Genomic DNA, 72089 nt, shown 5'->3' on the forward strand with positions numbered 1-72089 from the left:
TCTATAGAAGAATCTGTGTATAACAGTTTTTCTATAGAAAATATTGTGTATAACAGTTTGTTCTATAGAAAAATACTTGTATGAGACTTTCTATATCAGTATAACAGTGTTTTCAATAGAAAATATTGTGTATAACAATTCTTTCTATAGAAAAAATTCAGTATAACAGTTTTTCTATAGAAAATTTTGTGTATAACTGTTTTTTTTAATATTAAATATGTTTTATAACTGATTTTTCTATAGAAAATATTGCGTATAACAGCTTTTTCCAAAAAACTTCTTCTCCCCTTTCCAACTCTTTTTAATACATCTGTGTGTTTGATCTATTGTTTTTCTGATTCTAAAATTTATATAACAGTTGTGTCTAGATTTTGTTAAAAATAATAATGTTGCTGATGCTGTTGTCTATGTGTTGCCACGGCCGCTGCAGCTGACGACGACAATGTCGTTGGCGCTGTAGTTGTTGTTATGCTTGTGCTAGCTGCAGCTGCTGTTGCATTGGCTGCATTAACAGCCGTTGTCATCCATTCACTGTTGCCCGTACAAATGGCATCTAACTAAAATCATAAATGTTGATATTCACTCATATCATAGATGGGCATTGAACTCATCACATTGTGTAGATGGGAATAGGCCACGGCCGCAGGTAGGGGAGCCATTTGCGCTGAGGCCGCATTAATGGAACTTTTCGTAGAACCAATGGCAGCGGCAGCAGCAGCGGCGGCCGATAAAGCTGGTCCACCCACCAGTTGAGCGCTCAATGTATGATCGACGGTGGTGTGTGATGATACATTTGCCGAACTGTGATGACTTTGTTGCTGCTGCTGTTGTTGTTGTTGCTGCTGGTGATGATGTGTATGGTGATTGCTGAGCGATTGATTGGGTGATTGTTGTGCTGTATGTTGTTGTTGCTGCTGCTGTTGTTGTTGTGAGAGCGTCTGTTGCTGATGATGGTGATGATGTTGCGTTGTATGATGATGATTATTGCTATTCGATGTGTTGTTGTTGGCGGATGTTGTGCTGTGGTGTTGCATGAGAGCACCTTCCATTTCGGAATCACTCGATGAGTCCAGGTGTTGTTTATCCGAGTTGCCACTGTAAAGGAAAAGGGATCATTAGTTAGTTATTATTAAAATGAAATCATATTTAAAGATCTTGAGTTTGTTTTAAAATAATTATTCCCAGAATGATCACAAGTGTACAGTTTTCTCTAAAAAAAATGTGTGTAACAGTTTTCTCTAGACAAAACATTTGCATAACAGTTTTCTGTACAGAACATATTGTGTATAAGAGTTTTTTTCTATAGAAAAAATTATGTATCACAGTTTTCTCTGGAGACAGTTTTCTCCTGTCAAAATATTGTGTATAACAGTTTTTCTATAAAAAATATTGCGTATAACAGTTTTTTCTATAGAACAGATGCTGTATAACAGATTTTTCTATAAAACAAATGGTGTATAACAGTTTTTTCTAGAGAAAATATTGTGTATAACAGGTTTTTATAGAGATATTTTGGCGTATAACAGGTTTCTGTAGAGAACATATTCTGTATAAAAGTTTTTTCTATAGAACAAATGCTGTATAACAGTTTCCTCTAGATAAACTAATGTTTATAACAGTTTTCTATAGAATTTTCTATGTTTTTTTATTTGGAACAAATGGTGTATAACAGTTTTCTATAGATTATATTTTGCTTATAACAGTTTTCTCCGGAAAAATATTGTGTATAAAAGTTTTTCTATACAATATACTGTGTATAACAGTTTTTTTCTATAGAAAAAATTCTGTATAACAGTTTGCTCTATAGAAAATACCTTGTATAACTGTTTTTTCTATAAGGAATATTGAGTATAACAGTTTTTCTACAAAAAATATTGTGTATAACATTTTTTTCTACAGAAAATATTGTGTATTTTCGTTTTTAAGTGCAGTTTAATTTTGATATAGAATTTTACATTCAATATTCTTTGATTCTATCGTTTTCAAATTGACCTTTTTTTATTAATTATTTAACAATTGTCATAGTTGACAGCCTTAATTTTAATTGAATTGTTTGCTATAATTTCTACTATCTTTATCATTTGTATCAAAAGTCTATCTCTATTACAAAGAAATCCATATAAAAATTCACCTCCAATCACTTAAATTAAAACATTTTCTTCTCGTTACAAAATATAAATTACAATTGACACTTAAATTGGTTGGTGTTGTATGAAAACAATAAAAAAAACAACACGGAAAATATGACAAACAAATAGTTTAAAAACAACTGTTTTCATATCAAAGTACAAATTACTGGTACTTAACATTACAATTTCAAAAAAAAAAAAAAAATAACACACACAAAAACCGGAAGGAAATAATACCATTTATGGCTAAAAATAGATGGAAACAAACTGTAACATGTTAAGGTTTCAAATTCATCATAACATGATCTCGTATTCCCAGTCTTTTTCGTCTCTCCTTCTCTGCCTCTCTGGGGAGTTAGTTTTAATAAAGACTTTTGACATACACACACACAACTCTTGACTTTCAACACCAACAAATATTTAGCTGAAAATGCTCTTGAGAGTCTTAAACAAAAGCACTTTAGGTGTTTGATTTCATTTACACAAAATGCAGTAAAATATTTACGAACGAAAAAAAAGAAAAATGAAAAAAAAAAACAGTATAAAATTCAAGTGGCAATATGTTTATGATGATACTTGAGTTTAAATGTCTGTATAGGATGTAGATTTATTTAGATCAACTGATAGTATAACATAAATTTTAAGTATTTTCTTTTCAAAACCACCACCCCCAGCCAGTCTGTCCGTCACTTTCGTTTATTACTTGTGTTGTTGTATGTAATTGTTTGTTGTTGTTGTGTTTTGGAAGGGTGTGTTGTGTTTTCAGTTTGTTTTTGTATTCAAAAGTCATTTGTAAATTGAGTCGTTAAAAATGAGTAGTTGACAGTTAACAGCTGATAATAAGTTTATTGTGGAAAATCTTATTACATATATTAATAAGGTGAGGAGGGGGAGGTGTGGTTTTGTTGTATTTGGTGATGCCATTTGATGACATTTTTTGATTTTACATTTTTATTGCTAGAATCACCCTTGGTAAGAAAGCTAATAAATAATGCGAGAAATGTCATAGAAATTGCGCAACGATCTACAGTATAACCATTACAATTACATGGAACATGCTAATGTTCCTATCAAGTATGACATACATATTTCCAGGAATTTTTTTGTTATTGGACCAGCACTCAGGGTATGACCCCTAATCATGCAAAGCATTGTGTTGAAACTAGGAAAATAGGTTATGGTAGGAAGGAAAGAGGAAGTAGTGTTTGTTGATTTTCAATTTGAACTTTCCTACATTGAAGATGACAGTAAAGACTTCAGTGGGAAATTTCTTCCACATACGGACAGTACGTCTAAAGAACATATTTTCCATGTAGTGTGTTGTGCGGTCCACTGGGCAATCGACCACAAAGGGATGTATTCTTGATATAAAAATCTGCGGGTATCAGGAACAAGTTCCATAATTTCATCAGAACACATTCCATTACAATGCCGATAGAACAGTGAAACGCGGCTCACATTGCGTCGGTGCTCCAGCGAATCAATAGAGGTGGATACCCCACTGTCACCAATAATCACCTTCGCTCTCTCCTGTACGCGGTCGAGCTCCAAAATAAACTTTGAAGCACTGGCCCATGGCACTTGTATTCCATTTTCGGTCGGATATGGATGGTGTTCAGATGGAGAGAAGTAATTCCTACACCGTTTCAGAAAACCGAGACACTGGAATGCTTCTTCCGACACTTGAAAATGTGTTTAGACCAACGGACATACACCACTCATAAATACAGATGAAGCGACATGGTCTGTCATTCGTTTTTGTGTCAATATGCATCACTGAGTCTTGCAAGCGACCCTATTCGCACGACCCCATTCAGAGATTGTCACAAGTTTCCGATTAAGGGAAGCATTCATGTTTTGTCTCGTTGCCACAATCTTCGACAGAGTTGGTCTACAACCTATTCTCACGAGACCATTCAGAGATTGTCACAAGGTCCCGATTAAGGAAATCATTCATGTTTTGCCTCATTGCCACAATCTCCGACAGGCTTGGTCTGTAAATGAATGAATATGAATGGCAAATGTTGCTGTCATCTGCAACAGAATAGATAGTTTGATGTAGAAGATAGTTTCGAAAAGTAAGAAATAGAGTAGGAGAAAGAACGGAGTCTTGCACTATCCCTGAATTTATCTTGTACTTGTAAGATGACATCCCATCTAAACAACTCGTATAGAGCGATCTCTGAGCTCAATATAAATCGAGAGAAGTTATTAACGACATCAAAAGTACACCATGCCCACCCTATCGAACGCCATTAAAATGTCTAAAAACACCACTTTACTTTCGCCAAAACGGTGTATCGAACGACGACACCATTTTTCTGATAGGAACGCTTGACACACTCTATCGAACACCTTGTGGAAATATCTAGAACCACCACTTTACTATCGCCAAAACGGTGAATGGAAAGACACCAGTTTTCCGATAGGTAGGCTTGCAAGTCTCCCGTAGAGCGTCTTCTATGAAGGCTATACTGCCGGTCGCTGAGTAGATTGTTGGACTCTAAATATTTCACAAGATGGTAGTTAACCATACTCTCTATAACTTAAGTTGCTATTGGACGATAATGTTCAGGATTATTAGCTTCTCCCTTTTTAGGAATTGGCGTTACATTAGTAATCTTCCAACATACAGGAACTTTGCCGGCACGGACCTGAAAAGGTTAGCTAATGGATGAGCTAGCATCGATTAAGACCAGATCTGGTATGATCTTTGTAGTTTCTTGTTTGACAAAACTGAATGTCTCATCTCTGCGTATATTTTCTTAATGGTTAGGGCAATTAGCCTCGACTTCTTCCTACCGAGAGGCAACTCACAATCCCACTATATTTTTTTTAAAACAGAAGCACGCTCAATGAAGAGAGGGAGGTTGTGGACAAATTTTTAGGAAGCCATTTTATTAAGCCCGTGAATTAATTTACATTGATTGTTTAAAATAGTGAATTGTACAATGGTAAATCATGTCGAGGACATCAAAACTATACAATGAAATGCCTTTTATGAAAAAAAATGAAGTTCGAACTATTAGATCCTAGAAAGGTCCAGCAAAACTTTGAAAAATTGTATTATTACAAAGAGAAAGCCCAATAAAAACATCAGTATAAATATCGATTATTAATATTAAGGAACTTCTCAAGCTAACCAGAAGGATAAATGTTGTTCTCCTGTTATAAACAGCGAAAGTGGTAATACAGTGACTTCCAAACGAGATCAATTACATTTTGGAGTAAACATTTTGAGAAAACGCTAAATATAATGCACAATGAATCAGATTACTTTACACTGCGAAGACGTTTTACTACCAACAGAAGCATAAATGTGAACGTCCCCAATGAAAGAGAGATCTGTGCAGCAATCGGTCAGGCAACCTGCAATGACATCGCAATGGCAGGAATCTTGTGTCCAATATTTAAACTAATTTGGAACACTAACGCTTTTCATCCCTACTGGAAAGAGGCGATCATTATTAAACTCCCAAAGAAAGGAGATAAGCGCTAGATAAGAACATCCGAGACACCCAAGTTGGCTTTCGTCCTGGTAGGTCATGCATCGACCAATTTTAATTGAGCAGGCGGTAGAATTCAATTCAACTATATACATGACCTTTATAGACAACGAGAAAGCCTTTGATGCTCGGAAGAGAGAATTTATCTGGATGACACTTGATGCAAGAGGTATTCCACAAAGCTTATTAACATTCTCAGGAATAGCTACGAAGGATCTACGTGCAGGGTTTTGCATGATGGCGCATTAAGTGATAGCTTTATAACGAAGAGTGGCTTAAGACAAGGGTGTGCTCTGTTACCTCTACTATTTACTGTGAATGAATGATATATTTGATGGAATTGAAACAGTGCCTGTAGGACTCAATTGGGGGAATGTACAATAAATTAGCACATCTAGAGTATGCAGACGAAGTAGTCCTTCTATCCAATAAAAAAAAAATCAGACATGCAATCACTCATAACTTCCCTTACTGAAGAATCAATTAAAGTAGGACTAAAAACTAATATCAACAAGAAGAAAACAATGAGAATTAATGCCCTCAACACATCTCAGTTTGCAGTTAATGAACAGGTGATCAATGATGCGAACAGTTTTGAATATCTAGACAGCATTATAAGTACGAATGGCGGCACAATACTTGACGTTGAAAGCCGACTGAAAAAAGGCTAAGGACAACTATGCAATGTGGAGGTTAAACACAATCAGCGTTGCAACGAAACTAAGAATATTTGACGACTGTGTAAAATCCATCCTGCTATATGAGTTCAAAACATAGTTCCTCACAAGGGAAATAATTCAAAAATTGCCGACATTTATCAATAGATGTCTTTGCAATATTTTAAGAATATGCTGGTCTCAAAGAATAACGACCAACAATTTCCTATTAAGGACTAACCAAAGAAAAGTTGAAAATGAAATAAAGAAGCGTAAGTATAGTTGCATAGGTCACACTCTCAGAAAACAACAGTCTGAGGTCCCACATGTAGCACTTGAGTGGAACTCTCAGGGACGTCATGGAGATACCCTAAAGCTAATAGACTAGAAAATCCTACAACCAGTTACGGCAGCTAAGCAATGCTATGCAAAGTTTGGTGGTCAAACACAATCAGCGTTGCAACGAAACTAAGAATATTTGACGACTGCGTAAAATCTATCCTGTTTTATGGATGCGAAACATGGTTCCTCACAAGGGAAATAGTTCAAAAATTGCAGACATTCATCAATAGATGTCTTTGCAGTGTTTTAAGAATATGATGGCCTCAAGGACTAACCAAAGAAAGGTTGAAAATGAAATAAAGAAGCGTAAATATAGTTGGCTGGGTCACACTCCAAAAAAAAAAGAACAGTCGGAGGGCCCACATCCAGCACTTGAGTGGAACCCTCAGGGACATCGAAGCGTTGGTCGACCAAAAACTTCATGGAGAAATACTGTAGCTAAAGAGACTAGAAAATCCTACAACCAGTTACGATGCATAGCAAGATAGAGAGAAGAGCGAACGAAATTCGTAGAAAGCATTTGTAAATAGACTAAGTTCAAGAAAAGAACAGTCTGAGGTCCCACATGCAGCACTTGAGTGCAACCCTCAGGGACATCGAAGCGTTGGTCGACCAAAAACATCATGGAGAAATACTGTAGCTAAAGAGACTAGAAAATCCTACAACCAGTTACGATACATAGCAAGAGAGAGAGAGAGAAGAGCGAAAGAAAGCTTTTGTAAATAGACTAAGTTCAAATTAAAATTATTAATGAATTGTAATTATGAACATGTCTTAATAATAATAATATTTCATCTATTTGTTAATATCTGCAGACTTATAGAGTGAAAAAATTGCCTCCAAAAGTCTTTTCAGCACATCCCTAAATGAGCATCCTTTTTTACTACCATCTTTTTTACATCATCTGGCCACACTTATTATCCTCTCCACACAAGAGACAGTTTTCATAGTGATACATTTTTTTTACTGAGGTGAGTTTTTATGATAGGCTCTCTCTCTCTAACAATTCATTGTGTGTTATTGGTTTTGTACATATTAAACAATCAGCCATTTTTTGTGACGTTGTGTTTTTCTGTTTGTATGTATAATTCGCAGTAATGATAACTGATGTTTTCAAGCACAAATATGATGTTTATTTTTTCTTTTTTTTATATTTGTTGTAGCGGTTATTATTTGCTGTTGTTGTTGGTAATTTAATACTTGAATCCCTCAGGCCTTTTGTATATATGATTGTAGGTATGTAAGCTGTTATATAGAAAACAGTTTTTGCTGTTGTTTTTTTTATAAAAAAATATGGTTGATTTTTTTTTTTGATTAATAAAATGAAAACCATATATTTTTTATCATACATTTTGTATAAAAGTCACTTCTGTGTGTGTGAGTTTTATTTATCATAATTTTTTATAACAATAGTTGTTTAAAATTGTTATAACTCGTATTATTATTGTCTTTTTGTGTGTAGTTTTATGCATGCAAGGTGTTTTTTCAATGTCTGTCTCCATTGGTTTTGACACAACTGAAAACCACAAAAACCAATAAAAACTAAAACAAAAATGCAGCCAACTACTACATTTTTTCTTGCGTAAAAAATGTTAATATTTTTTTTTATTTATTAAAAAAAAATTTAATAAATACGAAGAGTAGATTATGATATAAACATTTGTATTTTGTGGATAGAATATTTGTTTTGAATGTACAGTGACTTTCATTAATATTCGGTATTTTAAGAGATCAAAACAAACTTATTTCAGAATTCTGAATATTGAACAAACAACATAAATAAAAACAAAAAAAATGCTTAAATTATTCATACTTCATTAATATTGGGTTTTTTTTAGCACATACAGTGGTTGTACAATGGAAACTTTTCCAAATATTTCATTAGTGGCCTAAAATCTGAAATATTTTTTTAAACAATTTTAACATTTTTGTAGTATTTTATTTGTATTTATTTGTATTTTTATTAACTTAATTTAACAAAAAACAAAGGACATAATTAAATTCTAAAAATGAGAAAACAAAATTAAAAGATTTCTTTATTACGGCATTGACAAAACAATGGAAACTTAGGTATTATTTTAACAAATATGGTCTTAACTTTGCAATAACTCAATATTTTCTTGGGTATCCCTTATTTTTTTATAACTGCTACACATCGACGATGCATTGAACCAATTAAAGAGTCAATGGTCTACTTTGAAATATTTTGCCATTCACTTATAACCGCCTCCGATAAATTTTCCTTTCTGGTGTAATTTTGGGTCTTTATTTTACGATCTACAATTTCCCACAGATTTTCTATGGGATTGAGATCTGGCAATTGGGCAGGCCACTTCAAAACACGTACCTGGTTGGATTGTATCCACTCGGTTACAACCCTAGAGGTGTGTTTCGAGTCGTTTTCGTGTTGGAATCTCCAAACTAGGGTCATATTTTCCTCAGCGTATGGATACATAACATCGTTTAATATGGTACTGTATCCTATACCTGTCATGGTATCTTTTATAATATGAATTGGGCCCATACCTTGCCCTGAAAAACATCCCCATACCTAATATTGCCACCGCCAAACTTTACAGTCTTATTTGTGTACTTTGGATCTAATCTTTTTCCCTTTGGTCGTCTTACAAATGTTCTCTCTCCCATCACTGCCTCTTAAATTGTATTTGGATTCGTCGGAAAAGAGGACAGTATTCCATTTCTGTATCGACCAGTTTAAATGATCCCTGGCAAATTGTAGACGGAGCAGAACGGTTCTTTTTAGAAATCAGTGGTTTTTTTACAGGACGATAGCAACCAAGACCAGCCTCATTTGCCCTGCGACTAACTGTTCGGGTACTTATTTCTAATTTTAGGCTATTAACAACCTCTCGAGGAGTTATATTTGGGAATTTCTTGAACTCTCTCGCTATTAAATTATCTTATCTAGGAGTTGTCTTACGAGGTATTCCACCTAAATGTTGAGTTTTTACAGAACCGGTCTCACGAAATTTCTTTATAATTTTTGAAACTTTTGATTTATTTATAGAATAATTGTCACAGATACTTTTTTGTTTTAAACCAGCTTTAAAATCGTTAATTATTTTATTTTTTAAGTCTTCACAAATCTCAACTTTAGCCATTTTGTTAACTTTGAAAAACAGCAATTATGCGATTTAAAAAAATATTTTAAATTTTGCGCTACATATGTAATATTTGGAAAAGTTTCCATTGTTTTGTCAACCACTGTATGTATAGTGTCTGTGGGATTCATGTCTCGGGACTGAGCAGGCTTATTAACCACTCACGAACAACACGAGGTTTATGCTTAGGGTCGTTGTTCTGATACAATTCAAAAATTCTTCCAATTCCAATTTTTTTCAGCAGATTGTTTCAAATTGTCTCTCAAAATGTTCAAATAAACATCCTTATTCATAATGCCTTCGATAAATACCAGTTTCGGTGATATGCAGTCCCAAACCATTGCACTTCCTCCTCCATGGTTAACTGTTGGAGTAATATTTTTTTCATTTTAACTCCTAATTCGGCTTCCTACACACCATAGCATTTCCATCACTTCCAAATAAGTTAAATTAGCTTTCTTCGAGTTGAATCCCACTTTTTTAATGGTGCGACGTATTGTTGCTTCTCAAACTGTCTTTCCAAATTCCGCCTTAACTTCAGTAACAATTTTTAACGCACTTAAGCGTGGGTTAGCCTTGATTTTTCTAACAATACTGCGCTCTTCCATCTGGGTAAGCTTTTTTGGCTGCCCAGTTTGTTTTTATACCCTTCACCTTAGTGAGAAGGGTATATATAAGTTTGTCAAACCGTTTGAAATTTCCACAATATAATTTTCCGACCCCATAAAGTATATATATTCTGGATCCTTATAGATAGCGGAGTCGATTAAGCCATGTCCGTCTGTCATTTGAAATAAATTTTCTGAAGACCCCAGATATCTTCGGGATCCAAATTTTCAATAATTCTGTCAGACATGCTTTCGAGAAGTCTCCTATTTAAAATCAGCAAAATTGGTCCACAAATGGCTGAGATATGAGGAAAAAACCAGGACAATCTCGATTTTTTACCTATATCTGGATTACTAAGTCATTAATATAGACAATATGGATATCTAATGATAGATATTTCAAAAACCTTTGCAACGACGTATATAAGACCATAGTAAGTTGGACCTATGATGGGTCAAAATCGGAAAAAATTATTTTTTAACCTGAATTTTTTTTTCACGAAATTTTTTTTTTTCAATTTAAAAAAAAAATTTAATTTTAAAAAAAATAATTTTAAAATAACAATTCGAAAAAATTTTCTTTGGAAAAAAAATTTTTGTTTACCTAAAAATATTTCAAATTTGTATTTTGAAGTATAGGGTATATAAGATTCGGCACAACCGAATATAGCTCTCTTACTTGTTTAAAATCAATTCGATCCTCGTTTTTATAACTTCGGATAATGTCACCAACTGTATTTGGCTTCATATTCAATATTTCAGCAATATGTTTTTCATTAACAAGATGTCATTATATTCATTGAGAATTTTCGGATTTTAGAAACTGCTATATTAAAACCGAATACAGAAATGAAATTAAATTTAAAATAATTGCGTTAAATTTTTCATCCCCGAACATAAATGATAATTTTATTTAACTGTTATCCATTCTATCATCTATCATATTGTTGCTCTCTCACTCTATTCTCTCATCACATCTATTGTTTTCATATCATTTACCACTACATTAAATCGGTAGTTGTTGTTGTTTTATATAAATTAATGTAATATATAGTGTTGCAGTGTTGGCAATTTGGCGTTTTTTCACAAAAAAAAAGTGGAATCATATAGCACCTTTTACACCGGCTCTTTTCACATCCGTTGAACTTTTAATTCAGCTATTTCCTATAACTGAATCAAGTCCCCATAGAAGGCCAAAAGCTACATACTGATAGTGGGTGTACAAGATCCGGCACAGACGAATATAACACTCTTGATAGAATTGTGTTTAGAATAGGAGAAAAGAGAAAAGTGAAAAATAATACGGAAATTTTAATTCATAATAGAAGGAATGTCAAAAGGGTTGATAACTAAATATTTCTTTTCTGTGCTGACAATCACTGAATTTGGTAGCAATTTGTTTTTAATTTATGTCTATTTTCATTAAATAATTAATTTTGAGTTTCCATTTTTAATTGTTTCATCAATTTAACTGCAATCTTAAATTTTTTAGCTCTCCCTACCAGGTTGTGATAGTTTTCCTCCCCTCTCCCTTTAGTTAACAACTATGTAGTTGGCAACACTATATAACTGGATGTATGCCTGTGTTGTTGTTATTATTATTTAGAGTAGAGAGTGTACGACAACAAAAATTCTACATTATTAAATCATCATCACACACACAATACAATTTACATTTGAGTTCTCTGTATTCAGACCGTAAGTAAAACAACAATAACAACAGAAAACAACCAACAGCAACAACATATTCAATGTTATTTTTACTGTCTTGTTCAGCAAAAAGATATCAAATTACATACTCAGAGTACGAGAGCACAACGATAATTATCATAACAATGGTGTATTGAAAGCAAGAAGAACAAGCAGCAGAAGCAGCAAATTTATACAAAATAAAATGAAATACTGAAGTGAACATTCTAATGATGTAAAAAAAAAATAAATTGTATAACGATTTTTTGAAGAATATGGAATAATGAATAAAAAAATAATAGATTTAAGACGCAAAATGGTTTTAAAAGTGTTGAAAGAATCAACTGCTTTAAGAAGTTTAATTAGAAATAAAGCATCAAAGTGCTGAAAAATTTCAAAATTTAAATTTGAACTACATAAAGAGCTACAATGGAAGCTAAATTTGAACTTTATAAAGAGCTACGATTGAAGCTAAATTTGAACTAAAGAAAGAGGTACTATTGAAGCTAAATTTAAACTACATAAACCCTACGATTGAAGCTAAATTTCATCTACATAAATGCCTATGATTTAAGCTAAATTTGAACTAAAGAAAGACCTAGGATTGAAGCTAAATTTGAACAATATAAAGACTTACGAGTGAAGCTAATATTGTAATAGATAAGGACCTACGATTGAAGCTAAATTTGAGCTATATAAAGACCTAGGATTGAAGCAAAATTTTAAGTACATAAAGACCTACGATTGAAGCTAAATTTGAACTACATAAAGACCTACGATTGAAGCCTAATATGAACTAATATGAACATATAAAGACCTACGAGTGAAGCTATATAAAGACCTACGAGTGAAGCTAAATTTGAAGTACATAAAGACCTAGGATTGAAGCTAAATTTTAACTAAATAAAGACTTACGAGTGAAGCTAATATTGTAATAGATAAGGACCTTCGAGTAAAGCTAAATTTGAACTACATAAAGAGGTACGATTGAAGCTAAATTTAAACTACAGAAAGAGCTATGATTGAAGCTAAATTTGAACTACATAAAGACCTACGAGTGAAGCTAAATTTTAACTAAATAAAGTCCTAGGATTTAAGCTAAATTTGAACTACATAAAGACCTTCGAGTAAAGCTAAATTTGAACTACAGAAAGAGCTACGATTGAAGCTAAATTTGAACTACAGAAAGAGCCACGATTGAAGCTAAATTTGAACTACATAAACCCCTACTATTGAAGCTAAATTTTAACTACATAAAGAGCTACGATTGAATCTAAATTTGAACTATATAAAGACCTACGATTGAAGCTAAATTCGAACTACATAAAGACCTCGGATTGGAGCTAAAATTTAACTACAAAAAGACCTTCGATTGATACTAAATTTGAACTACAAACAGACCTACGATTGAAGCTAAAATTTATCTACATAAAGACCTACGATTGAAGCTAAATTTAAAATACATAAAGACCAGATATTAAATTTTTTGACATTTGACAGCTTGGTAACATTTATATGTATTTGTTTTAAATTCTCCAACAAAACCTAACTTTAAATGAAATATATTGTTTCAAAGATACTTCTCTGTTTTTATATTCTAGATTTAACTGATTAAACACTTTAATTTGTATTTTTTTCATCATTCGTTTGACACTTATCTTGTCATATCTTAACTGTCACTAGCCACAAACTTCAAAAAAAGCAAACAAATTCTTCATTGGTGGTCATTTTCAAATTAAACATTTTTTCCTTTGTTTTAAATTCTTATTTATATATTTAATTCTTTATAATTATTACTGTTTGAGCATCACATTTCGTCAAAAGGAAAAAATATAAAAAATACAAAAAAATTTTAACATAAACAAGTTGAAGTATTATCATATTACGGGATTATGTTTTGTTAATATTTCTTGTTTTTTTTTATTTATTTTTTTGAATATTACTTGTGGCCCTGCGTCTCTTTTTCTACGTTTATAAACAAATAAACATAAATAATGAAATGATTGTATTGTTTTTTTTTTTGTTTTAATTTATAAAGAAATGTGATATTTTTCGTATGTCGTATTTCAATGGCTGGCTTTGAATTTAACGGTAGTTGGTGTAAAAGAAATTGTATAATATTATATGTAGTACTCTTTGTTTTTAGTAAAAAAAAATAAAGCAAAATGCCGACGGGAAATTTAAAGGGAAAATTAAGGGGTAATTTAAAGGAGATTCCTCTTACTTTGTCCAGATAATAAGAAATTATGTTCATTTTGACAAGTTTCTTTAAAAAATTTAAGAATTACAGCTAATTTTGAGGTATTTATTCCATTAAATAACAAATTTAGCAGTTTCCAGCGGTTTTTTTGTGTGATTTAACGGAAAATATTGACAACAGTGATATTTACAGTAATAAAAAGGTTGCCATGCAAAAAGCATAAACATAAATGTTGCCATATCTTTATTATATGTTGAAACAGTGATGTCAATGTTTTGCTGGCAAATTCGTTTTTACAAACTATCAATTATGTTTTTTTAACTATTAAAGCGTTTTCTTATTAAATTTTATGAACATTTTGAAGTAATTTATTTGTTAAACTGTATTTTGCATATGATGTTAATATTTTCACTTTCATTAACCATTTAAATTGACTTGAATAACAATAAAACCTTGTTCTTAGATTATGTAACTGTTTTTTTTTCATTCAATTTTTATCTAATTTATTTACATTTCAACTGTATCTATTTTTTTATTGTAAATATATACCTCCTTTCACTTCTTTAGGCCATAACTCTTGCTAAAAGTTTTCTTTTTAGTTTGTATTTAGCTTTTATTTTTATTTTTTTTTTACTTTTTTTTTGGAATTCCACATTAAGTCTGTAGTTAGTAACTGAAGCTTGTTGTATAGCTGTGTGTTTTCATAATAACATTTCAAAAAGATTTCGTTTTATAAGGCTTCTTTCGTTTAAACTGAAGCAAAAATAATAAAAAAAAAATAAAAAGTAAAGTATATTTTATGGGCAGCACTCTTTATTCAACGCTAATAAAAAATCAAGTTGAAGTTCATGGTGTGAGCTTAAGTGTCGTAAGCCGATTTATAATAAAATTAAAAGGAAAACAACTATAGAAAATAAAAAACAAACAAACAAACCTAAAAAATGTAAAAGTCTTTTCGAAATTGTGGTAAATAAAAACGACATTAATTTACACATTTATGATGAGATAAATGGGAAGTGAATTTTATGATAAGGGGAATTTAAAGAGGACTTTTATAGTGATTTGACTGAATAAGGAATGAAATTATAAGAATTAGAATACAACGTTTAATATACATATAATTGTAAATAAAAAATTTAATCTAAATTTGAACTACATAAAGAGCCACGACTGAAGCTAAATTTTAACTATATAAAGAGCTATGACTGAAGCTAAATTTGAATTACTTAAAGACCTACCATTGAAAGCTTAATTTGAGCTACATAAAGACCTACGGTTGAAGCTAAATTTCAACTACATAAACCCCTACGATTGAAGCTAAATTTGAGCTACACAAAGACCTACGATTGAAGCTAAATTTGAACTCAATAAAGAGCTACGATTGAAGCTAACTTTGAACTATATAAAGTCCTACGGTTGAAGCTTAATTTGAACTACATAAAGACCTAGGATTGAAGCTAAATTTGAACTAAATAAATACCTACGATTGAACCTAAATTTGAACTACATAAAGACCTACGATTGAAGTTAAATTTGAGGTACAGAAACACCCCAACATTGCAGCTAAATTTGAACTACATAAAGACATACGACTAAAGTTAAATTGAACTACAACTACAGGAAGAGAGCTTTATTCGGCTGTGTCGGATCTTATATACCGTTCACCAAATTATACTTCAAAATACAAATTTTAAATATTTTTAGGAAAACAAATTTTTTTCCAAAGTTTTTTTTTTCATTTTTTGTAAAAAAAAATTTTTCGAATTGTTATTTTTAAATTTTTTAAATTTAAATTTTTTTTTTATATTTTTTTATTAATTTAAAAAAAAAATTTTTCGGGTTAAAATTTTTTCCGACTTTGACCCATTGTAGGTCCAACTTACTATGGTCTTATATACGTCATTGCAAAGGTCTTTGAAATATCTATCATTAGATATCCATATTGTCTATATTACAGATTTTGTAATCCAGATATAGTTCAAAAATCGAGGTTGTCCTGGTTTTTTCCTCATATCTCAGCCATTTGTGGACCGATTTTGCTGATTTTAAATAGCAAACTTCTCGAAAGCATGTCTGACAGAATTATTGAAGATTTGGATCCCAAAGATATCTGGGGTCTTCAGAAAATTGATTTCAACAGACAGACATGTCTTAATCGACTCCGCTATCTATAAGGATCCAGAATATATATACTTTATAGGGTCCAAAATGAAAAATGTGGAAATTACAAACGAAATGACAAACTTATATACATCTCACGAAGGTGAAGGGTATAAAAAGACCTTCGATTGTTATTAAATTTGTACTAAATAAAGACCTTCGATTAAAGCTAAATTTGAACTAAATAAAGACCTGCGATTAAAGCTAAATTTTAACTAAATAAAGACCTACGATTAAAGCACTGAACGTCAGTGTCAACTATTAACTTTTTTTAACTTAAATCTACAATTTATTGATAAAATCCCCCAAGAAATCGGTAACAATTAAAAATAGTACTGCTGTACGTTTGACTTATGAATTGTACTGACAAAAGTACAATTGTACTAAATCTATCATCCCTGTTTGACAATAACAAACAGCTGATTAGTTGCATTAAGAAAACCCGGCAGTATGTTCGTCTAACCCGGTCTTAAAACTACTAAAATTGTGTATAATTGTGTTTCGTTTAACATTAAAAGTTTCGTGTAAAAGTTTTTAAAGGTGTTACAAACAAAATAGTGTTTAATTTACAGTGTCCAAAGAGGAGTGTTATTATAACTTCATCAATCTATTGGTGGAGGGACATACAAAATGGAACAAAAATAAACAAACAGAAAAAGAGCAAACTAAAGTAAAAATAAATATTCACGGCATTTGCAGCAAAAGCAATAATAACAACAACAACAACAACGGCAAGTACAAATAAAAATTAAACAAATATTTCAACCAAAAACAAAAAAACAAGAGGAGAATATAAAAAGTAGAACCCAGAACACACGCACAATTTTTGTTGTAATGTTCTTGCTTTTGTTTTCCAACCAACATAAAAGCAGCAACAACAACTTAAACCAAGAAGAAGAAATAGGTAATTTGATACTTTCATAAAATACCCGCCACCCAACCATAAAACTCCACAAATGAAGGCAGTCAGGCAGCAGTAGTACATGTATGGTAAACAAAGCGCAAAAAAAAGAACAACAACAATGACTACACTATACAACAGCGAAGAAGAAGAAGAACGAAAAGAGCAAAAGTAGTGGTGAACCAGGGTTGGAAAATAATTCAAATAGTAGGAGTACTTTTTCATACTCATTACTAAAATTTAGAATTTTAATTATTTTCATATTAGTGAAGTTTTGTGGTATTAAAATTGTATTAGACAAATGACTTTCAGTAGAAAAAGCTGTTAGACACAAGATTTTCTAGTGTTTTAATATAAAGATTAGTTTAAAGTTATTTTGAACTGAGATTTAGTAAAAAAATCGTTTTAATTTTAAATTGGAATTTTGTTAAACAAATTCTATATATATAAAAGAATTGCTCTTTAGGATTTTATTAAGCATATAAACGAGAATAGAAGCCAGAAAGAATTATAATTTTGCCTTAGCAGAAACTTGAACTTTAATGATATCGGGAAAAAAAATGTTGCTCAGTTTTAATAAAACAAATTCAATGTATTAATCTTTAAACCATAGGAAATGGAGTAATTACTAAAATCTGGTTGAATGTTTTTTATAAAAAGTTATCAAATAGCCATTTTTAAATTTTTAATTTAATCACTTCTTGCCAAGGGCTTCATTTCGATTTTATTTAATTCGAATATAATTTCTAAAGGTAGTTAATTACTGTTACTGGAATATCGCCAAATGAGCTCCAACAAATAGTGTACATTTCCCAGTATTTTTGTGAAAAATTCGAAATTTTAAAAAAATTACCTTTGACCTTAATTTTTATTATTATAATTATTACCTACATATTCTGAAATTAAATAAAATAACATTGTGGGCGAATACAATTTGTAATACGATTTAAATAAAAATTTACAAGATTCAACTTAAATGAAAGTGTTTTTCTATAAAGGTTTAGATTTATTGATGAATATAATAAATTATTGAAGACAAATCTACAAGTTTTGATTAAAAGATATAGATTAGTTACAATTTGTACGCTAATCTATAAGATTTATCTTAAATAAAAGTGTTTTTCTATAAAAATTTTAGATTTCTTGTTTTTAACAGTTGAAAAAAATCAATCATTGAAGAAAATTTAACAAATTTTGACTAAAATATAGATAAAGATAATAAAGATAATAAACCTTGCTTTTTAAACCCTCATATTACCCAGATTTATGGCCAGTTTAAGGATCACAAACGAAAAATTTGCTTAGAAACTCTGGATTATTCAATCTGTAAACTGGTCCTTGGCATACTGTGACTATGTCTTGCTAAAAAACTACAGTAAATGGTTCATTAATGGATTAAAAATAAATATATAATTGAAAGTTTAATAAAAACTAATGAAAAATTTAAAAAAAATCCTTAACCCCCTGGTTATACCTGATAAATTTTTGTCATGATAAATTTCAAAATGGTTGTCTAAATAAAAAATTATCAGGTATAGTCTCCATTTATTAATATTATTTCTTCGTTATGATAAAATTGTTAGTGCTTTTGCTTAGACAACTTTGTCTTGACAAGAAATGTCATTTATTGTTATGTGAATATTTGTCAAGTATAGACAGGGGGTAAGAAACAACAAGGTTTTCTATAGAAAATTCTGTTATCCTGAAGATTTTCTATAAAAAAAATACTGTTAGACATAAGATTTTTAATAGAAATAAAGTTATACTGAAGACTTTCTATAGAAAATACTGTTTTACTGAAGATTTTCAATACAAAAAACTGTTATACTGAAGATTTTCTATAGAAATGACTGTTATACTGACTATTTTCATTAGAAAATACTGTTATACTGAAAATGTTTAATATAAAATACTGTTATTCTGAAGATTTTCTATTGAAATAACTGTTATACTGAAGATTTTCAATAGAAATTACTGTTATACTCACGATTTTCTATAGAAAACACTATTATACTGAAAATGTTTAATAGAAAATACTGTTATTCTGAAGATTTTCTATAGAAATTACTGTTATACTAAAGATTTTCTATTGAAATAACTGTTATACTGAAGATTTTCAATAGAAAACACTGTTATACTTAAGATTTTCTATACAAAACTTTAATTTTCTATAGAAAATACTGTTATATTGAAGATTTTTTATTGAAATGACTGTTATTCTAGAGAAAATCGTAATTTCTAATGAAATGACTGTTATACTGAAGTTTTTTTTTTATATAAATGACTGTTATACTGACGATTTTCTATAGAAAATTGTTATTTTCTGTTATACTGACGACTTTCTATATAAAACTGTCGATTTTTTATAGAAAATACTGAAGATTTGCTAAAACTGTTATACTGAAGATTTTCTATAGAAAATACTTAAGCTATATTAGAAACCCATTCTTTTTACATAAAATGCTGAAAATTGTTTGAAGGTTTCAAATGAATCCCAAGGTACTTTTGAATATGAAATAGTATCAATAAAGTGAGATTGTGTAAACTTTTCCATCCCTGAGGCGAACTATATAAGCAACAACAAAAAACAAGAAATGAAAAAATTGCAGACTTTTAACGGAATTTAATCATAAATATTAGAGAATTTTTTCAATTCACAAAGGATTTTTCTTAATATTGTTGGTAAAGCTATAAAACGTATCTAACGCTGCGTTTACACATGCAAGTAGATTGATGAAAGTTGATAATACGTATTATTATCGAAAATGTCGAAAATACATCGAAATGTCTACAAGTTGCTTGAGCGTTTACACATGCAAGTAAAAGTTCATTTTGTAAATGTTAGCGAAGGAGAATGATGTCTTCAAAATGCCACAAATATAAGAATATTACAGCTAATTCGATAAATAAACCTTTTATATATCAGCATTTGTTATTTTTAAGTCCATTTGCGGCTTGAAACCAAATTTTATTATTTTTATTCATAACAATAAAGTGTTACCATGATATTCAAATATAAAAATTTCTGGGGAAAATGTTAGGTTAACAATTTTTATAGATATTAGTAACAATTTTATTTATTAAAACTAATGAAATTGCTATTTTTACGAAAACGATAAGCATTAGTGGTCATTTGTACTATTTTCTTTTACAAAAATACATAAAATAAGTTAAAAATATAATTATTATTTTACCACCTTCTGATAAATTTTTTAAAAGCTATTTATTGGCAACTCTATTTGTCATCACTTGTATGAAAGTGTCGAAAATCACTGTCCACCTAAATTCAGTAGGCAGTGAGCTGCAAGTGGCTGCATGTGTGATTGTGTTAGTGCAAAAGTATGTATGTATTGTGTTTTTCGAACTGTTACTTGCATGTGTAAACGCTAGGTAAATAAACAACAATTTATGCAATTACATATGTAAATGTACAATTTTGCTTGAGTGAGTTTCCTTGTCACCAAAACAGCGTTGCCAAATTATGCAGGTTTTGCCATATAGTTGGTAACTCTTAAAACTTATGCAGGTTGTTCAATATAGTTGGTAATTCTTACAATTTATACAATTAATCCTACAATTCCTTTAAAGATCTGTTTAAAAACAAAACACAAATATGTTTTATGTACGATGTATCCTCACTATGCCTTCGTCATAGTATGCAAAAAAAAACCCATGGCAAAATGTTCTGAGTAAATATTCATAAGTTTTTTTTTTGTTTTGTTAAAATTTGCCTTCACATTTTCACAATATAATGAATGGTTTTTGGGCCATCTCCTCGTACATTCATACAAATATGTGCGTATCAGCGATTGAGTGAGTGAGTGCCTTTGTGGCAAAGTGTAGTAGATGAATACTTTGTTGAATTGCAAAGAAAAAAAACTGTGAACTGGCTGCCAAAGAAGCCCTTACAAATGAGACGAAACGGCAAAATGAGCAGCAATATTACAAAGTAAACAACGTCATCGTCATCTTAAAAACTATGGATAACATGAAGTTAACAAAAAAAAAACTGTTTATAATAATAATTTATTGAAAAAGAAAGCAAAATCTTTATAAAAATAAATGCAATGCATGATGAGTGGGATGTGGTGACAAAGTTTTGGAAAATAAAAACAATACGTTGGCAAAGCGATTTAATTAAAAGTACATATTTACATATTTGGTGGGATTTCTATTTAAAACAAGATTTTCTATGGAAAATACAGTTACACAAGATTTTCTAAGGAAATAACTATTGTTAGACACAAGATTTTCTATAGAAAATACTGTTATACTGAAAATTTTCAATTATTATTAGATTTTCTATAGAAAATACTGTTTTCAAAAGCTTTTTCGTATTTTGCTAATTTTTATTATGAATTGGCAATGCGAAGAACGATAGGAAACTATATTGATGTTTTTTTTAGATATTAAGCAATGCGATTTGGATATAGGATTTTTATAAGGAAAATATTTTTAAATCGCTTTTTTAATATTGAGTTTTTATATACATAAATTGCATATTGAATATAAAATTATCTATAAATGCTCAAAGGAATCTTATGGGAATGAAATTAAATTTTTAAGTTAAATTCTTTAAAATAAAATTTAGATTGATTTTATTTTTAAAACAATATTCTAAACTAAAAATTCTTTAAAAAAATCTCAAAAATACCTTAATTTTTCTTTAAAGAAACAGAATGGAATTGAAACATTTTTTAAATTTTCTTGAAATTAGCTATAAAAAATATAAATATTTAGTTTTTACATATAAAACAAATTTAAATTTGACAATAAAAAATAAATACTTTTTTGTGGTAAAATTTTAAAAAATTAATAGATTTTTTAAAAAAAAAATTGGAAAAGAAAATTTTTTTTCGATTTTCTTTTTAAAAACATTGTAAATAAAAATAATTCATAAAAATAATCTAATTTTTTTCTTAAAAAAACAAAATGGAATTGAAACATTTTCTCAATTATTTTAAAAACTTCTAAATTTAATTGGAATATTGAGTTTTTGTATATGAAAAATTTTTGAATATTAAATTATCATAAAATAATAAAACAAATTTAATATTTTGATGTAAAATTTTAAACAAATTAATAGATTTTCCAAAAAGGAACGAAATGGAATTTAAACTTTGTTTTGGATTTTCTTTTTAAAAACATTGTAAATAAAAAATACTTTATAAAACTTAGAAATTTCAAAATTTGTTCCCAAGGGAACAAAATGGAATTGAAACATTTTCTTAATTTTCATGAAAACTTTCTAATTTAATTGATATATTGAGTTTTTTAAGTGTTAAATTGTTGAATTTTAAATTATCTTAATGTAGTATAGATTTTTAAACAATTTTCAAAAGGGAACAAAATGGAATTTAAACTTTGTTTTGGATTTTCTTTTTAAAAACATTGTAAATAAAAAATACTTTATAAAACATAGAAAATTCAAAATTTGGAATTGAAACAAAATGGAATTGAAACATTTCCATAATTTTCTTGAAAACATCCAAATTTAATTCAAAATTCTGAAAAAAGCATTAAATATCTATATATTTATTTAAAGAAACAACACGGAATTGAAACATTTTCTCAATTATGTTGAAAACTTCTAAATTTAATTGAAATATTTAGTTTTTGTATATGAGGATCCACAGAACAAAAGGTACTTTTTCGAGTTTTTTTTACAAATTTATTTTTTGGTATTTTTACAATATTTGGGTTGATATCTTTTAGAAAAAATCAATTTCCCAAAATTTTTAAATTTTCAAAAAGTACCTTTTGTTTTGCGGCTCCTCAATACAAAAACTAAATATTTAAATTAAATTTAGAAGTTTTCAACATAATTGAGAAAATGTTTCAATTCCGTTTTGTTTCTTTAAATAAATATATAGATATTTAATCCTTTTTTCAGAATTTTGAATTAAATATAAAATAATAAATTCAAATTTTGCTGTAAAATTTTAAAAAATTAATAGAATTTTCAAAATTTTTCCTTAAGGGAACAAAATGGAAATGAAACTTTGTTTTGAATATGCTTTTATTAGTATAAGTTGGCAATGCGAAATTGAATTGGAACCTTTTATGGTAAGTCTTTAGACATTATTAAGCAATAAGATATGGAAATATTAGATTTTTGTAGAGAAAATTGTTTCTAAACTCTATTTTCAAATGTTTTTCATTATTTTGTCAATTTTTAGCAAAAGTTGGCAATGCAAAGAACTCATTTTTAATATTCTTTATAATTTTTATTAGGAAATATTAGATTTATGTAAGGAAAATTGATTTTAAGCATCTTTTAAAATGAATTTTCTCGAATTTGCTCATATAATGCAAGAGTTGGCAATGCGATGAAACCTTTTACAACAACTTTTAAGATATCATTAAGCAATGCTTTAGTAAATATTAGATTTTTGTAGAGAAAATGGTCTTTCAATCGCTTTTTAATAGTTTTTCACTTTATTTTTTAATAATTTTTTTTAAAAGAGTTGGTAATGCAAAAAATTACAGAACTCATTTTTAATATTTGATACTGTTTTTTATATTATCATGCAATATGATTATAAAATATTCGATTATTGCACAGAAAATAGATTTGAAACATAATTTTCCATTAGTTTTTCAATAATAATATCACATTTATTATAAGTTGGCAATGCGAAAAACAATAGGAATCATTTTTAATAAGTTTTCAGATATTATTAAACAAAACGAATAGAAAGTAATGGAATTTTACAGAGAATATTGAATTTGAAATAATTTTTAAATTATTTTCCTAATCTTCAGCATGAGTTGGCAATGCAAAAACCGATAATACCCATTTTTAATATTTTTGTATAATATGATTATGAAATATTATATTTATGTAAAAAAAAAGATTTTAAAAACCTTTTTAAATGATTTTTCTCGAATTTGCTTATGTTTAGCATAAATTGGCAATGCGAAGAACTTTAGAAACCATTTAATATAATTTTTAGATATTATTAAGCAATAAAATTAGGAACTATTAGATTTTTATAGAGAAAATGTAGTTTCAAATGATTTTTAAAAGCTTTCACTTCCGTTTTTTGCTAAATTTTATAAAAAAGTTGGCAATGCAAAGAACGACAAGTCCTATTTGTTTTGTAATATTTAATACTATTTTTAGCTACTAGATTTTTCCTATGATTTTTCATTAATTTGTTAGTACTTTGTTTTATTTATTCTAATGTTTTAATTAATTTTTATTTGTTTCAGCTTTTAAGGCCTTCTTTGACAATAACATTTTGTAAATGCAGCCTTATTTGAAGAGATTTTATTAATTGTTTCAAGGTAAGCTCAAATTTGTTTAATAAAAAAAAGTAGTTTTATGATTTTCTTGTAATAATAAGTATAAAATAGTAAATAGGCCATGAAGCTAGAAAATTGTTCTGTAAAAATTAATTAAATCTTGAATTAATATTTAATTTACCACTTAATCTCAATAATATATTTTGAATGAAATTCAAAATACTTTATAAACCGTTTTACTTATACGTTCTAATATATTATTGCTGCTGTCAAACAACAAAGAGTTGGCAAATCCAGTTAATAATTTTTTAAATGTAGCACTGAAACTTTCAGGCAGATTTGTTGACAATTAAAATAAGACAGCTTTATTTGTTAATTGTTAACTTAAACTTTATTTAAAATTAAGTTTTCAAAGCAATATTATGTTATTTACAAGACTATTTAATATTCCTTTTGCTTTGGCACTTCAAACAAAGAGTAGTTGGCAAGGCCACTCAATAATTTCTTAACTGTAACACACTGCAAGCTTCACACTATAATAAACTGACCCACGTTGCAATGTCAACATGTCACATCTCTTTATTGACAATCGACTAGATTCTTTCTTTGTTATATGTTTAATAAAATTAATGATTAAACAAATTTCAATGAAATGAAAAACCATTTAATCACTTGTAAAATTTTAATAAAAATACATTTTGTTTTGTTGTTGTGTTGAATAAAATAAATCTAATCTGTAAATCTTAGTTTGTCTGTGTTTAATACAAATTTTTGTTTTCAAAACAAATTTGTCTTGTTTTTATGCTTGTTTATGTTTTTGTTACATAGTTTTAATTGAAATTTATGTTTTGAACACGATTTGATGACACTTTTCAAAGCAACAACAACATGTATGAGTATGAGTGTGTTACAATAAAAACTGTAGAACATTTTTATCTTTTCAAAACCATCTAATAGTGTGCAGTCATCTGTTTAAAAAGAGATTTCAGATTAAAAAAACCTTAAGATTTTGTTTGTATTGTAAGGTGTTTTAGGTGGAAATACAGAGAAAGAATAGAAAATAAACAAAGGTTTAAATGTTTATGCTTTATTGGATAATAGCTATAAAAATTAAAATGCTATAAAAATTAAAGAAAATTCAATAGAATTTTTAGGTTAAAATATAAAGATTTCAAATCGATATGGTTTTATTAAAAGGGAAATAAATTTAAAATAACTTAGAAATTACAGAGATTGACAGATATACCTTAAAATGACACTTAGTTAAAAGCTGTAATATATTTGGAGTTTTGACAAGATTTTTTTTTTAAACATGAATGTGAAATCGTTTTTTCTCAAGGCCATTTTAATTAATTTTTTTCCTAAAGCCTTAGTTTTAAAGTTTTTGTTAATTATTTTATTTAAATTTTTAATTTATTTATTAAAACCGGTTGTTATTTAAAACAAATCAATCATTTAATGTTAATAAGGTGTCAATTTTTAATTTTATACAAAACAACTCGACATATTTGTTAAACAAATATATGGAAATTTTCAGTTTTTATGAGTTTTATTATCAATTAAAATTTAACCATTTAACATAGAGTCACTAAATGTCTACTTAATAAACAAAAAAAAAATAGACTTTTATTAGATGGAAATGTTAATTTACATGTAATAATACATATTGTAATTAAAGACTCTAAGCCAGACAACTAGTTGTTGCTCTGTTTTATTAAATTTTTTTGTTCTAATCTATTTAAAAATTCATAAATAAAAAGCTTTTCTCACAATTTCACTTGTGTGCTTTGTAATAAATATGTTTTTGTCTGAAATTTCTAAACAATACAGTAAAATTGTATTATTTTTTCCCTTCCCCACAATTATTGCACAAATAAACTGAGTCATAATCTGTTAAAGATCATCTGGATGTGTTAAAAATACTGTAATGCCTCTTTAGTAGATTGAAAAGCAGCCTGAATAAAGTGTTTTTGTTGTTTTCTGTAAAGCCCATATGTGTGTCTTATGGTTGTCTGCTAATTTACAATTATCCATGATTGTAACGCTAACAACAACACAGCAGACAATACAAAGTTTGAAAATTGTACAAAAAAAAAAAAACAGAAATCCCAACCCAGTAAATATTTATAAATTAATAAATCCCAGCTTTGCATTATTTACATGACAGCAAGTGTGGCATCTTGGCGTTTTTCCCCTCCTGCTTCAGACAAGTGTAAACAAGACAGCGAGTTTTAACTTTAAGCTTTTGAGGTTATGTTCAAGGCGAATTTATAGCAGGTGGTGGCCAAGGCGAATTCAGGCAAATACAATCGAATTTATTAATTTTTTGACATTCTCCACTATGAAAGAGTTGTTTCGAGTTTTTTTTTAATTCTACAGATTTCTTTAATATTTTTTAAGCAAATTCTTATAAAAATTGCTTATTGGGTTTTATTAATGTGCCACAAAAGCTGTGTTTTGTATTATAGTTGCAGTTAAACTCGTAATAAAATGTTTTCTGTTTTTTTTTTGAGCTCAGTCTATATTTTATTGGGGTTTTAAGACTGCGTCAGTTTGTCTGGTGACTTAAACTGTGTCTTAAATCGTTTTGTGTGAATCAATTTTTATATCCAAATGTTTTGCTGTTTGTTTTTTTCTCTGTTTGTGCTTTTTATTGCATGTTTAAAGCGAATGTAGGTTTTTTTTTTATTCTTGAGAACAAATGTAACAGTGAAAGAAATATTTGTATATGGGAATACAGGGCGGTTACTGCGTAACTCAATCCGAAAACAAAAATGTGTGCTAAATACATTGTAAATCGAAAATATTTCCTTTCGAATCGAATTAGGGAGTAACACTCCAGGAAAATCTTACAGTTTCAGCATCTCATTCTTATCGAATGCAAAAAGTTTTGGAAATTTTGAGAATTTTGCGAATTTACGAACGTACTTATGGTTCAATTATGTATGGCAATCAAACTTCAGTTGCGATGCCAAAAGGCAACCAAAAATTTCTGGTTGGCAATTTGGCAACAGAAAATGATAGCTGCCAGTTGCCATCTATAATAACTTTGTGGAAACTGAGAGCGAGAAATGTATTCTCTCAGTGTAGAGCTGGCGACAAGTCTTTTATTTTTTTATTTTGAAAAGTCTTTTGTTTTTTTTTTTTTTTGAGTTTTGCTACAAGTTTCATTACAAATTGTTTCGTGTGCGCTTAAATGTTTCCTTCAGGATTTTTAACTACTTTGTTTTTTGTTGTTTTTTTGTTGTTTGTCATTTAAGCGATTTTTATCTTGTTAAACCTTTTTGTCTGCATTTCTGTGTTTTGAATGTGTAAAAATTATATTGGAATTTTATGGCGATTAATTGTTAAGTGTTATAAAGATGGAAGTTACAAAAAAAGAGTAATTTTGGCAACAAAGAATTTTTGCCTAAAATTAAAAGTTTCAAATCATATTTTAAAAGTAAAAAATATAAAAGATATTGAATTTTGTAAAGGAAATTGCTGCACATTAAAATAAAACAAAATATTAACAATTAAAGAGCATTGAATAATACACATATATCGGAAACTCTGCTGTCACAGACCTAACTCAATTGTCAAAAACTCTAATTGAAGCGAATAGATAGAAAACTTCAATCATAGAGCGGAAACTCATCTGTCAAAGACCTAACTCAGTTGTCAGAAACCTAAGTGGTGAGAATGTATTAGTAGAAAAAACGATGTGAAAACAAAAACAGTACTCGCATGTGTGATTATTATGAGTAATTTGTTTATAAATTTCTAATTTTGTAATTGTCTAAAAAGAAAATGTTAAATAGATAAAACTATGAGTCATAAGCAGCCACTTAGAAGTTTAAAATTTTCTTACAGGTCCTTGGCCTATTTAGTTATTAGTTATTGCTGCTTTAAAATCTTCTATAAACCCTAAATATACCTTTTTTCACAAACATGTTCCCAAAAAAACCGTTTTTTTTTTCAAATTATTTCCACTTCAATAACTATTTTGTATACAATTTAGTTATAAATGAAATTCTCTTAAAACTTATACTTCTTAGTCTTAATAATCTGACCACCCACATGGTTTCTTAGTTTAAGGGTATAAAATCTTCTCGTTGTTTATATAAATTTAATGTGACACAAATAAGTTTTTCTACTTAATTTTAATGTTTATTATTTTATCATAATTTTTTTTTCTTCTTCTGCTGTTGGATTTTAAAATAAATCCACAGCTCGCTACATACATAATATTTTATATGACATACTTGTCACTTTTTGGTTGTTGTCTTTGGTTTAAACTTGTCCTTGGATGTTTTGGTGTGGAACATTTAAGATTATGTTGAGTTGTTCTTTAAAAAACGAGTATTTGGTTGGAAAACAAAATTGAAAAACAGTTTTTTTTTATTTTTGAAAAAAGGTCTTCTTCATCATTTACTCTATTGATTATCTTTTGCATTTTTTTTTTAATATTTTTTGTATGTAATTTGATATCTTTGTTTGTTGTCTTCTTTTATACCATGCTTTTTTTTTTTTTTGTTTATTATGTGTTTTTGCTTTGTGTTTCAATGTTTAATAAAGCCAAATTCTTTGAAATAAAATTTTATTTCTGTATACTAACAACAAAAAAAATCGATAAGAAATTATTATTTCAAGCCTAATGAGTTTAATTTATAGTTGTATAAAATTTTGATGAATTTCTAAATAAAATCTTTATGAAATGCAGAAATTTTTAAGATAATTTCAAAAATTCTTTAATTTTCATTAAAAATAAAGCTAATTGGCAACTTTAAGGCAAGAAAAAGTATGGTAAACAAACACATGGTTGTTTTAATTGGTAGGTAAATAAACTATAGCAACAAACATACATACATTTATGCATGCATGCATTTATATGAGATTTGTTTTGTCCCCTCTCTTCCTCTCACTCTCTTGCTTGGCTTTGTTTACATTTTACTTTAAGCCTGCTATTTATTTGCTAAGGACTTTAAAAACAAATGGCGCTTAATGAAAATTGACTTTAACTAAATAAATACCAAAACATATGTGTGCTAAGGATTCTGTTGGACAAAATAAACACTTGAAATGATAATTTCTTTTATTTTAAAGAGGTCGCTATAAGGCGGAAGGTTTTAAAGTCTGTTAGAATGATAAAGTCCCTACACACAGCTGGAAAAAAACTAAATAAATATTTAAAGAGTTATTTGTAAAAACAAAAGTCCTTTGAATTATTATTTTTTTTATTTAAAATTAAACACTTAAAAATTTAAAAGTGTTTTTATCCAAAGTCAATGTCTCAATATGTTTGAGATTTTGAAATTATAATTTTGTTTAAATTGTTTTGTTTTTTAATTGTATGTCCAAGCATGTGTTCATTGTTGTTATTTTATTAAAGAAATAAATATTTTTGTTTTCAAAAAAAGACATAAGGCGTTAAAACACAACAAATTTTGTTTTTAGAAAATTTGGAACCTTATGTTTCATTAATATTTTTTAATTGTTTGTTAAAATTATAATTGCTGCCATGGGACAGTAGACAATGAATAATAATAAACATAAAATGGGGCCAAAAAAAGGGGCAGTGGTTAATAGCTTAAATTAAACAAATCATTCTTAAATTATTGAATTTCATTCTGACATTTATCTAATTTGCCTGTAAAATGCAGCCCTGTGTTATACCAAGCGAAAAACCTCAACTCTGCTCCCTAAAAGTACGAAAAATAGCAACCGGGTAATATTGCCTGTCTATACTTGACATAAATTTATCAGCTTAACAAACTAATACTTTTTTTTACTTGAACCCCCTTTTTTCTTCCTATTTGTTACAACTCTGCTTATTTTACAAAATTTTCTTTATTATTTTTAATAATTTAACAAAAATTTTGTATACAAACGAGTACACATTTCTATATAATTCTTTTTTGGCAAAATGTTTTGTCTCATTTATTTAATATTTTCATTTATTATTAAATGCATCGCATATAATTGTTTGTGTAAAATTTCCATGCAAAATAAGAAATTTTCAATTTATTTTTAAAGCAACAGCTAAAAGTATTGAAACGTTTTTGTATATTATATTTAAAAAAACAAGAAAACCTTGACATATTTTTTTTATATAAATATTTATATACACTTGTAAAATCATTAATTTTCACCTTGTTAAAAATATTTTTCTTTTTTTTTTTTGTTACAAAAATATAATATAATTTCTTTGATTGTCAAACATATGTAGAAATGCATTTAAATACAAAAAAAAAAGATTAATTACTCTTCAAAAAATAGTGTTTATAACCTTTAAATGACTTCATAATATTTGAAATTATTATTTAAGAATTTTAAAACTTTTACTTACTCTTTATGTTCCGCTGCACGATCTCTTTGTCTTCGATTTTTGAACCAATTAGAAACCTGTAAATAATAAGTAATTTGTTTGTTTTAAATGATTAATGACAGATTTTATTTTCAAAAATTTCATATTTCAAAAAGAAATTTTAATGTGTTATGGTTGACATTTTGTGGTAATTCAGTCAATTGGTTTAAAAATATTTGTATGTAATTATTAGATTTTGTAATAAATTGAAAGGAATTTAAAAAAAAAAAATGTGTCAAGAACTTGACATAATAGATATTGTAAAATATTGTAATAAGAAGACTAATATAGAAAATGTTGAAAAAAAATTAGTGAAAAAATTGAAGTAGTGGCCGTTTTTGCCTGGACCGATTTTAAATAGCAACTTAAGTTGGACAATAGCGGATATATTGATATATTAATCATGTATCTAAGTGATTTGGGGAAGTTGATTTCAACAGACAGACAAACATGGCTAAATAGACTCCGCCAGCTATAACGATACGCAATATATATGGGATCGCTAAAGAAAACTTGATAAATTACAAACGGAATGTCAAACTTATACTTAACTTATACCATTAATGGGTATAAAAACGCATATTTGGCATCACTGCTTATGACAAAAGCTTCTCTTTCTCTTAAATTCTCTAAGCCGCCATCTTTAAAAAGAGGAACATGAAAAGCAGTGTAGGAAATTTAGCGGGTTTCATACTAGATTTAGCGATTTTTAACAATCTCAAGATTTGTTTATAACTAAATAGATAAATTCATTTTCAAACCTTTGGAAACTATTATTTAAATTGAAAAAACCTTTGTGGAATGTTTTTTTAACTCACCTGTGTTGTTGTCAGTCCCGTAGCCTCTGCTAGTTCACGTTTTTCACGCGGTGATGGATAAGGATTGTGCGCATACCAGTCTCTTAAAACTGAACGAGATTTTTCCTAAAAAAAAAGAAATCACAAATTAATAATTCTGAATATGTAAACAAACTTTACAAATTGTTACTAATTTAATCAAATGAAACCTTAATAAAAAAAAGTTTTATAAAATTCGTTACAAAAACACACACACAAGATAAGATTTGCCAAAAACAAACATGTGAATCTTACAACCCCTGGCGATTATATACCATAACAACTCTAGCCTGAATTAATAACAAAATTACAAAAATGTAATTTTTGAAAATAAAATTTTCCCATCAATGTAACATTACTTATCATGTGTAAAACATACATTAAACATTACTATGATTTCTTTTAAAATGTTTCTGCTGCTGCTGGTATGAAGTTTTTTTTCTTTTTTTCACTCCCCTAAACATAAAAATGTTATGTGGATTCCCCAATCCAAAAAAAAAGTATTAAATAAATGAACGAAATTTTGTACCTTAAAACAATAACTTGTTTCTTCACCATCCCAAATTGTGCGCGGCAGTGGAAATTTACGACGAACACGATATTTACCCACAGCACCTAATGGTCTTCCACGCAGTTTTTCGGCTTCCACATAATGAGCTGTTAAATTTAATAAAAAATAAAGATAAAATTAAATGTAAACCGTTTTATATAAAATATAATAATAAATTTAATAGTAAAGTGTTTAATTTATTATTGTGTTTAACTCACCTTTTAACCACAGAGCCTGTAATTTGGCATGATTGTGTGGTGAGAATTGATGATGTTCTAACAATCGATACAATTCTTTGTATTGACCGCGATGGAATGCAACAACGGCCTTGGCTTTCAGCACAGATTCGTTTAATTGCAATTTATCACATTGTGGCAATGACCATAGAAAACGGCCCAGTCTTTCAATATTACCAGCTTGCTGTAAAACCTAGTAGAACGAAAGAAGAAAACAAAAAAAATAAATGAAATTTGTTAGATATTAACTCTTAAAAAATGGTAATTGTTGTAAATACTTCTTTTACTAAAAGTAAAGTAAAACAATTTAAAGTTATTCGTTTTACATTGCAAAATCTTACAAATGCAACTTTTTTTATTGAATTTTTAATGCATTTTCTTTGTCAAAAAGCTAAAATCTACAAAAATATGGCAACATCTTAACAACTTAATTGTTGTTCTTGATTTATTTCCCTCTTTTTGCTCTGGTGTTGCAAATTTGCCATATTGAAAAAGGGAGAGCGAGAGTTAGTGATGCCAACACAATACACATGTAAACAAGTTTACAAAGCAAAAATATGGCAACATCTTGTTTGCACTTTCTCTGTTTTTGCAAATTCGCCATATTGAAAAAGAGAGAGCGAGAGTCAGTGATGCCAATACACATAGCAAACAAGTATTGACAATTTTAATGTTACAAAGACTCAATGGTGCAAACACAAGCTACGTCATTTTGCAATTGCAAGATCATTTGCCCCAAACACTGAACTACGCTGTTTTTCACTTTTGACACATTGTTGACTTCATGTAAACAATGTCTAGAATTAAAATATACATTAATTACATTGTGTAAACAAAATAATTTATATAAAAAATATTTATTTTTATATATATAAATAATAAACTGGTGTAAACAACTATTTTGTTTAAAAAATTTTATTTTTTACTTTGTTTACTTAATGTAATGAATTAAGATTTTTCAGAATTTCTTAACTTGATTAGAAAAAAATGCTGTAATGTCATATTTAAGATGTAAAACTTAATTTACACCAGGTAAATAATGTAAACAATGAATATAAAATTTATTTACTTGACATAAACAATGTAAATTCTTAAAATTTACATCAAAATTATTAAAATAGTTTTGATTTTCTTATTTACCTAATGTAAACAATTAAATTTCTTTGTAAATTAAAAACTTTTTAATTAAGAATGAAAGTTTAAATGAAATTATATGTAAAAAATCTTATTTTACATAATGTAAACAGGGTAAACAATTTAAATATACTTAAATTATCTCCTTTTTATTAAAAAATATTAAAATATTGTTGATTTTCCATATTTATAATAGTTGACATTGTTTACATAATGTAAACAATTAAATTTATTTCAAAATCAATAAATTTTTAATTAAAAAATAACATTTAAATGTAAACAATGTAAACAATCTTAATTTACTTAATGTAATCTACATTATTTACACTATGTAAAAAATGCAAATTGTTTTAAATGAAATTATTTACAAATTTTTCATTTACACAATACATTAAATAATGTAAACAATTGTTATATGTATTATTTACACAAGGTAAATAATGGAAATTTTTAGAATAGTCATTTGTTAGTCTATTTCAATAAAGTAAATTAATAAAATACTACAAATTTACAAGATTTTAAATTGTTTACATTGTTTACATAATGTAAACAAATACATTTTTGTTATGTAAATTAGTAATATGTTAAAAAATAGTAATTATTTATTAATTTGATGTAATAAATTATTGTTTACATAATGTAAAGAATGTAAACAATTGTAATATGCATTATTTACACTAGGTAAATAATGTAAATTTTTAGAATAGTCCTTATTTAACTTATTTTAATAAAGTAAATTAATAAAATACTACAAATTTACAAGATTTTATATTGTTTACATTGTTTACATAATGTAAACAAATACATTTTTGTTATGTAAATTAATAATATGTTAAATAATAGTAAGATATTATGTATTTGATGTAATAAATCATTGATTACATAATGTAAAGAATGTAAACAATTGTTATATGCATTATTTACAATAGGTAAATAATGTAAATTTTTAGTATTGTCAAGGTTTACATTATTTTACTAAAATAAATTACAAAATGTGGAAAATTTACAAGATTTTATATTGTTTACATAATGTAAACAATTACATTTTATTAAATCAATGGACAATTTATCAAATAAAATTTATACTATTTTCTTTTTAGACAAGAATTTTATATTAACAAGATGTAGACAATGTAAATAATTGTAATATGTATTATTTACACCATGTAAATAATGTATATTTTTGCAATATACTTTAATTTTCCTAAGAAAAAACTTAACAAAATATTAAAAATTTATAAGATTCTATATTGTTTACATTATTTACATAAGGTAAATAAATGATTTTTTTTGTTCCAAAAACTATTTCCCTGTTCAATCATAGTTATACTTTACGTATTTGATGCAGTAAAACATTGTTTACATAATGTAGACAATGTAAATAATTGAAATCTGTATTATTTACTCCATGTAAACAATGTAAATGTTTAGCAAAGTCTTTAATTATCTTATATTCCTAAAGAAAATGAACAAAATATTTTAAATTCACCAGATTTTCTATTGTTTACCTAATGTAAACAATTAAATTTTATTTAATAAATTGACAATATTTCAAATAACTTCATAAAAAATGTGTAAATAATGAAATAATATTTCGAAATATGTAATTTACATAATGTAAACAATGTAAATCAATGTAAATATGCATTATTTACACTATGTAAACAATGTAAAGTTTTAGAACAATCAATATTTACCTGATATTTCAAAAATAATTCAGATTTATCAGAATTTTTATTATTTACTTGGTATACGTATTGTTTTATTTCGTAATACGTAATTTACATAATGTAAACAATGTAATTAATAGAAATATGCATTATTTACACTAGGTAAACAATGAAAATTAATGGCATGGTCATTATTTACCTTATTTTTCCTAAGTAAATCAACTAAATATTTTAGATTTACCAGAATTTTTATTATTTACATGGTTTACATAAGGTAAACAATGAAATTTTGTTAGACAAAATGAAATTTTTTTTAATAAAAGTCATAGAAAACGAATTTTACACAAAATAAATTGAAATATACATTATTTACACCGGGTAAACAATGTAAAATTAAATTAATTTAGTGTATATACCTAAATAAATATAATTTACATAATGTAAACAATGTAAATATTTTAAATTTAAGTTATTTACCTCAAGTACATAAGGTAATTAATAAAAATATGGGCTTTTACTTGTTTACATCTGTAATTTACCTTATTTACACCCCGTAAATAAGGCAAATAATTCAAATGCAGATATAATTTATTGATATAAAGTAATTTATATAGAAATTTTGCATATTTAATAAAGTTTACATTATTTACATCATGTAAACAATTGATTTTTTCAGTAATTTAAAACAGTTTTGCATGTAAAAAGCATTTTCAAATAGCAACTGTATTTAATAAAATTTTACATTATGTAAACTATACATTATGTAAACTATTGTTTACCTGAGGTAAACAAAGATTTTTGTTCAATTTTGTAGCATATTTTTTCTTAATTTTCTTATTTTTTTCCTTAAGTAAACAATAAGAAAATTACATAATATAAACTATGTAAATTTACATTATTTACCCGAGGTAAACCATTATTTTTGTTCAATTTTGCAGCATATTTTTCTTAATTTTCTTATTTTTTTTACCTTAAGTAAACAATAGAAAATTTACCTTATAAAAACTTGGTTATTTACTTGAGGCAAACCAAAATTTTTATTCAATTTTAAAGCATAATTTTCATATTTTTTTTTTCTTATTTTACTTAAGGTAAACCAAAATTTTTCATGCTTAATTTTATTAATTCTATTTCATACAACTCACCTCACATACACACGCCACCTGCTCCTGGGTAAAACCAAAACTGGGCAATGACTCTCGTCCATTAGCGCCATTGCTGGCGCCACCATTTGTACTTGCATTCTGATTACCTAAATGTGTAGAACCCGGTACGGTATTGGCGTTACCATTATGCGACAACATATCCAAATTGTTATTATTGCTTGTGCTATTATTATTATTATTGTTGGCTAAACCGGCCGTTGATAGGCCGCCCGGACTATAAGGTGGCGTTTGGCGTGAACTCAACACGGCAGCATTCGCTGCAGCCAAATCATAGAAATCTGTGGCGGGATGTTGTAGCATAGTGTTGAAGCTAATGCCGGACAATTAATTGAAGTGAAATATCAATTTCACCTGCTTTACTTGCAAACAAAAAAATCTACTTGATTTTCTTTTGTTTAGTAAATGAGTAAACACATAATCACTGAGTTTTATTTAGTTGTAGCTGTAAAGAATGAAAAGGAAAACAAAAAATTAGATAAATTTAAATATTTTTTATTGAAAAATATTCTATAACTTTGCGTGGGTATAGATTTCTTTATTGTAATCGTATCGTTTTGTGTTACTTACGCACAACACTTTAAATACGACTATGTATAATATAATATTGTCTGGTGGTGTGAGTATATTCATTCGATTGTGAAATGAAATCTTAAAATATCTCAAATCACCGCATGTGTTTTTTTTTATTATTTTATTTTTCTGTTCTTTTGTATATTTTTTTTTAATGTTTTTTGTTCTTTCTTGTTCTATTATGAAATTTTTAACAAAATTTTTTGAATTTTTTTAAATAATTTCGAAAAATTATTTCAAGAAATTTCATCTGTGCGAAAATATTTAAAATACTGGTCAGATTTTGTTTTTATTTAAGTATTTTAAGCTAATTTTTATTTAAATATAACAAACATTCAAATAAATGATAAATTCAAGTGTAATTTAGAGATGTGGCAACATTGTGCAATTTCTAGTCATGCTGGCAGCTCCTGAGAGAAAAGGTAAACAAACTGCAAAAGTGTTGCCAAAAAAATGGCAAAGAGCGGGGGAAAAAACGCTTGAAAATAAAATAAATGTAAAATTAATGGCTAGATTAATAATTGAACTTTAAATTGACCAAAGAGGAATTGTAATTTAATGATTATACACAGGTCTGCAATGATTTTGGATGGAAATTCACAAAGAAGTTGGTTCTTAAAACCACAAAAGCCTTTTTCAGCTTCACGAAAATAAAACCATCCTCTCAAACAATTTATTTTTTAAATTTTGAAAAAACCTAAATATTTTCAAACCCTAATTAAGATTTTTAAGCAGCTTTTAAAGTTCTTCAAAACCAAAAATTTCCATATGCTTTAAAAGTACGTGCTTTTTTAGCACGAGCTAAATATTTTACAATTTTTTTTTTCTTCATGAAATCTAAACTAAATATACACGCACCAAAATCTTATGTATACAGCAAGAAACTAAAAAAAAATTCAAAAATGAATTTGATCTCTCAGATCACATTGCCTTAAGAAAAATTGTATATGTATTTGTGATCTTTCTATATGTTTAAGTATTTAGCTATATCTTTCTTCTATATACGATTTTTTCTATACACACTCTTCTTTATATTGTATTTGAGACGTGTGTAATTTTAGAATTCTTCGTAACTTGGTAAGTTTATTTTTGAAAAAGTAAAAAAAAAAAATATAAAAGAGAACACAATTTTTTTTGTTTTACTTGTTGCTGCTAAAAGAAATACACACAAAAACAATAAAATAAAAAAACATTTTCAAAATAAATTTTCGAATAAAATCGAAAGCAAAAGAAAAAAATATATACAAAATTTATTCATGTAGAAAATCATTTAGAGATGCTCAAATAAATTTCTCTTAGAGATTTTTAGCATGAGTACAAAAAGAAAACATAAAAAATAATAAAGAAAATGCAAGAAATAATACCACAAAAAAAGATAAATAAATAAAATACTTTTGCCAAATTGTTTTACTACGTCATAATGGCCCTTAAAAAAAGAAATAAATTTAATGAAAATCAAGAATTTTTTTTTTGATTAATATACAACATGATGTAGGTGTTTAGTTAATATTTATAATTTTATTAAGACATAAAGGGGTTTCCCAGTTTGTTTAAGTCATAAATTTATAAAATTTTCTTTCTTTTTTTCTACTACTATTTGTGCAAAATCGTATTTTTGGTGCCTATTTAAAAGTCTATCCTCCATTTTCTCAATCTCTGCTTATCTTTTTATCGTGACGATAAACAGACAGTTCTCATACAATAAAAATTGGAGGTTTATCGTTACGAAAAACGATAATCAGATATTGAGAAAATAAACTCAATAATTATTTGTGATTTAAAAATATTTATGTAAATTTAAAATGTATTTGGATACAATTTGTACCGTTTTCCTTTATTTATTAAAGTATTCTATATTGATTGTAATAGACCTTTAAGTGCAGCAATTTTCAAAGAAGAGAGCAGAAAAAGTGCAACATTTTCATGAAAATTTAAAACTTTTACGATATTTATTGTGATATATCTTAAAAATCCCTTTAATATTCTAACTTCTTTACCCAAGACTTTATATATAAGCTATTTACAAAGAAAAGGGCAGAAAAAGGGCATCATTTTTAATACACATTTCAAAGACGAGGGCAGAAAAAGTGCAATATTTTCATGAAAATTGCTAAATTTTACTGTGTTTTTCATTATCTGTTAAGATATCCGATATTTATTGTGATAGATCTTAAAAATTCCTTTAATTTGATAACTTTTATACCCAAGACTTTATATATAAGCAATTTTCAAAGAAGAGGGCAGAAAAAGGGCAAAATTTTTTATACAAATTTAACAATTTAACAGAGTTTTTATTTATTTTTTAAGGAAGATCATATGTATTGTAATATAATATAAATAATTTGATGACTAATATCTCCAGTACTTTATATACAAGCTATTTTCGAAAAATAAGGCAGAAAAAGGGCAACATTTTCATTTTGATTTGAAAGATTTTTGAATTTGAATTATATTTTTGACCAAATTGTACAATATTTTTCTCTATATGAACAAGTTTAATGCCCAGTACTTTAAATATAAACTAGTTTCTATAAAGAGGCATGAAAAGGGTAATATTTTCATGGAAATTGAACAATTTTAAGAGGCAAGTAAAGGGCAATATTTTCATGAAAATTGTACAATTTTAATATGATTTTCTTTATTTATTGTGTTAGATTTTGAAAAGAACTTTAATTTTCTAACTTATATGCCCAGTTGTCTATATATAAGCAATTTTCAAAGAAGGGGGCAGAAAAAGGTCAAAATTTTTGAAAAAAAATTGAACAATTTTTGATAAGAATTCAAAATTTTTACGATATTTTTCTTTATTTATTATGGAAGCCCATATGTATTGTACTAGATCTTGAAATAAATATAAAATGAGAACTTATATCACCAGTTCTTTACATACAAGCTATTTTTGGAAAAGAAGGCAGAAAAATTGCAACATTTTCATTTTGATTTGAGAGATTTTAAATAAAAGTCCGTTAAATTCACTAAAATTCTACTTAAAAACAATTATAATGCATAAAAGCATATTTTTTAGTGTAAAAATAAAAATCGCTATGTTATCAACACTTAATTCTGTCAGGCAAATGAACACAAGTGTTGCCAATGCTTTAATGCAAAAGGTAAACAAAGGAGTCTATAAAACAAAACAAAATGGCAGCAAACTTAACAATTTCATTAGTTAAACATATTTAACAAAGTAATTAAAGATTTTTTTTATAAAAAAATTAACAATTTTTCATTAAATCTTAAGATATGAAGAAAAATATTAATATTTTCTAATAGTTGTATAAATTTTTCATGATTTTTTCGTGACACACGTTTTGTTTTTTTTTAATAATACTAAACAATTTATAATTATAGTTTATAAGATAATCATATTTTATATAATTAAATAATTTTATATTGTTTAAAATAAGTACTACAATATAATTATTTAAATGGGTTTGTTTTTATTTACAAAAACACTTAAACCATTTGATTTAATTAAAGAATTAAAATGTTTTGTTTATAAGCAAATAAGTTTTTTAAAAAAATATTTTCAAACAATTGATTATTAAATTGTTTAAATTATTAAGTTAAGACTAATTTTGCTAATAAATCTGTCCAAAAAATTGGGTTTAAATCATTAACCACTCAATTATTAATAAAAAATCGTATTAAAATTTCAGTTTATTACTATGTTTATATTTGCATAATGAAACTAATCATAATTATGAGTTCCCTATAGGGTTATTCAATTAAATTAATTTCAATTTATTTTATTATAATAAACGTAACCAAATTGCCAACTACTACTGAGTTCTATTCGATAAATCATGCTTTAGAAAGATACAATTTTATAATTTTGTAACACATTTTTAAACTATTTGTTTGATTTGTATCTAATATTACTTTGTATTGGTTTCCCTTTTTATTGCTTTAATTAATTTCCTTAATTTAACCTTAATTTTTTAACAGTTCTCTGTTTTTTTTAATAAATGACCTCCAGTCCCGTGTCTCAACCTGTGTTCAGTTCATAATTTTTTTATTTTTTTTTATAAAAAAAAATATTTTTGACTTCAAATATACAAAAAGAATGAAATAAAAACCTGCTGTGTTCTTAAGTGTTTTATAGGTTTATCTTTAAATATCTAAAGAAGATTCATACAAGGTATATGATGTGTTCTGCACTAAAAGCAGAGTGTTAAAATAATGAAAACTTGCTGTAAAATAAAGAATACTAGGCAAAGTTTTGAAATTTAACATTCTTTATTTGATATCTAAAGAATCTATCAGAAATCAAAAAGTTTGTTTAATAATTATTCTCATTTTGATATCTAATCACTAGACTAAAAAATTTAATTTCAAATAGTAATCATTGAGCTTGAATAAGATAATTCGAAATTTTTATTAAAAACGTTTCTTTGTTTTTAATCAAAAATCCCTATTTTTATAATTTTCTATTTTTATCATTCCGAATATTGGCCAGACTTAGTCAAATGTTAGCAAAAAATATTATTAAACATGTTCCAATTAAAAATCACTAGACCAACAAATTTAATTTCACTTGGTAATCATTGAGCTTGAATAAGATGATTCGAAATTTTTATTAAAAACTTTGCTTTGTTTTTAACCAAAAATTCCTATTTTTATCATTCCGAATATTGGCCAGACTTAGTCAAATTTAAACAAAAAAGAGTTTATTAAACATATACCCAATAAAAATGATTGTCTATTTGCTAGATATTTAAATAAAATTACTTTAAAAAATCTATTTGTTCGTAATTTACACGTTTTCTTAAAATATTTACTTTGATTTTAACCAAAAAGTCCTTTTCTTTCCTAATTTTGCTTCTTTTTTTACAATTCCCCCCTCTTAACATTAATCATATTGGCAACACTTCATAAAATATAAACAAAAGATAGAGAAAAACAATGGCGGATAATAATTAATTTAGCTATTAAATTAAAACACTTTAAGCCTAAAAATATAATAAAATATTTAACAAAAAGCTTAATTAAATATATTTCCAATTAAAATTGTTATTAATTTGCAAATTATTTATGTAAAAATTCACTAACTAGGTTTGTTTACATTTTTCTTAAAGAACTCATTCTCTTTGTGTTCTGTTGATATGCAAATAAGATTATGATGAGACATACACACACACCCAGAGAGAGACAGACAGATATTTTGTGTTGATGATTTTTGTTGTGTTCATTGTTGTGTATGTTTTTTGTTGCTGCTGCTGGTGGTGATGTTGTTGTTGTTGTTACTTTTTCTTTGAGTTCTGTTGTGTTGTGTTCTGTTCTGTTCAATTCACTTCATTTGCTTTGAGTGCAGTTTGTTGTTGCTTTTGTTTTTGTTGCTGTTTAGTGATAAATATTCAATGCGTTGCATGCGATTAGTTTATGTCACTTGTATTGTGTTTGTTATTGTTCTTATTCATCTTAGTTTAATGTTTGTCTGTCTGCCTGCCTATGCAGGCCCTGGTATGAGTTTGTTTATTTATTTTTGTTGCTGTTTTATATGCTTAATTGCCATACAATTTCTTTTTTTTTTAAAGTTTTGTCACACAAACAAAAAGTAAAAGCATTAAATATAAATTCTGTGTTAGTTTTTTTTTTTGTTTTAATTGTGTTTAATGAATGAAATTTTCACACAAAACATTAAATTCTGTTTTTCGCAAAATTTTGTCGCCTAATGCGTTGAGATTTCTTAATGTTGTTGTATAAAATATCATTAATTTACGCAGACAAAAAAAAATTCTTGAAACATTTTGTAAATGTGTTGTGGTGAGGGTTAATTTAAGTTGTAAAGAACAAAACTGAGACAGACAAAAAATAAAATGCTGAAAAAGTATGCGAAAAACGTTTGTGATTAATCAATTAAATCTTTTTCGAGACAAGTGATTATTTTTATTAGCAAAAGCAAGGAAAAATTGTATTTAAATAATGATTTTTAAAAGAAAAAAAGTTAACGTTAAGATTTTAGTGGAACCACAGAAAGCAAAAGTGAGTTATCTGCTATATTTGAAAAAAAATTTGTTTGATTTAAAAGCAATTTAATAATTTTTCTTAAAAAAAAATAATTTTTAAAATTTTTTTAATTTTTAAATTTTCAAAAATTTTTAAAATTTGAAATTTTTGTCCTTTAATGCTTATTAAGCGTTAAAATTTTATTTCTTTAACCCCATGTGGAATTTCTCTCTTAATAATAATTTGGCTTTAAACTACATTTATTTTTAAAATGAAAATTACCCCCTCAACTTTTCAACACCTTTTCAAGACAGAACATCTAGAACAACACTTGCCATATTCTTAGCCGTAACTCGTGTCTCTATATCTAGTATAAGGAAATAATATCTAGAAACTAGCAAAATATAATGTATCTTCTTCTATACAAAAACAACATAAAAAAATTAAAATTCTTTTATATCTTGTCGTATCATTTGGCTTTTGACTAGCAATTTCTGTTTTCAATTTGGCTCTTTTCCTCTATATTTTCTTTCTTAATTTTTTTTGCTCTCTTTGTTGTGTTATAAGATCACAAGAAAACGTTAAAGCACCAAAATAAAAGGAGAAAATGTAAGAAAAAGAATCATCATCATCATTTGTATAAAAATAAATATTTTTTTTAGTATGTGACTTAATCTGTGATAAAATATCTTATACACCTGCTAAGAGATGCTTGTGTTAATGTTGTACAACGATGACACATATCAACTTTAAAGATACACAATATTCATACTACAACAACCAAATTTTTGTATCTATACACCTAGAGAGATAGAAATGTTTGATGATATGGTTAGAGGAGAGGTGCTACATGTTATTTATTCTCGATATCGAAAACGTTGAAAAATTTATAAAGAAAACAGATCAAAACAAAAAACTCAATTTCAAATGAAAACAAAACAACAAGAAATTTGTTATAGATAACAAACAATTAAAATTTAACAGATATTTGTTGTGTCTAGGTGCAATATAATGAAAGTTTAAAAACATTTTGTTTGTAATTAAAGTTTTGTGTCATAATAATTGCGAAAAAAAATTTAATTTACAAAAACTTCTTTGAAGTCCACACAAGGAACCCACCAGATTCTCTGAAGAATGAGTAAATCTATCCCTAACAAGATAGTTAAGGGAGAAGCTTTCCTAAAGAGTCCTCTTCCTTAATTCTTTGTCTGTCAGTCTTTCAAAATGGAAACATGACTATGAACTAGCAATTATTCCAGGCAAAAAAGACATCAATTTTATCCACATGCCCTTTCTTTTTCGGATCTCGACATATGTATATGGGTATGAGAGAAGAGAGAAGCTCTCCCAAAGAGTCCCCTTCCTTAATGTCTTGTCTATCAGTCTTTCAAAATGGAAACATGACTATGAATTAGCAATTATTCCGTGGAAAACAGACATCAATTCTAGCGAGAAGCTCTCCTAAAGAGTCCCCTTCCTTTATGTCTTGTCTATCAGTCTTTCAAAATGGAAACATGACTATGAACTAGCAATTATTCCGTGGAAAACACACATCAATTCTATCCACATGCCCTTTCTTTTTCTGGTCTCGACATATACGGGGTTTTGCGAGGTTTGGACCTTTCATTTGATATCGTAACTTGCATGAATATTTTTAAAATTCTCCACAGGCAGCGATTTATGAAGACCTGTAGCGAGTTAACATCCTTCTGTGCTGCATTTCACGATTCAGATCCATAAAGAAGAGATGATTTTATGCAGGAATTAAATATGTTTAGCTTGGTTCTCTTCGAAACGAATGTTTACCAGCTTTTATTCGGTTTCTTATGTCGTCTGCAGAACCACCTGTGATAGTCAGAAGACTAGACCGAGATAGCAGAACGTTGATACAGCTTCAAGATTCTTCTCGTCTATTGCGAATGCATTAATTCTCATTGCTTTAGTTTTGGAAATATTTATTCTTAGACCAGCCTTAGCTGCTTCAGTTTGTACTGCATTGATCTTAGCCTAAATATCATTGAAGCTATGGGATAGTAGACATAGTTTCACATGTCGTCGGCATAGTCTAGCCTTCTGTTGAATCCCCCAGTTATTCCCCACTGTTCACAAGAGGCTTTTCTCAATATGTTGTCCAGGACGAGTAGGGACGACAGAACACAGCCTTGTCTCCTTCAGTTTTAATTCCAAATGAGTCACTAATACAGCCATCATGAAGAATTCGACAATTTACAATATCAATTATCTTTGTTGGAGTGCCTTTGAATGCTAGTGTATCGAATGCTTTCTCAAAATCGAAGAGAGCGGCGTCCTCCACTCAACAGATTGCTTAATTAATATCCCCAAACTGTTGACATGGTCAATGCATGATTTGGGGGATGTAAACCAGCCTGCTCATTGCGGAAAAGCGGATCGAGTGCGAATGATATCATTTTCTTGATGACTTTTATGTGTGAATTTATGTGTGTGAAGTTAAATTTCGAAATTTATAACCCTAGACACAAACCAGTTGAGTTAACAGAGTTCTGTTTAAAGGCTAACATAGCACTGTTAAGCATTGGAAATCAAGGTAGGTGTATTCAAAATGGAATAATAATCACACGGTTGGACCAAATGGACCACTCACGTTGGAAACGGGAACTAATCTCCCGCTTTTTCCAAAAACTAAGTCAAATCATAAATGTCAAACATATTTTTACATTTTTTGGAATTTTTAAAATTTACCTATAATGGATGGATGAATCTAAATTCCTGGAAATTGGGAGAAGATAAATCTTGCTGGAATATTTAGGACGGGTGTTGGTCTATTATGATCCGTGGTCATAACCTTTAACAGTGCGAGTTCTGATAGAGAAATTTAAATTTTTCGGAAATTTAAATTTCTTGGGAGGATGAATCTAAATTTCTTGGAAATGGGAGAAGATGGAATATATAGGTAAGGTGTTGGTCTATCATGATCCGTGGTCATAACCTTCAACAGTGCAAGTTCTGATAGAGAAATTTAAATTTTTCGGAAATTTAAATCTCTTGAGAGGATGAATCTAAATTTCTTGGAAATGAAGAAGATGGGCGGATGAATCTTGCTGGAATATTTAGATAGGGTGTTGGTCTGTCATGATCCGTGGTCATAACTTTTAGCTGTGCGAGTTCTGATAGAGAAATTTAAATTTTCCCAAAAAAAATTTTGTGAAAAGTCTCCTTTTTCGGTATATTAATAATAAGTCCCTCCCTTAAGTGAGTTTGTTACCCAAAGATTCCTTATAACGTGGTGGATAATTTCAGGTGATGCTTTGAATAGTTCGGGAAATAAATTATCCGGTCCAGGAGCTTTGATATCCTTCAGGGACACTATGACATCCATAATTTCGGCAGTTTCTGGGCAGTCTGTGGATATATCGTCTCTAGCCCTGTGTTGAGTGCAATCACATAGATCGTGACCAGTGTTCGACGTTCTCGATAACATAGAGGAGTAGTGCTCTATCCATACATCCATCTGGTCCTTTTGGGATGTGACTGGATCTCCATTACTGTTCTTAAGTGGTTTGTTAGTAGCAAACGATTTTTGGAATAGTTTCTTAGCAATTCTGTGTAAATCCCTTGTTCTATGGGTTGTTTCGGCTTCTTTGGCCAGATCATCAATCGATTTACTCTTATCATGGCGGGCACTTTTTTTGACATTCTTGTCTAGCGTAAAATATATTGAGCGCAGATTTGCCGTCGTATTGGAATGATATGTTCCATCGTGAAGAGATTGAAGCACGCAACAGAGGGTTCTTGAAACGAATGGGGGGGGATGGGTTTAGCTTCCAAAGAGTTTTGTTGGTTGGTCCTTCAAAATGAGAAGAGGACAGCGTGGTAAAACATACATCAGTTTTATACACAGACCGATCTTACTATTATTCTGGATAGCAATTTAAACGGTTAAAACAGTTGCACAGCTATCACTTGGTTGACAATCTTTGGACGAGTGCGACTCAGGTTGTTCCGGAGCGTACACCAATTGAGGTGAGATCTAGTCAGTCTTTCAAATAGGGAAGATGATTAAGGATTACGGTTATTAATTCTGTGAAAACACGAGCCAGTTTTATCTCCCCAGTCGTATATCTTAGTTATGTTTTGGATAATCATTTGAACTTCAAATTTAATGTCATAAAGAGATTAAAAAAAACAGTTTCTAAAATCATTATAGCTCAGTTTTATACACATATCGATCTTACTATTACTCTGGATAGCAATTTAAACTGTTGTTGTTGAAACAAGCCGAATGAGACTCCAGTTTTTCAGGAGCGTAGACCTATTGAGGTGGGATCTTTTCAGTCTGTTAAATAGGGAAGATGATTATGGATTACTGTCATTAATTCTGATAAAACAAAAACCAGTTTTATCTTAGTTTTGTGTTAAAATTGAATGTCATGAAGTAATTGAAAAAAGCACTCCTATAAGAGAGCTATTAGGTTTTAGTTTCAAAAATCATTCACTGGGTCTATTTGGCAACCGGCTACTGGACTTTGAAGGCAAGGAAATGAACACATACACAACAAATTCTTTTATCGTTAAATTAAAGACTTAGGAGCAGACAAATTAAGTGATGTTAACAAAGTACCAAAGATATCCTCGATTTTTATTGGATGCATGATTGGAATTTTTAAAATTTTTAGCTTTTATTTTGAAGCTTTTGTACAATATAAATTTATTCAAGGAATTGGCCACTGTTAGCTATGACATTTTCCCATTTTTATGGCAACATATTGATTCCGAGCCAAAATAACTGCTCATATTTTGAGACCAAGAACGAATCAAGCCAATTTCGGATACTTTGTTCCAAAGTGAAGCGTATCCCAGAGAGAGAGAGTTCTACATCGATCGAAAAAATTAGTAGTCGTATGAAACATGGTCTGGACTATAAGGCGAGTGAAGCAGAACTTCCCAACCACTTCATTCTAAATAGTTTTTAGCAGGTATCATTTTGGAATATTACAGTTTCATGTCTAGCCGCATATTCTGGTCATTTTTCGGCCAATGCTCGCTTTAAATGATTCAATTGTGTTCGATACAGGTTCCCTGTTATGGTCTGGCCAGATTTCAGCAGCTCATAATAGATAGTATCCTTTTGATCCCACTAAATACAGAGAATTAGCTTAGCGCCATGGATATTTGACTTTAGTGACGACTCGGCAGGTTGGCTGGGCTTCACATACGATCTCTTTCTGGCAGCATATGGATTCCGAGCCAAAATAACTGCTCATATTTTGAGACCAAAAACGAATCAAGCCAATTTGGGATACTCTGTTCCAAAGTGAACTGTATCCCGGAGAGAGCGTTCTACATCGATCGAAATAAATAGTAGTCGGACGGGGAAAGGTCTGGACTATAAGGCGAGTGAAGCAGAACTTCCCAAACACTTCATTCTAAATAGTTTTTAGCAGGTATTGCAACATAAGGCCGAGCTTTGTCTTTTTGGAATATTACAGTTTCATGTCTGGCCGCATATTCTGGTAATTTTTCGGCCAATGAATGAATCAATTGTGTTCGATACAGGTTCCCTGTGATGGTATGGCCAGATTTCAGCAGCTCATAATAGATAGTATTCTTTTGATCCCACTAAATACAGAGAATTAGCTTAGCGCCATGGATATTTGACTTTAGTGACGACTCGGCAGGTTGGCTGGGCTTCACATACGATCTCTTTCTGGCAGCATATGGATTCCGAGCCAAAAGAACTGCACATCTTTTGAGGCCAAAAACGAATCAAGCCAATTTGGGATACTCTGTTCCAAAGTGAACTGTATCCCAGAGAGAGCGTTCTGCATCGATCGCAATAAATAGTAGTTGGACGGGGTAAGGCCTGGACTATAAAGCGGTTGAGGCGAATAGTTAATAGTTTTTAGCAGGTATTGCAACATAAGGCTGAGCTTTGTCTTTGTAGAATATTACAGTTTCATGTCTGGCCGCATATTCTGAGCCAATGCTAGCTTCAAACGAATCAGTTGCGTTCGGTACAGGTTCCCTGTGATGGTCTACTCTGATTTCAGCAGCTCATAATAGATAGGAACATTTTACTCCCACCAAATACAGAAAATTCCCTTAGCGCCAAGGATATTTGGCTTTGGTGTCGATTCCGCTGTTTGGCCGGGCTTCACGCACGATCTCTTACGCTTCGGGTTATCGAAATGGATTAATTTTTCATCGCGTTTAATGATTCCCGCAAAAATTATTTTCTTTTATATCTTTAACCCTTAAATGCATGATTTTTACTTTTATTTTTCTATAAAGTATCAAATATTTAGTTGATTTTTATTTATTATTGCCCAATTCACAACTGGTGTTGTAGCGTTGTATCGTTGTATGTCGTAAATATTTTTCAAACAAATTTTTCGAAACAAAAACAAAACATTAATAAAAAAAATTACGACATACAACGATACAACGCTACAACACCAGTTGTGAATTGGGCATATATTTCCTTTAGCTTTAGTTTGATTTAGAATTTCTTTAGCTGAAACTTTTCGTACTCCATTTGATTTTTCGGAATTAGAATCTGAATTAGTATCAAGCTTATATTCGTCTAAAATTAAGTGGAACTGGAATGTAGACAATTGGCAACAATATGCATTAAAGGACATGTAAAATCGTCTTTCAAGCTATCTCGGCTTCAATTTGTATGTTACCCAATTTCCCTGCTTTTGAATGAATCCTGCTGCATTTTGAAATTGCTTCTTGAGTAGCTCCCAATGGTTTTGTTGAGTTTTACAACAATCTGCATGGAGTAATGCTTTAAATTCTTGGTCTTTTTTGGCTGGCCTGGCCGATCTTTGTCTTCCGTGTCAAACTCACCACCTCTGAACCGCAAAAAAACCATCTCTCGCACGTTGAAACTGATGGAACACATTCAAAATAAGCTTTAGTGAGCAATCTGTGTGCTTCAGCGGCACTTTTTTTTCAATTTAAAGAAGTAAAGTAAAACTTCCCGCATATGACGCTTTGTTACACAGAATTAGACATTTTCGATGCAAAAAAAAACTTTGTTGTTTTTACGATAATGTTCAATAACTAAGTGAGAATAAATGACAGCTATGTAACCTTCAAAATGACATATAAGTTACTAAAAACAAAAACCGGGGTTCAAAAGATACCCCGTCTATAGTAAATCCAGCATTTTTAAGTCAAAATCGAATTAAAATTTCTAAAAACTTAAGTAAAATCCTGACAAATTCCTCTAAAATTAAATTTTTTACTTTTAAACCTTTTTTTTCATAACAAATCTAATAAATTGCAATATAATTTACAGCCATCCTCATTAAAACAATCATTTACTACCTTAAATAACAACTCTGCTTAATATAAACAACCAATAACCTTTAGCACTCACACTGGCTCACACTCTATAGCTGTAAAAGGAGGAGAGGGGAGAAGAGAATTAAAAACACTGACAAAAATTGATAGTTCTTTGTTTATCACAAAACAAATCAATTTCTTTACTTTTGTTTGTGTTATTTGTATACAAAAAACTACATACATACGTAATAGTCATAAATTGTGGGGTATTTTTAAATATTTCTTAGCTAAAAATATATCTACAAAAATTCTTGCATTTATTTATTTATTAATTCAGCCACTTTTATTGAACAATATTTCTTAATGCCAAAAATCTCTCTAATATTTTTTCATATTTCAATAAGCCATAAAAAAATGTACAATATAAAAAAAATATAATTTTTTCCCCTAAAAAATTTGTGGGATTTGTTGAAATAATTTTTTTGTTAAAATGTAATTTTATACAAAAATAACAACTACATGTTGTTTAATGCTTGTTTGATTGTGTAATTTATGGCAAAGCAAACAACAACAACAACAATTTTTACAGAATATTGAAATTTTAGTTGAGTTTTTTCGCACATTTATCCAAAATTATATGTAGATGGTAGGAAAGCAAACAGCAGCATTATAAAAATCTATATTATTAAAGAAATTCTAGGCAACATTTGTTATTCATTCATCATTTTTATTTGATATAAAATTGCTGATTTCTTGTTTTTTTTCTTTTCTTCTTAATATTAAGTCTATTTTTTTGTTGTTTGGTTTTACTCAAATTGCATTGGAATACTCGTGTAGTATTAGAAGAAAGAAAGCATGTTAGTTTAGTGGTGTTGTTTCTAATTTTATTTTTATTATGTAGTACATGAAATCTTGCATGTTCTTATAATACGAAAAATATGAGTAGAACCGTGCTAATATAGTGGGCGTTAAATTCGTCTAATCTTTTTTAGATTTTTTTTTTTTTAATTTTTATTTTCAATTTACACCAAAGTGTGTAAAAATCTGAAAATACAGTAGAGCAGGGATACAAGGAATTGCAATAAATAAGATACACTGGAAGAAAATCAAAAAAATCCATCAAAATTTCCTTTTTTTTAAATCAATATAAATTTATTTCAATTATTTTACAGATTTTGTTATAAGGGTAAAAAATCCAAGATTTTTCAATACATTTTGCATTTAAATTAGACAATTTTAATTAGTTTTACATTACCCCAGACCCTCCTTATAAAATACTACCATTTACTACCTTAAATAACAACTCTGTTCAGTATAAACCACTATTCGCCACTACCACAGCTATTGGCAACTCTAGATGTAAAACAACACAACAGCAACCAAGGCGAATTCATAGAAAATGCAAACAGTGGCGAATTTAGGCAAATTCAAGCGAATTTATTCATTTTTCATATAATGCGTTTAAAATTCTCAAGTGTGATACAATTTTTTGGAATATTAAACCCTATATATTAAAAATTAATTAATTTCCCTAAATTCACCACTGCTTTCATTTTATATTAATTCTTTGCAACTTTTTGCATCAAATTTAATAAGATCTATTACTACTATCGTTTTATCGAGTTTCTACTGTTAATATTTTACAGCAAAAAGAATATTTTTGTATATATTTTTTTTCCTCCTTGTTTATCGACAAGAAAATGTTTATGTAGTGTAAATTATTACAAAATATTTTGTCATTAATTTGATAAATTTTTGCTCAAAATTAATTTTGAAAAATTTTATTTGTTTATTTTTCAAAATTTCATAAAGAATGTGGAAAATTTTTGCTTACCTACCTACTAAACACATGTAGGAAATTAGAAAAAACTGTTGTGTTTAAGTAATTTAATTTTTGTTAAGAATATGAAAAAATTTTGATTGAAGTTAATAAATATGGAGCAGAACTAATTGTAATACAAGAAGAACTAATTGTAATAATGTTAATAATTGATGTTGTTAGCATAGAGAAATTCATATAGAGCGAAAAATAGAAAAAAAAATTTTAAAAATAATTATTTTACTAATAAATTCAGAGGACTTAGGTTTTTTGACAACTGAGTTAGGTTTTCGATAGTAGAGATTCCGATCTACAATGTGTATTTATTTATGGTTGTTAGCAAAGAGAAAGTAATGCCTCGATATCCTGCAATAGTTCCATGGACACATCATCTCGATCATCGAAAGTTGAGATTCTCTAATATCTGAGATAATGAAATGGACACAATTGCCTGATTATCTACTCTACAACTTCCTTAACCATCAAAATCTTTGTATGGGTTAAACTGAATACTCTAAACAGAGAACTATCCTAGAAGAATATTGTAAACATTGTGAAAAGACGAATATTGTGAACTAAAAATACAATCCCAAATAGAAAACCATTCAACGAACATTCAAAGGATATAAAAGATCGTCGTCTATGCGAAAAACCAAAGAGAAAAATGTTCGACTTATATTTGAATCAGCAAATATTGTGAATAGAAAATCATTAGATGGTAATTTGAAGCAGAAAGTGTGCTGAATGTGGAAATTTACATAATATGTGGAGATTAAGATCTGAAGATAGAAGCTTCTAAGCAGAAAGCGAATCAAAACTGAAAGTCTACATAATAGGCAGATATTAAGATATCTAGAGAACATTGACGACACAATATTTCATAATGAAATTGACTAAATGATAGAAATGCATTTGGTATACCTCCCCAACAAAAATTTTAAAAATGTATCATCGCTGTATAGTGAAATTTTTTTTTTTAAACAAACACAAACTGCGAAGTGTTTTGCTTGTCTGCAGAAACACATAGAGTCTCTGGCAGGAATCGAACCCGCAACCCTTGGATTGATAGACCAGCACACTATCGTCTAGTATAACGGGGCATCCATCATCATTATCAGGGAACAATAGTTCTCAATCCTACCCAAATGGTTGTATGACTTAAAAATAAGGGATTTACAATAGATGGTGTTACAATTTGAAAGCGGTTTTCTTTTTTAATAAATTATATGCCATTTTGAAGGTTACATATCTGTCAATTATTCTCTCTTAGTTATTGAATATTATAGTGTAAACAAGAACGTTTTTTTTGCTTGGAAAATGTCGAATTTTGTGTTACCAAGGCGTCATTTGCGGGAAGTTTTACTTTACTTCTTTAATTTGAAAAAGTGCCTCCAAAATAGTTTGAAGACCAAGAATTGAAAGCATTACTCCAAGAAGATTGTTGTCGAACTCAACAAGAGCTTGCAAAATCATTTGGAGATACTCAATCCAAATGATTTTGCAAGCAGCAGGATTCACCCAAAAGCAGGATAACTGGGTACGATACGAACTGAAGCCGAGAGACCTTGAAACACGATTTTGCATGTCCGAAATTATGATTAAACGCTCTAAAAGTAAATCATTTTTGAACCGAATCATTACTAGCGATGAAAAATGGATCCATTACGATAACCCGAAGCGTAAGAGATCGAATATGAAGCCCCGCCAACCAGACGAATCGACTTCAAAGCCAAATATCCACGGCGTTCTGTATTTTGTGGGAGCAAAAGGGTTCTATCTATGATGAGCTGCTGAAATCTGACCAAACCATCACAGGGAACATGTACCGAACGCATCTAATTCGTTTAAAGCGAGCATTGGCCGAAAAACGGCCAGACATCAAAGCCTAATATTCCATCATGGCAACGCTCGGTCACATGTTGCAATACCTGTTAAAAAGTATTTAGAATAAAGTGGTTGGGAAGTTTTGCCTCACCCGCTTTATAGTCCAGACTGTGCCCCGTCCGACTACAATTGGTTTTGATCGATGCAGTACGCTCTCTCTCTGGGATACGCTTCACTTTGGAACAGAGTATCCGATATTGGCTTGATTCGTTCTTGGCTTCAAAAGATGAATAGTTCTTTTGGCTCGTGTTACCACGCATAGCAAACAGACTACATTGTCTGAAAACCGATAGGTATGACTTTAATGCAACGTCAACAGTGACGACAGTCTGGTCTGTTTAAATTCAGGATTATATCCGCACTATCCTTGTTGAGATCTCCACTAGTATTTTGTCTCTTAGTTAAGCATAAGCCGAAATGTTCTGTCCCCTTTACCACATGTCCTGCGAAAGCCGAAAGGTACGGCTTCAATGCAACGTGAGCAGTGACGACAGTCTGACCTTATCAGGATACTCTCCGTATTTTCCTTGTCGATATCGCCTCTAATATTTTAGTAGTCTTTCCAACTCGGAATTTCTGCCCATGAGTTATTTTTTGAACTTTCGGAAAAGGTTTAGCCAGGTTCGGAAAGGGTTTAGTTTTATTCTTTGTTCATATTAATTTATATTTAAAAATGGCAGAATTAATGACCAATTGTTCATCAACTTCACGATAAATATCATAACGATCTTGCAACATTTAAATAGTTAACGCACTACAGTCAACTTTTTGGCACAAACAGCTGATTTTAAACAACCTTTAGGAAATTCCGCCTAAAATCTGGGTTTAATTCAGAAAGCCAGAGAAAATCTTTAGCCCAGAAGCGTTTCAGTGCCTAATAAAAAAGGAGAACGTCTATCTTTCAGGATTTATTCCGGCAAAGTAGCGAGATTTTCACATACCGTAAAAAAACCTTCACGAAATTGTGCCTGTAGCGAACGATTATTACGTTCTAATGGAAAAAGTTAGCAAAACACATTGTTCCGGTAGGATTTCCAACTATATAAAGTCCAGAGATCAGCTGGAGAACTAGTTCTTCAGAAGCACTGAACACTATATTGCACCTTGTTCCAATATACCTTCAATAATAGCCACCTCTGTCTGCAGCGCAGCGAGGATTAATGCATTTGGATGATGGAGATCACTTTGTGATTCTGGTCCTACTGCCTTCGATCGTATTGCCAAACTTCGGACTATATTACTCCATATACAGGTTTTGATAGGGTGTTTAAAGTGAGATATATACAGACGATCCTAAAATGAGCTGTGGTTTTGGTTCTGGTGTTTTCTGTGACGAACTTGGGATATCCGTCTTCAAAATGAATGTAGGGTTTATCTCTCATTGAATGCCTATACAACTTCATCTTCATTAGTCAGGCAATTTAAGAATGCTCTGTCCAGTCTAGGTCATCTATCTGACATTACTTTAGTTTGGATCGATGCGCATAGAGACTACTGTTTTCTGTAACGAACTTGGGATAGGTAAATCATACCGTCCTCTGAAATAATGTAGTTTTTGCAATGAACAGGTAGACGAGTTAGCCAGAGTGGGATCTGCTTTGGATATCCCCAATGCGGTTTCACTAGCAATTCCACTGGGAACTCTAATTAAAGTATTCCCTTCAGACACTTTCTTACAAATGCTGAGAAGAGATGTGTTCCTCTTTTAACGAAAAACGAACTATGCAACTGATAACCCTTAATAGAAAGGATTTATCAATGTTGCTGGCAGTATTAATGGGCACCGGATGCTAGGCAAGCATGCAAATCGTCTGGGATTCCCCTTTAACTAACATTGTCGTAGCTGTAAGGACAGGGAAAAAGAGGAAACGATTTTCCAACTTATCTGGTCAGCTTCATATTAAACATCGTTGGTGAGGTAGTCGGATCTAACCTGTGATATCTCACGGCTACAGGTTGGGACTAATAACTTCGACAGTTTAGTATACATTACGATGTAAATGACACTACCTCTGACGAGTGCTGTGGTCTTGTCAAAACAGGTTCCCTTCGATTCTACTACGTAAACCAACCATATATATTTACTGATAGCATGGCTGCCTTTAACAGAATAGCGAGTGTCTTCGCGACATCTAGGTTAACCAAGGAATGCCGGGTATCCCTAAATGTGATAGAGAGACATTCTAGGATAACGCTTATATGGGCGCCTGGACACAATGGAAATCAGGGTAATTGTACAGCAGATGAATTGCCCAAAAGGGTTGCGATGATGTATGGTATTTCCCTTATTAAATGCAAGATGGCTGTATAGCAGTAACTATATGAGACTGCACAACAGGTGGACCAATGAACCTTCCTGTGCTACAACGTGGTCGATCTGGTTCGTATGTGATGCCAGCAGGACTTCCGTTGTGAGCAAATAAGGCTAATTGTATCCTTTATAACAGGACACTGTATAATTAGGAAACATGCTAGAAGACTTGGCTGTAGAAGCTGTCATAATGAAGAAGAGGAGGAGACTGTTCTAACAAAACTTTAGGGAACATGGATGAGCTATCAAGGATGAATCTTAGAAGAATCTACTCCTTCATCAGGGAATCTGGATGGGTCACCTTAGAAACGACGGATGGGTATCACAATGTGATCAGTTCTGAATTGACGAGTGGCTGCCCATGAAACCTAACCTAAATTATTCGCCGATTAAAAGCAGTTTCCTATGTTTTCAATTTAATGGTTTATTTTCGAAAAATTAAAATTTCATTTGATATTTATTTTAGTTTTAGCTATAACGATGAGTTTTTCTTAAAACTAGAGAACCGGAAAATGAATCTTCATACGGAATAAAAAGTTTTTCAAAAAATTCACTTTCGATTTAATGTTTTTGGAACAAATGAATGTTTCCATGTTGTCGAATCCTCTTTTCTGGGGAAAAATCCTTTGGTTGATACAATTATCGCTTAATTGACAATGTGTGGTCATGTAAGCGACAGTTGTATTGTGTGGGACTCGTTCCAGAACCAGTTGAGCCAATTGTCATGGGAACGTGAATTATTGGATTGAATTGATTGGTATTAATACAATTTTGCAATATTTATCCAAAATTTGTTGTAATAATAATCGAATTGTAAGAAAACTGACCTGTATTTGCTACTAAAATTGATTATAAATCTGAAGGTTAAATTTTAGCATCTTTTTACGAGCTTTTTCAGTCTTGTATTCCAGCTGTTTTAGCTACATATCCAAAGAATTATTTGGTTGATACAATTATCGCTTAATTGACAATGGGTGGTCATGTAAGCGACAGTTGTATCGCGTGGGACTCGTTCCGGAACCAATTGAGCCAAGTGTCGTGGTAACGGGAATTATTGGATTAAATTGATTGGTATTAATACAATTTTGCAATATTTATACAAAATTTGTTGTAATAATAAACGAATTGTAAGAAAACTGTCTTGTATTTGATGGTAAAATTGATTATAAATCTGAAGGTTAAATTTTAGCATCTTTTTACGAGCTTTTTCAGTCTTGTATTCCTGCTGTTTCAGCTACAAATCCAAATAATTATTCAGTTGATACAATTATCGCTTAATTGACAAGCTGTGGTCATGTATGCGACAATTGTATCGCGTGGGACTCGTTCCGGAACCAATTGAGCTAATTTTCGTGGTAACGGGAATTATTGAATTGAATTGATTGGTATTAATACAATTTTGCAATATTTATACAAAATTTGTTGTAATAATAAATGAATTGTAAGAAAACTGTCCTGTATTTGCTACTAAAATTGATTATAAATCTGAAAGTTAAATTTTAGCATCTTTCTACGAGCTTTTTCAGTCTTGTATTCCTGCTGTTTTAGCTACAAATCCAAAGAATTATTTGGTTGATACAACTATCGCTTAGTTGACAAGCTGTGGTCATGTATGCGACAGTTGTATCGCGTGGGACTCGTTCCGAAACCAATTGAGCCAATTGTCGTGGGAACGGGAATTATTGGATTGAATTGATTGGCATTAATACAATTTTTCAATATTTATCCAAAATTTATTGTAATAATAAACGAATTGTAAGAAAACTGTCCTGTATTTGCTACTAAAATTGATTATAAATCTGAAAGCTAAATTTTTTTATCTTTTTACGAGCTTTTTCAGTCTTGTATTCCCGCTGTTTTAGCTACAAATCCAAAGAATTATTTGGTTGATACAACTATCGCTTAGTTGACAAGCTGTGGTCATGTATGTGACAGTTGTATCGCGTGGGACTCGTTCCGAAACCAATTGTCGTGGAAACGGGATTAATTGGATTGAATTGATTGAATTGATTGGTATTAATACAATTTTGCAATATTTATACAAATTTTGTTGTAATAATAAACGATTTGTAAGAAAACTGTCCTGTATTTGCTACTAAAATTGTTTATAAATCTGAAAGTTAAATTTTAACAGCTTTTTCAGTCTTGTATTCTTTATTTATATGAAGCAACTGTAATTATCGTTTGTATTTAATAAATTTTACAAATTTTTTTCAAAAATCCTCAGACACAAAAACTTCAGTGTTGCAATTCTCTTTATTTATCTCTATTTATCAACAAGCCAATATAATCCATAAATTTGACACTTGACAATGAACGTATGTATGTAAAAAAAGCCGTCGGCATAAAAAAATATAAAATTCATTTAAAACAAATATTTACCTTTGAATTTTTTTTTTTTAATAAATGTTGTTGTTGAGAATAATCCAAAATGAAATGATAATAAAATTGTTTAAACAATTTATTGCACTTTTTTTTAAACAAAACTAATTTTTTTAAATCACTTTTTATTATTTTTTTTTTAATAATTGAGTATAAAACTCCTTCGTTATATTTTTCACACTTAAAATTTTAATAAAAATTTATTTATTTTTCCTTAATTTCTTTTGCACAAAAAACTTATTGTATAATTCCTTTATATTTTGTTGTTAAAATAATTTTTCAATAATTTTATTTCGCATAAATTCGCCGCACGTTTTTCTTTTTTTTTAAATTTGTTTTCTTTTAAACAAGAAAAAACGAAAATCATAAAATTCTTTGTTTCTTGCCCGTTCTTTTTAAACGAAAATATTTTCTTTCTTTTTATCAACCACACGCAAAGACAGGAAACGTTAAACTAAAATTCAAATATCGTCTCAATTCATTCGCTGCCACATAGAGAATGAGTATAGAAGTGTGAGTGTAACCAAATCGGCACATACGATACGATCAACAAGAACAAAAACAACAACAATAACGAAATAATATAAAAGCAAGCAAGAAAGCAGCAGACAGCAGGAGTAAACAGTAAAAAAGATAAATAAACAAGAATGAACGAACGAACGACCGAACAACAACAACAACAGCCAGCTACCACCACTATAACTAACTAGCAAATACTACCTATCTACCTACCACCACTAACTATTTTCATCATCATATTACCACCACTAACCACTCTGACAGTCGTCTCTCATTCATTCATTCATTGTTATAAATACAATAACAACAACAACAGCAACAATCACTTATTCATTTTAACCATCATTGTTGTCGTCATCATCATCATTGCTTTATTATCATCATCATCGTCACATCACTGTTACCTTTTATCCCTATTGTTATACTCTTCTCACACTAATTACTCACTGGGTAGGCGTGAAAGTAACGGTAGATACTCACTCGTAATGTATTTATGTAATTCACAATAGCTCTCAAACTATTTGCTCTTAAGAGAACATAGATTTTTGTTTTGTTGTCCAATTGGATTTTTAGTAAAGAGAATGATGTTGAATTAACAGTGTGGGACAGGCCTGCCAGATTTGCCGTATTTTCCCCTCCCAAAAAGTGCCGATATCACAGTTTTAACATTTTGTGTAGTATTTTATTTGTATACTTTTATTAACTTAATTTAACAAAAAACAAGTAAGAAAGTATGATCGGTCAAGCCCGAACATATAATACCCTACACTAGGTAAAAGAGCAAAAACATTTTGCTTTTAAAATTTATATTTTTGAGTGATTTTCGAAAGTGGGCCTTATATGGGGGCTATGACCAATTATGGAGCGATCACCATGAAATTAGGTCGTGTGATTTATGTCCATTTTCAATTTAATGGTTCATTTTTGAAAAATTAAAATTTCATTTGAAATTTATTTTAGTTTTAGCTATAACGATGAGTTTTTCTTAAAACTAGAGAACCGGAAAATGAATCTTCATACGGAATAAAAAGTTTTTCAAAAAATTCACTTTCGAATTAATGTTTTTGGAACAAATGAATGTTTCCATGTTGTCGAATCCTTTTTTCTGGGTAAAAATCTTTTGGTTGATACAATTATCGCTTAATTGACAATGTGTGGTCATGTAAGCGACAGTTGTATCGTGTGGGACTCGTTCCGGAACCAATTGAGCCAATTGTCGTGGAAACGGGATTAATTGGATTGAATTGATTGGTATTAATACAATTTTGCAATATTTATACAAATTTTGTTGTAATAATAAACGAATTGTAAGAAAACTGTCCTGTATTTGCTGCTAAATTGATTATAAATCTGAAAGTTAAATTTTAGCAGATTTTTACGAACTTTTTCAGTCTTGTATTCCTGCTGTTTTAGCTACAAATCCAAAGAATTATTTGGTTGATAGAATTATCGCTTAATTGACAATGGGTGGTCATGTAAGCGACATTTGTATCGTGTGGGACTCGTTCCGGAACCAATTGAGCCAATTGTCGTGGGAACGGGATTAATTGGTATTAATACAATTTTGCAATATTTATACAAAATTTATTGTAATAATAAACGAATTGTAAGAAAACTGTCCTGTATTTGCTGCCAATTTAACTTAATTTAACAAAAAACAAGTAAGAAAGTATGATCGGTCAAGCAAAAACATTTTGCTTTTAAAATTTAAAAAATTTATATTTTTCAGTGATTTTCGGAAGTGGGCCTTATATGGGGGCTATGACCAATTATGGAGCGATCACCATGAAATTAGGTCGTGTGATTTGTGTCTATATGAAAGTTTACTATGTTGAATTTTGTGAGTATACCAAAATTTTTAAGCGATTTATGCACGTTAAAGTGATTTTCGGAAGCGGGTCTATATGGGAGCTATGACTAATTATGGACCGATCGTAACAAGATTTGGTGATATGAATTTTGTGCATATAAAACTTATTTGGAGCGGTATTTGTGGAGATACATATATAAATTAAACATTTATGACCGATAAAGTCCAATTTCGGAAGGACATTTGTATGGGGGCTAGGTGAAATAATGGACCGATTTCAGCCAGTTTTAATAGGCTTGGTCCTTGAGCCGAAAAAAGAATATGTACCGAATTTCATCGAAATATCTTCAAAATTGCGACCTGTACTCTGCTCACAAGGTTTACATGGACAGCCAGCCAACCGACCAGACGGACGGACGGACGAACATCGTTTAATCGACTCAGAAAGTGATTCTAAGTCGATCGGTATACTTTAAGGTGGGTGTTAGACTAATATTTTTGGGCGTTACAAACATCTGCCCAAACGCATAATACCCTCGCCACTATGGTGATGTTCTACTATCATTGAAATTGTTCAAAATAATTATAATTTTATTCAAATTTCCTTAATATATTCCTTAAATTAAAAGACTTTATTTTAAATATTAACCCATAAATGCGCAACAACGCCAATTTTCACGAAAAAAATATATAATATGTAAAATTTTAAAAAATAACATCTGCGTACCACGTTTTTTAAAATTTTTTTTTTGGTTCTTTTTTTAAAAAAAATAGTGGCTGTATCTTAAAAGATACAATGCGCACTCTCCTATATTTTAATTTTCAAAGAAATAAATACCAGTATTTTAATTTTTAAAGCTTTTTTTATTTATAAAAATAAATTATAATTTTAAAAACACAGTTAATTCAATTTTCATAAATAAACATATAAAGTTAATGTCACTAAGACAAAAAAACAATGAGTAAAATAGAGTAATAAAAGTAATTAAAAGTTATGGTATTCATAAAAACAATTTATTTCAGTGGTCACACACAAATTCACCTTACATTTCAAACAAAACATTTTGGTTTGACCTGAGCATTTGGGCAGCTTACATCTTGCTTTTTTTTCCATTGTAATCCAGTGACTGATTCCATCTAGCCGGGTATACTTCGGTGGCGCTGGGGATGCATTCGGCTTTCGTCTTTTTTCTTCTATTTGTTTTTCCAAAGTTGGGCGTCCTCTTACTGGAATAGTTTTACTGTTATATGAAAACATTGCATCAGCCACTTCCAATTTGAAATCGATTAAACGTATTTTAGATTCTGGTTTATCTTTGTTTATTCTTCTATAAAGGATCCAGGCATTTACACATGTCATGTCAAGAAGATGGTAAAATACTCTCGTTGTCCACTTACGGCTTTTCATTGCTATTTTATGCCGGCCTATTGAGCTATCCATCAAGTCTACTCCGCCCATGTGGCAGTTATAATCTTTAATAATTTGTGGACATTGAATACTTTTGATAGTTTTTTCCTTTTTATCAAAGCGTTTTATTGTTAAAGGTTCACTCTCCGTATTATATATATGTATCTACTGGGGGCTTAGTACCGACATAGTTTGAAATCAGATTGACAATTCGATTGTCATTCCATGATAATGTGGTCACATCGATTCCGTGTATGTTGGTAACAAATTCCTGACTTGTTCCTCTTTCGAATTTCATCATTATTTTCTCTTCAGGTAACTTACAATTCTTAATTCTATTGCGTCTAATTGTACCAACACCCAGAATTCCCTGTGTGCGCAAATATACTATGAGAGGCACTGTTGTATAAAAATTATCAAAGTATATCACAAAAATTTGATATCGCGGTACTCCCCGAATAAGTGTTACGACAATGTTTGCTGAGGATTGAAGATCTGGCTTACCATCTGCCAACTTTTCAGTTGCTCCGCTATACAGCTCAAATGTGTAGGCGAATCCCATTGTATCACATAGTACAAAAAATTTCAAGCCCCACTTTTTTGGTTTGTTTGGTAAATATTGTTATATATAACTTCCGATTTTTGTGGAGCACATTTGCTCATCTACACTCAATCTGTTTAGTTTCGGTACGGTAGAAAAAGTTCTATTTAGAGTATTGATAATTGGCCGAATTAGGTAAAGCCTGTCGCGATTGGGATCATTTCGATCAGGCATTTTGCTTTTGTCGTTAAAATGCAAAAACTCCCGAATTTTTTCAAAGCGTTTCAGAGGCATTTATTTGGCTTTGTATTATTTGAACACTTCTGTGGTTGTTTACAGACCAATAGTCTCTGGTGTTTGGAAGTTTGTAGTATGTCATGTAAAAGAGAGTTCCTATAAATTTGCGGAGATCGGACACAGTGAAACTAAAAGATTGATCAACACCAGCATATCTTAAAGTTTCCATTACAATGTCTTCTTCTAATGATTGCGGAAATAAATGACACCAAACTTTAAAAGGCGTTTGTAATGCCTTTATATCGTCTGTAAGGTCAGTATCGCCTCCAAACTGGACTTGGTTAGCATCAAATTGAATATGTCCATTTTTCCATAAAACTCTTTCAAATTCCGATGACTTTGGATTTATAAAAATCTCACTAAACTCGGAAGAAAAAGAGCTCCAATTATTTGTGGGACCAAAGGTAGTATTAGTCTTTGCATTAGAAGTGGAAGGTGTTGAATGCAACTGTTCAAATCCACCTAAATTTGCCTCTGCCGGAATTTCATGATTATTATCATCATTTATCATTTGTATGAAAGAATCATGTATAGATCCTTCAATACCAAGTTCATCTTCACTATCACTTTCTGTATTATTTTCGTCCTGTATTACTATCATTCTAGAAGCTCCTAGGCGCTCTGGTCTCTTTTTACATGAGTTTGTAACCTGCATTTCATCGTCATCTGAGTCACTGATGTCCGTACTGTCATAAGTAATACCCTCACTATTGCAAAGCAATTCACAAACTTCCTCATCAGTCATATTGACTCCATCAACCTTTCTAAATCCTGACATGACTTTAAAATTCTTTTAGTTAGTTCCAAATTATGAAATCAGTAAAAAAATATCTGTCGTCTATTGTAAAACTCATAATAAATAATCATATAAACATAGCAACATGCCGAGCATACAACCTGCTTGTTCAAAGTGCAAAATATATATGAACTTGCACAATAACACAGTACATAATTCAAATAAAACGAATATGTAATTCGTAGATGAATGCGCAGTGTATCTTAAAAGATACAATCTGTAGCCAAATTTTGAATCAAAAAGCTTTTGTAAACATTTTTTATGCCTATTTTTACACTATCCTGATTTTTTTCAAATCCTTTATATATCTCTGCTGAATATTATGCAACATCAAATAACCATTTTTTTTATTTTTTTATCAAAATTTAATTTTGAACTTTGAATGTCAATAAAACGCAAATCCTGAAGATTTTCTGGAAAGGGCTATTTTTTCAAATGAGTTATGATGTTCTAAATACATCCATTTACTTTTTATTAAATTTGATCCAAAATTGGAACCGTAAGAATTTTTTTTTGGTTGTATCTTACAGTATACAGTGCGCATTTAAGGGTTAATTAAAACAATTGTAAATTAGTACAAGATTTCTCTATAAATTGTGAAATTTAGAACAAAAATCATCAATGAACCATTATTTACCCTTAAAATCATTAAAATTATGATAAACCATCAAATCTGGCAACCATGCTTATTATTTGATCTCTGCAAGAGTATTTATTAATGTCTCTCTCTCTTTATTCATATTACTCTTTAAAATTAGTTTAAAAACCACTGCTGTAAACACTCTCCTACTCATATACTTGCTTACATACACAAAACCAGTTACTGTTATTAATGGTGCTCAAACGGTAACGCCCTCTTTGGTTAATCTGATTGTTGTTGTTGTATTGCTTCTTTGTTTTCATTTAATACCTGTTTTCTCAGAAAGCAATACAAGCAATAACAATATAAAGGAAGGTGTAAACCTTTTTGTTGTTGTTCATTTTTCAACAACAATGAAGTCTTGCTATGATTGTAATTTTCTTATTGGTTGTTTTCTAATCTCAATGCTCAACATGCGCAAATGGACGCCATATTTTAATGTATGAATAGTAGATAGTAGTCATTTATAAGAAGGTTTTTCTTTTTTCACCAAAATATTGCAGAGGCTGTTATAACAAATGGCTGCTGACTTTGTTTTTGGTTGTGATGCTGCCTATTTCCTTAAGGCGATTTTTTAAAGGCAACAATTTGTTGCGTTTCTTGTTTGATTTGATTTTTGTTAGATGCTGAAATATGAGCATTTTCGTACAATTTTTTTTGTTGAGTTTGTAAGGCGTTGCTAGGAGATTAAATTAAATGCTGAGAAAATAAAGGGATTTTTACTAGTTTTGGAAGGATAATAATGTTTTTTTTTTTGATTAAAGAAAATATGTTTAAATATTTATTTGGATTTTGGTAATTAACTGTTAATTAATGCTATTAGATTAGAGCTGTGGTAACCATTGAAATAACAAATGGAAATTTAAACTCGTAAATCTCTTCTAAAATATTTATTTGATCGCAAATTCATACCTAAATGACAGCAACTGAATAATCTAATAAATATATATCAACAAATTAATGTCAAATACCAATTTCATTGAAATATTAATGATTTTTCAATGCCTATTTAGAAATTCGACATAAATATAGAATTCCCTGCAACCTATTTAGAACACAATCAATAAATTTTCTTTTTTCCTTGACTTTTTCTCCACTTTTTCATTTCAAAATTGTATTTATTATTATTATTATTATTTTTAAATCTTTATTTATTTCCCATTATTTATAACCATTTTCACTTTATTAAATCATAAATCAATTTCGAAAAACCAAAAAAAAAAAAAAATCCAAAACGCAAACGTGTCTTCACACCTCTTTCAATATCTTGAAATCAAATCTCAAATACATACAATACAACACACTGTTTTCATGTTTATTTAGAAGATTTCTGAATTCAATACCTTAAAATAACAATAATAACAACAACAATGACCAAGAAATCTGTTGCTCAAATTAACAAAAACAAATGTGGTTTAATTTTCAAAATTCCATAAATTCTAACCTTTAAATAAATAAACAACACACACTTAATATACACAAGCGCAAAAAGGTGTAAAATGTAAATAAATTAACAATAAACAATCAAACGTTATCGATATGACTTTATGGTCGGTCAATTGCTAAAATTGTTATCGTCAACACCACCAACTAACCCAAAACAACCCAGTTGGCCAAGTCTGCCAGACATCCCCAGCAGTTAGACAGTAACTGTCACTAATGTCTGATCCCTTAACTGACTTAAATTTATATATTTTGGGTCATTTTTTACATAAGTATTCTTTGTAGTACAGAGAGCAGTCAATTGGTTACTATATACATCTCAGGTAATCTAGTGTGAAGTCAATTGCCACTTTAATGTCTCTAAGTAAACTAGAGTGTAGTCACTTTAAACCTTGATGGCATTTTTTTTATAAGAGGTTCGTTTAAACTGTTTTTATATGAATTTTGTTGATATAATTCCCATGAAACCTAGCATGAAGTCAATTGTCCCTTTATTGTCTCTAAGTAACCTAGAGTGTAGTCACTTTAAACGTTAATTGCTTTTTTATGAGTATTTCGCTCAAACTGTTTTTATATAAATTGTGTTGTTCTCATTTATTTTATTTTCTTTTTGCTTAAGTATACTGACATCCCATGTAACCTAGCATGGAGTCAATTGTCACTTTAGTATCTCTAAGTAATCTAGAGTGTAGTCACTTTAAAGTTTGTACTTTAATTTAGTTCTGCATTTTTCGAATTAAATCTGGCATAAACGGCTGGTCCGATTGGGATAAAATTTGATGTGGGCGTAGCCTAGGAGTATTCGAGTTTAAGTTATTAAAATAGACCCTACAAATGCTCCAGGGGCGGCGCTATGGGGGCTCAAAGTAGGGTACCTTCGAAATTATTAAACACGTGCCATTTTTTCCCATACGATTTCAAATATTTTTATATTTTTGCAAAGAGCTCAGCATGTGCTATTTATCTCTTATAATTTCCGAGATATAGGCATAGGAAAATTAAAATTTAAAAATTTTGTATTGAATTTATTTATTTTTTGGAAATAAATCTGTCATTTCTAAACGGCTAGTCCGATTGGGATAAAATATGACGAGGGCGTAGCCTAGGAGTATTCGAGTTTAAGTTATTAAAATAGACTCTACAAATGCTCCAAAGGCGGCGCTATGGGGGCTCAAAGTAGGGTACCTTCAACATGTAATAACATTTTTAAACACGTGTCATTTTTTTTTTGTTTCCCATCCGATTTCAAAGATTTTTGAAAAAAGTCTTGAAAAAACTTGATTGCATGTGCTATTTATCTCTCATACAATTGCTCCAAAGGCGGCGCTATGGGGGCTCAAAGTAGGGTACCTTCAACATGTAATAACATTTTTAAACACGTGTCATTTTTTTTTTGTTTCCCATCCGATTTCAAAGATTTTTGAAAAAAGTCTTGAAAAAACTTGATTGCATGTGCTATTTATCTCTTATAATTTCCGAGTTTATAGGCATTTCAAAATTGAAATTTAAAAATTTTGCCTTACCTTGGTCCGCTTTTTTAAAATTATAGTTTATACTTTTGGACCGTATAGACTAGAATTTTTTTTGTTAGTTAGACTATTAAATTACCAATAATAAACAAAAGATTTCAAAGCAATATTAATTATGGATTCAAAAATAAACGTTTGTCAATTTAAAAATTCTGTTTTTTGGGCGAAAAGTTGACTTAACTATTTTTTATTAAATAAAAAAACTTTCTTTAAGAACATATAACAATTTTATGTTTTTCTGTAAGGTATCTTTGCGGAGAACATTTTGTAATCAAAAACATGTCCTATTTTTTGAATATGTCGACCCTACGTTCTTCGGATTTTTTTTATCAAAATTTCAATGTTGGGCCACATGTTCCAAAATTCTAAAGCTGGGATCAGAAAACTAAAAGCAACTTTAGAAATCTTTTTGTGTTCCCCATTTATCCGCAAAGTTTTTTCCCCGCCCGAAGGAAATGTGCAGCCTATGGGCAAAATTGTAAAAATAGAATTTTTGGGATTTTCGCTACAATTTTTAGGAATTGCGGGACTTTGAAAATTTCATTGAGTTGTGTTAATAAATAAAGATTTTATTAGATACTAGTTGACCGCCCCGCCCCGGCTTCGCCTGGTAGCATTTACTAATGTTAGTTCTTTAAGTTTCTCCAACCCACATACACCTGCCTGTTCTTATTTATTTGCAAATAAAATATCTAAATTTGTACTGCATACTTTAGGGAGCTCTTTTATTACAGTTGACTGGACTCAAACAATTTTTTAATATTTTTCTTTACAAACCATCTTCTGAAAATTTCAAATCGAATAAAAAAAAATAAGCCAAATCGCTCCAGCCGTTCTCACGTGATGCCATTACATACATGGACCATTTCATTTATATATATATAGGTACATATATAGATAGATTACATATTTATTGAGTTTCTAAAACTAAAATTTGTATCAAAAGTTTAATAGGATTGCAAGTATTAGGCACAATTTGATCCACATTTATTCCGAACTTTTTTTTTTTGTTTAGATAAGTTAATTTTTGGTCTTACAAAAAAAATTCAAGTCAATATCTCAATTAAATTCAATAATATGCCATTTTAAAACTCCTTCCTTCAAAAATATTGAACTTTGCTACGCCCTAATTCGGAGAATAGGGCGGAAAAGGGAACTTTTCATAGCTTAATTCATGGATTATTGTCATGGAAATCTTGCGGAAAACTTTCTTACATCCAAATGATGATACAAAATTGAAACCATTGAGCCATATGAGATGCCTATGGCTTCCACAATCTCTCTCACTTTCAATATCCCATCGGCCAAGACCATATCGTTGTTTTTTCAATTGTTTCGGGAGTAGAGAACTCAATTGGGCGTCCAGAATGTTTGGCATCTTCCATGCTTGTACTTTCACAACGAAATTCAGTAAACCACTTTTTTACCATTGAAATTGATGGTGCTTTTTCCAATTTCTCCTCAAGTACCTCTAGACTTCCGGAGAAATTCGAATAAAGTCTGCTATCAATGGCTGTCATACACAATCTAAATGACGCAGCTTGTTCAAATTTTGACAGGTGTCAACTGACAGATGCCTGTTGATGGTGCTGTTGCCCTTTCAGCTAAGAGTCGCGAGACTTATTGACCCAACCTTGTCGAGATCTACGATTATAATAACCTAGGATATAAGCTATTGGATGTATGACTTAAAAATGCGGGATTTTTGTACAATATAAATTTATTCGAAGTATTGGCCATTGTTAGCTATGATCTCTTCCGATCTATCTGGCAAAATATGGATTCCAATTTCAGATACTCTGTTTAGAAGTAAAGCGTATACCAGAGAGAGAGAGCGTTCTGCATCGATCGAAACTTCCCAACCACTTCATTCTAAAAACATTTTAACAGGAATTGCAATATGTAGCCGAGCGTTGTCATGATGGAATATCAGGGATATTCCGCATATTCTAGGCGTTTATCGGCCAATGCTCACTTCAAACGAATCAGATTTTTTTTCTTGGACCAGCACTCAGGGGATGAGGATAAAGGGAGGGAGGATAGAGGGAGTAGTGTTTGTCGAGATTATATTTGAATTTTCCTATATTGAAAGTGACAGGAAAGACTTCAGGAGGAAGCTTATTGCACATACGAACAGTACAGCTAAAGAACGAATTTTCTCTGTAAGGTGTTGTTCGATCCAGTGTCCAGTCGACAACGTATTGATGAGCCCTTGCCGATGAACGTGTGTTGCCATTCATTGCCTCAATCTCCGACAGGCTTTGTCTATAATTGAATGCATATGAATGGCAAATGTTGCTGTCATCTGCAAAAGAGTAGATAGGGTTGGAAGTTTGACGTAGAAGGTCGTTTATAAAGATAAGAAATGGAGTAGGAGAAAAAACGGAGCCTTGCGGTACCCCTGAATTGATCTTGAATTCGTTTGATGAGATTCCATCTATAACAACTCGTATAATGCGATCTATGAGAAAGCTCGATATAAATCGAGATAAGCTATTACCGGCTGGTTGACCGGGCATCACATACGATTTCTTACACTTCGGGTTATTGTAATGTAACCATTTTTCATCGCAAGTAATGATTCGTTGCAAAAATGATTTTCTTTTATAGCGTTCAAGCAATATTTCGGATATTTAAACTATTCTCTCGGCTTTAATTATTATGGTAACCAATTTCCCTGCTTTTGGATGAATTCTGCTGCTCGCAAACGTTTTGAAATTGCTGATGGAGTAGCTTCCAATGATTTTGCAAGCTCTTGTTGAGTTTAACATCATTCTTCATGGAGTAATGTCTTCAATTCTTGTTCTTCAAACTTTTTTGTCTGGCCTGGGCGATCCTTTGTCTTCAGTGCCAAAATCACCATTTCTGAACCGCACAAACCATCTATCACAGGTTGAAATTGATGGAAACACATTCCCCATAAGCTTCGGTGTGCTTCAGCGGCATTTTCTTTTTTTAAATTAAAGAAGTAAAGCAAAACTTCCCGCATACAAAATGCAACAGTTTCGAAGCAAAAAACGATGTATAAAGTCTTACGCTTGAAGCTAATATAAGACTAAATAAATTCGGCTGTGCCGAATCTTATATATTCTTCACCAAATTATACTTCAAAATAAAAATTTTAAATATTTTTAGCTAAACAAAATTTATTTTTTTTGCAGTTTTTTTATTTTTTTGAAAAAAAAAATTTTCGAATTTTTTTTTAAATTTTAAAATTTTTTTTTTAAATTTAAACATTTATTTTTTGTTTTTTAATTTTTTTTTTTAATATTTAGAAATAAAAACTTTTGGTGGGAAAAAAATCGGGTTAAAAAATCCGATTTAGACCCATTGTTGGTCCAATTTACTATGGTTTTATATACGTCGCACAGTGGGTTGAATGGTACCCAAAGTGGCGATTAATTCATAGAAGCCGTAGTTTTAAAATATTATATTTTTTTATAAAATATAAGATAAAAGAGGTTAAAAAAACAGTTTCAACCCTTTAAGCGCATTATTGTTTTTTTTGGAAAAAAATACCTTTTTTCAGAATTTATGCTGTAACTTTGGAATGGAAAGCGATAAATTATTGAATAAAATTGGAAATTAAAGCATACTTCATGTGCTATTAAAAAATTCAAAACATAAATTTATTATATGTATTTACATTAGCATAAATTTAATTTAAAATCTAATTTTTGTTTTTCACAAAATTTTATAAATGTACAAATTTTTTAAAAAAAAAACCACAAAATACAATATTATAAATTTTTGTAATGAACAATCATAAATACATAAAAACACAACTTTAAAAAAAATGTAAGAAAAAAATGTTTTAACCTATTTTGTATCAGAATATGTTTTTTAGCAAGAGGAGTTCTTTCACTATAACTTAAATAAGTAAAAAACCTCAATAAACCCGCACGATTTTTTTTCTGTATATAGAAGCTGAAAGTTCATATTTTAAGAGCATTTAATGGAATTTACCCGATCTCGCCCTGATTTTTTTTTAAACTCAATCTATATATCGAAAAAACCCCAATAATGGAGAACTTTAAAAAAAATCTTAAAAAATATTTTCAAAACATTTATCTAAACAAAAATTATTTATTTATGTTCTCAAATACCTGAAGTTGATGGTTCCATTTTAATATTTCTACTTTTAACAGATTTAACAAAAAATATAAGCTCTCGAAATATCACAATTTTCAATTTTAAACACAGCACGCAAAATTTGTAAAAATTATTTGACTTTGACCGCTCACTGCCAATAAAGTAAGTTACTCACAACTGTAATTTTAGCAGTTTTTGATGTATTATTTAATGCACTTTAACCCAATACCAAACATGACTGAAACAGATAAAGTGCAGCTTTTGAATTAATCGCCACTTTTGGTACATTTCAACCCTCTGTGCGTCGTTGCAAAGGTCTTTGATATAT

General features: G+C 29.5%; 1 protein-coding gene across 1 annotated transcript; it reads right to left on the reverse strand.

Moving 5' to 3' along the window:
- Nucleotides 1-261: 261 nt before the first annotated feature.
- On the reverse strand, nt 262-36907 carry so (sine oculis). Its single transcript, XM_065511107.1, has 6 exons — nt 36479-36907; nt 32512-32722; nt 32273-32400; nt 31726-31830; nt 30890-30945; nt 262-1095 (listed from the first exon to the last, which is right to left on the reverse strand). The coding sequence occupies exons 1-6, from the start codon at nt 36797-36799 to the stop codon at nt 564-566; spliced, it is 1353 nt and encodes a 450-aa protein (XP_065367179.1). The 5' UTR covers nt 36800-36907; the 3' UTR covers nt 262-563.
- Nucleotides 36908-72089: the final 35182 nt, after the last annotated feature.

This window comes from Calliphora vicina, chromosome 5, assembly GCF_958450345.1.
Source record: "Calliphora vicina chromosome 5, idCalVici1.1, whole genome shotgun sequence".
Lineage (NCBI taxonomy): Eukaryota > Metazoa > Arthropoda > Insecta > Diptera > Calliphoridae > Calliphora > Calliphora vicina.

Bases quoted from the DNA above. Each gene is read 5' to 3' on its own strand.
- so (XM_065511107.1), bottom strand. From the start codon at position 36,799: ATGCTACAACATCCCGCCACAGATTTCTATGATTTGGCTGCAGCGAAT. The intron at 32,401-32,511 runs GTGAGTTAAACA...TAAATTTAACAG, and splicing joins ACAGGCTCTGTGGTTAAAAG to CTCATTATGTGGAAGCCGAA. The intron at 1,096-30,889 runs GTAAGTAAAAGT...TTTCCTTTACAG, and splicing joins CGTGCAGCGGAACATAAAGA to TGGCAACTCGGATAAACAAC.